We start from the raw sequence: 57693 nt of genomic DNA on the forward strand, positions 1-57693 counted from the left end.
CCAACTAATGCCCCACCTCCCCCTCGTAACTCATCCATTACTTACTTATTTATTATTATTATTATTTTTTCTCTCTCTCCTTTTTCTCCCTCTGTCCCTCTCACTATACTCCTTGCCCATCCTCTGGGCTTCCCCCCTCTCCCTTTCTTTCTCCCTAGGCCTCCCATCCAATGATCCTCTCCCTTTTCCAGTCTGGTATCCCCTTTGCCAATCACCTGTCCAGCTCTTGGCTCCATCCCCCCCCCTCCTGTCTTCTCCTATCATTTTGGATCTCCCCCTCTCCCTCCCACTTTCAAATCTCTTACTCACTCTTCCTTCAGTTAGTCCTGACGAAGGGTCTCGACCCAAAACGTCGACTGTACCTCTTCCTAGAGATGCTGCCTGGCCTGCTGCGTTCATCAGCAACTTTTTGTGTGTGTTGCCTGTTACAGTCAGTGTGTGTGTGTGAGACTAAACCTGTTTCAGACAGTGTGCATGTGAGAGACTGAACCCGTTACAGCCAGTGTGTGTGTGCGACTGAACCCGTGACAGTCAGTGTGTGTGTGTGTGTGTGTGTGTGTGTGTGTGAGAGAGACTGAACCTGTTACAGTTACTGTGTGTGAGACTGAACCCGTGACAGTCAGTGTGTGTGAGAGACTGAACCCGTGACAGTCAGTGTGTGTGAGACTGAACCCGTGACAGTCAGTGTGTGTGTGTGTGTGTGTGAGAGAGACTGAACCTGTTACAGTTACTGTGTGTGAGACTGAACCTGTGACAGTCAATTTGTGTGTGAGAGAATGAACTCGTTACAGTCAGTGCCTGTAAGAGACTGAACCCGTTACAGTCAGTGTGTGTGTGTGTGTGAGACTAAACCTGTTACAGACAGTGTGCCTGTGACAGACTGAATGCGTGACAGTCAATTTGTGCGTGAGACTGAACCCGTTACAGTCAGTGTGTGTGTGAGATTGAACTCGTTACAGTCAGTGTGTGTGTGAGATTGAACTCGTTACAGTCAGTGTGTGTGTGTGTGAGAGAGAGACTGAACCTGTGACAGTCAATTTGTGTGTGAGACTGAACGCGTGACAGTCAGTGTGTGTGAGACTGAACCCGTTACAGACAGTGTGCATGTGAGAGACTGAACCCATTACAGCCAGTGTGTATGTGTGTGTGTGTGTGTGTGTGTGTGTGTGTGTGTGAGAGAGAGAGAGAGAGAGAGAGAGAGCCGGAACATGATACAGTCAGTGTGTGTGAGACTGAACCCGTGACAGTCAGTGTGTGTGTGTTTGTGTGTGTGTGTGTGTGAGAGAGAGAGAGAGAGCCGGAACATGATACAGTCAGTGTGTGTGTGTGAGAGATTGAACCTGTTACAGACAGTGTGTGTGGAATTGTGAACCATTAGGTGCTGCTGTCTGAGCAACTGTACTCCAGTGATGTTCAGTGAGATTGGAACTATGAGGGTCATAATGCTTGTGATTCTTCTCAACTGACAGGCAGGTTATTTGGATCTGTGCCCCTGTTACATTCTGTGAGGGTCAGTTTGAGGGATAATCCCCCCAACTGTAATTTTTATTGTCTAGCAAACTTGTACTAGAGACCATTGTATCAATGTCAACCATACCGGTGACCATAGTACCAGTGCCAATTGTACGGTACCATCGTACCAGCATTAATTGTACCATGGCAATCATACCAGTGACCATCGTACCAGTGTCAATCATACCATGTCAATCGTACCGGTGATCATCGTACCAATGACAGTCATACTGTAGGGTAATGTAATTGGCAGAATCATATGTAATTCACAACCACCGACATTGAGTTGGGGTTCACTTTGAAGCTGGTCTGACATGGTGATTATGTTAAAGGTGTTTTTACTGTTTTGTGTTCAGGTTTTGGAGTTCAATGAAATGTGTTACGGTTTTTCTCAAACATAAAACACCTCAGTTCACGTTACTTGTGAAAACCTGCATCGGATATTGTGATTCACCAGGGCGATTCCCAGATTATTGAACATGTCAGTCAGTGCAGTCGCTTTGAAACTGCCAGAGTTTTGGGAGTGAGATGCCATTGCCTGGTCTGTACAAGCTGCAGCACAATCCATGCTGTGAGAAATCTCTGCTGACAATAACAATTTTTTAATGTGTGGTGTTGCTCAGTAACTCCGCGGCGGTGAGTCTACTGGGACACCCGCCTGAACGTGATAAATACCGATCGCTGAAAACTCACCGTTTACAGACTTTGGGACTATCGGAGTCTCAGAGCACCGAACAGTTACTCTGCTTGCTAGCCCTTGGTGATGCTGAGCCATCAGAGCTAATGGTCCACTTGCTGTCTCTCCTGGGAAATCACCATCCGTATTTAATTTTTAAAGAGCTGTTCATGCAGCAACTGCCTGATCCAGTTCACTAATGCACCGGTGAAGGACCATAGGAGGCTTGCCAAAGTGGCTGATAGTCCGCACTCAGCCAGGCACTGGTGCATCACTTCTCCACCTTGGGTCAGCAAGGCCCCAACATAAGCACAAGAAATAGATTAGTCATAGTCATACCACCAGCTCCTTAGTCTTTTTCACATTACTAACTACGGCCGGCCTGTGTTTCGCCATATTCGCTTTGGTACAAACACCAGGAAGTGCCAATCACCTTGCAGCTTCAACACTACCAGCGCATTGGGACATCAGAGGTCTGTGAATACCATGGGTTCCAGCTGCCAGGGTTGCCTGCTGTTCATTACGGACACCCTTCACACCTATTCCTACCTCCCACCACGGCGGACAGCACTCCCGCATTCCTGTTGACCTACTTTCCACCTCGTTTGTTTTCATCCTCCAACATCCCCTTAGGCCCTCTTTCGATGGCCTGTTCCGTGCTTTGGAACGGGGGGAAAAGTCGTATATCATAGATAAGGGGGGGTAGATCTGAATGTGCTTCAGTAGATCGCCTTAAACTGGCCCACCAAGATTTGGAGGATCCACAACCATGCCCCTGGCGTCACGATGTGACCACGGTCGTGTGAAGGCACCTGCCGACGAGCCAGAGGCCTCTGCTGTTCCAGCACCCGTGGAAGACAGGAACCGAGCCGAGCTCTGGGTGCGCTCCAACTCTCGGCTTCAGTGAATCAGGGGAGTGGGGGCGCGGCGCGATGTAGGGTGATGTAATTGGTAGAAGTGTACATAATACACAAACACCAACATTAAGTTGGGGTTCACTTTAAGAGGCTGGTCTGACATGATGAAATAATTACATTAAGGGTTTCTTAGTACACTTTGTGTTCAGGTTTCACAGTTCAATAAAATGTGTTACAGTTTTTCTTAAACATAAAATGCCTCGCTTCATTTTACTTGCGAAAACCTACAATACCATTGACCATTGTACCAGTGTCAGACAAATCTGTGACAGTCATACCAGTGTCAGTCAAACCCATGACAGTCATACCACTGTCAGACAAATCTGTGACAGTCATACCACTGTCAGACAAATCTGTGACAGTTGTACCACTGTCAGTCAAACCCGTGACTATTGTACCAGTGTCAGTCAAACTTGTGACCATCATAACAATGTCAGACAAACCCGTGACAGTCGTACCAGTGTTAGTCAAACCCATGACCATTGTACCAGAGTCAGTCAAACCTGTAATCATCGTACCACTGTCAGTCAAACCCATGTCAGTCGTACCAGTGTCAGACAAACACGTGACAGTCGTACCAGTGTCAGTCAAATCTGAGATCATCGTACCAGTGTCAGTCAGATTCAAGACCATCATACCAGTGTCAGTGAAACCCGTGACCATCGTCCTGGTGTCAGTCAAACCCGTGATCATTGTATCAATGTCAGTCAAACCAGTGACCATCGTACCCATGGCAGTCAAACCCATGACAGTCGTACCAGTGACATTCAAAACCGTGACTGCCGTACCAGTGTCATTCAAACACATAATATTCGTTTCAGTGTCAGTCAAACCCGAGACAGTCGTACCTGTGTCAGTCAAACCCGTGATCATTGTATCAATGTCTGTCAAACCCGTGACCATCATACCCATGGCAGTCAAACCCATGACGTTCAAAACCGTGACTGTTGTACCAGTGTCAGTCAAACACATAATAGTCATTCCAGTGTCAGTCAAACCGTGACAGTCATACCAGTGTCAGTGTCAATCATATGTCATTGGTGTCTGACTTCAAACAAGAATCACCGCTTTAAAACACACACAAAAGGGAGGGAGGACAAACAGTAGATAGTAAAGATAGGAATAAATCCAAGAATCGACCAGAAGGTCACTCAAATAAACAGAAAACCTCAAACAGGGATTGTTTTGGAACAGAGCGATAGAGAACTAAGATAAAGGTAAAAAGGGCAGAAAGGTAGGAGAGTAAACTGCGAGTGAGCTGGAGGAAGAGTATGTAAGAACTACAATGGTCATGGAGAAAGGGAAAAGTCTAGTGAGGGCTTTCTGCCGCACTGGACAGGCTGTCTGGCCCATGATTCAAAGGATTCAAGTGTTCAAGGCATATTTATTATCAAAGTATGTATCCAGTGTACAATTCTAAGATTTATCTTCCCCAGACAGCTGTGAAAGAAAGAAGAATCATGGAACTCATTCAAAGAAAAAGAACATCTACCCTCCCCCCAATGCAAGAGAAAACAAATCGCACAAACAGCAACGAAGAACAAAAAAATGAGTGAAAACACAGGATATAAAACACAAAATCAGACGGCATTGGACAGGCCATTTTGCACGTGGTGTGGATGTAGGCAGGGTGGACAGAGTGAGTATCGACAGAACGGACATTGACAGAGTGGACACTGATGGAGTGGACGGAGTGAGTAAACAAATATTTAGTTTTCATATACAGAGACACACCAAACCTCAGAAACATACAGGACCAAGGCCTGTATGAAGCAGGGAGGAACTGAAATCTGTTTTAGAAAAATTACTGAATCTGAAATTTTAGCAATCGCTAGGACCTGTTGATCTACCTCAAAGTTCAAAGTTCAAAATAAATTTATAATTGAAGTACATACAGTATATGTCACCATATACTACCCTGAGATTCAATTTTTTAGCGAGCATATGGGAGGGGACTCGGGAAAACTCAGAGAGCTTTGAAGAAAGTAGCTGCAGATGTTCTGGTTACCATCTTCCAAACTCCCATAGATCCTGGAATGGCTTTTGTGGACTGCAAGGGAAGGTATAGAACCGTGTGATTTACAGAAGGAGAGAGAGATTTGTTGCCTCATGTTGATAGTTGAGAAGGTGCTGGAAGGGAGTGAAAATAATAAGGAACTGACAGATTTATGAAGAGGAACTCATGTTTGACTGAGCTATCAGGGTCGTGTCAGGATGTATCCAGTAGTGGGAGAGACGGAAGCAGTGATGCGGTGTATTTGGATTTTCAGAAGGCTTTTGATGCTGAACAAGATTAAAGCACATGGCACTGGAGATAAGACACTCGTGTGAATGGAGAGCTCATTGACAGATAGATGACAAAGAGTAGCAACCATAAGACCATAAAACATAGGAGCAAAAGTCAGCCATTCAGTCCATGGAGCCTGCTCTGCCATTCCATCATACTGATTGCATCATACTGACCTCTGCTCTGCCATTCCATCATACTGATTCCATCATACTGACCTCTGCTCTGCCATTCCATCATAGTGATTGCATCATACTGACCTCTGCTCTGCCATTCCATCATACTGACCTCTGCTCTGCCATTCCATCATACTGATTCCATCATACTGACCTCTGCTCTGCCATTCCATCATAGTGATTGCATCATACTGACCTCTGCTCTGCCATTCCATCATACTGATTCCATCATACTGACCTCTGCTCTGCCATTCCATCATACTGACCTCTGCTCTGCCATTCCATCATACTGATCTCTGCTCTGCCATTCCATCATACTGATTTACCATCCCTCCCACTCCCATTCTTTTGCTTTCTCCCTGAAACCTTTCATGTCCTGACTAATCAAGAGCCTATCAACCTCCACTTTAAGTATCCTCAATGACTTGGCCTCCACAGCCACCTGTGGCAATGAATTCCACAGATTCACCTCTCTGTAGCTAAAGAAATTCCTCCTCATCCCTGTTCTGAAGTGACGTCTCTCTATTCTGAGGCTGTGCCCTATGGGGAACTCAATCAGCATTTGGCTGCAGGAAGCTGAACACATCATTTCTACATTTGCTGATGACACAAAAATGAAGTGGGAATGAGAGGGGGTGATAAGAGGATGTAGACTGACACAGAAATGTGTGGTTAACCACTTCCGTGGAAATGACTGAAATTCTAAGTATTTCTGTGATGATGTCAGACCAGGAATCAAGACGAAGACTTCATAACCCTCGCCATTTTCCTTGGGCCCCTGCATGCTACTATTTATGCATATTTTATTCCATCTCTGCACCTCTGACTTTATGTTACGTAATTATTTAGAGATAGTCTGGAACAGGCACTGCCAGCCCACTGAGCTGCACTGCCCAACAACTCACTGATTTAACACTAGCCTAAAAACCACGAGACAATTTACAGTGACGAATTCGCCTACCTGCTGGTACGCCTTTGGACTGTGGGAAGAAACTGGAGCACCCGGAGGAAACCCACGCGCTTCACAGGAAGGAAGTACGAACTTCCTGGAAGAGGGCGCCAGAATTGAACTCTGAACTCTGACGCCATGCTAACCAGTGCGTTACCGTGGTGCAATTCTGTATAATTGTCGAATGGTGTGTGTTTTTGTTCTATGACCAACACACCGCAGCAAATTCCTAAGATGGGTAACTGCATTCGGCGAATAGAGCTGATCCTTCGTCCTTGTCTCCTGGTTATCCTGACCGGCTGCACCACAACCTGGTGTGGAAACACCAGTGCCCAGGCTGGGAGAAGCCCACAAACAGCGGCGGTACTCCCCTCTCCCCACCACTGAGCACACCTACAAGCAGAACCGCCACAAGAAAGCAGAATCCATCATCGAGGAGCCCCACAGCCCTCCATCATCCAGACCATAGAACACAGAGCATAGAAATCTACAGCACATTACAGGCCCTTCGGCCCACAATGTTGTGCCAACCATGTAACCTACTCTAGAAACTGCCTAGAATTTCCCTATCGCATAGCCCTCTATTTTTCTAAGCTCATGTACCTATTTAAGAGGCTCTTAAAAAGCCCTATTGTATTCACTTCCACCATTGCCGCCGGCAGTGCATTCCACACACCCACCACTCCCTGTGTGAAAAACTTACCCCTGACATCTCCTCAGTACCCATTTCCAGGCACCTTAAAACTTTGTCAGTCATTTCAGCCCTGGGAAAAAGCCTCTGACTATCCCCACGATCAATGCCTCTCATCATCTTATACACCTCTATCAGGTCACCTCTCATCCTCCGTCGCTCCAAGGAAAAAAGACCAAGTTCACTCAACCTATTTTCATAAGACATGCTCCCTAATCCAGGCAACATCCTTGTAAATCTCCTCTGCACCTTTTCTATAGTTTCCACATCCTTCCTGCAGTGAGGCGTCCGGAACTGAACACAGTACTCCAAGTGGGGTCTGACCAAGGTCTTATATATCTGTAACATTACCTCTCGGCTCTTGAACTCAATCCCACAGCTGATAAAGGCCAACACACCATACATCTTCTTAACAACACTGTCAACCTGCACAGCAGCTTTGAGTGTCCTATCAGCATGTACCCCAAGATCTCTCTGATCCTCCACAATGCCAAGAGTCTGACCATTAATATTATATTCTGTCTTTAAATTTGACCATCAAAATGAACACCTCACACTTGAGTAACACACATCAAAGTTGCTGGTGAACGCAGCAGGCCAGGCAGCATCTCTAGGAAGAGGTGCAGTCGACGTTTCAGGCCGAGACCCTTCGTCAGGACTAACTGAAGGAAGAGTGAGTAAGGGATTTGAAAGTTGGAGGGGGAGGGGGAGATCCAAAATGATAGGAGAAGACAGGAGGGGGAGGGGTGGAGCCAAGAGCTGGACAGGTGATTGGCAAAAGGGATAAGAGAGGATCATGGGACAGGAGGTCCGGGAAGAAAGACAAGGGGGGGGACCCCAGAGGATGGCCAAGGGGTATATTCAGAGGGACAGAGGGAGAAAAAGGAGAGTGAGAGAAAGAATGTGTGTATAAAAATAAGTAACAGATGGGGTACGAGGGGGAAGTGGGGCATTAGCGGAAGTTGGAGAAGTCGATGTTCATGCCATCAGGTTGGAGGCTACCCAGACGGAAAATAAGGTGTTGTTCCTCCAACCTGAGTGTGGCTTCATCTTTACAGTAGAGGAGGCTGTGGATAGACATGTCAGAATGGGAATGGGATGTGGAATTAAAATGTGTGGCCACTGGGAGATCCTGCTTTCTCTGGCGGACAGAGCGTAGGTGTTCAGCAAAGCGGTCTCCCAGTCTGCGTCGGGTCTCGCCAATATATAAAAGGCCACATTGGGAGCACCGGACGCAGTATATCACCCCAGCCGACTCACAGGTGAAGTGTCGCCTCACCTGGAAGGACTGTTTGGGGCCCTGAATGGTGGTAAGGGAGGAAGTGTAAGGGCATGTGTAGCACTTGTTCCGCTTACACGGATAAGTGCCAGGAGGGAGATCAGTGGGGAGGGATGGGGAGGACGAATGGACAAGGGAGTTGCGTAGGGAGCGATCACTGCGGAATGCAGAGAAAGGGGGGGAGGGAAAGATGTGCTTAGTGGTGGGATCCCATTGGAGGTGGCGGAAGTTACGGAGAATAATATGTTGGACCCGGAGGCTAGTGGGGTGGTAGGTGAGGACCAGGGGAACCCTATTCCTCGTGGGGTGGTGGGAGGATGGAGTGAGAGCAGATGTACGTGAAATGGGGGAGATGTGTTTAAGAGCAGAGTTGATAGTGGAGGAAGGGAAGCCCCTTTCTTTAAAAAGGGAAGACATCTCCCTAGTCCTAGAATAAAAAGCCTCATCCTGAGAGCAGATGCGGCGGAGACGGAGGAATTGCGAGAAGGGGATGGCGTTTACACTTCACACTTGTGTGGGTTGAAGTCCATCTGCCACTTCCCAGCTCAGTTCTGCATCCTATCGATGTCCCGCTGTAACCTCTGACAACCCTCCAGACTGTCCACAACACCCCCAACCTTTGTGTCATCAGCAATCTTACTAACCCATCCCTCCACTTCTTCATCCAGGTCATTTATAAAAATCACAAAGAGGAGGGGTCCCAGAACAGATCCCTGAGGCACACCACTGGTCAATATCCTCCATGCTGAATAGAAACCATCTACAACCACCCTTTGCCTTCTGTGGGCAAGTCAATTCTGGATCCACAAAGCAAGGTCTCCTTGAATCCCATGCCTCCTTACTTCCTGAAGGAGCCTTGCATGGGGAACCTTATCAAATGCCTTACTGAAATCCATATACACTACATCCAGTGCTCTACCTTCATCAATGTGTTTTGTTACATCCTCAAAGAATTCAATCAGCTCGTAAGGCATGACCTGCTCTTGACAAAGCCATGCTGACTATCTCTATGTCTCTCCAAATGTTCATAAATCCTGCCTCTCAGGATCTTCTCCACTCACTGGTCTATAATTTCCTGGGTTATCTGTACCCACTTTCTTGAACAAGGGAACAACATTTGCAACCCCCCAATCCTCCAGTACTTCTCCCATCCCTATTGATGACTTAAAGATCATCGCCAGAGGCTCAACAATCTCCTCCCCTCACTTCCACATTAGCCTTCACTTCAGTTTTGCCTTAAGTTAATCTACAATTATTTCAACTTATGTGTTATTTATGAGAATTTTTGCAATTTAAAAAGAGTTTGAAATATTTTGAGTGTTTTGAATGGCTCCAGAAACCAGGCAGTGACCTTGTCCGGGCATAATGCAGAGGCCTTATAAGGCATTGCTCAGACCACGGTTGAATACTGTGAACAATGTTGGGCCCCTTATCTAGGAAAGAATGTGCTGTCATAATGTAATGATGCAGCTCTATAAAACTCTGGTTAGGCCACACTTGGAGTATTGTGTCCAGTTCTGGTCGCCTCACTATAGGAAGGATGTGGAAGCATTGGAAAGGGTACAGAGGAGATTTACCAGGATGCTGCCTGGTTTAGAAAGTATGCATTATGATCAGAGATTAAGGGAGCTAGGGCTTTACTCTTTGGAGAGAAGGAGGATGAGAGGAGACATGATAGGGGTATACAAGATAATAAGAGGAATAGATAGAGTGGATAGCCAGCGCCTCTTCCCCAGGGCACCACTGCTCAGTACAAGAGGACATGGCTTTAAGATAAGGGGTGAGAAGTTCAAGGGGGATATTAGAGGAAGGTTTTTTACTCAGAGAGTGGTTGGTGCGTGGAATGCACTGCCTGAGTCAGTGGTGGAGGCAGATACACTAGTGAAATTTAAGAGACTACCAGACAGGTATATGGAGAAATTTAAGGTGAGGGGTTATATAGGAGGCAGGGTTTGAGGGACAGTACCACATTGTGGGCTGAAGAGCCTGTAATGTGCTGTACTATTCTATGTTCTATGTCATCGCAGAGGGTCCTGAGGAGGTTGACAAGAATGATCCCAGGAGTGAAAGGGTTAATGTAGGAGGAGTGTTTGATGGTCTGGGCCTGTACCCGCTGGAGCATAGAATGAGAGGGGAACTCATTGAAACCTATCGAATATTGAAAGGCCGGGACAGAGCGGACATGAAGAGGATGTTCCCTATAGTGGGGTGGGGGTGGGGTGGGAGGGGACTCTCGGACCAGGGGGCATAGCTTTAGAATAGAAGGACGTCCATTTAGCATAGAGATGAGGAGCAATTTCCTTAGCCAAAGGGTGATGAATGTGCGGAATTCATTGCCACAGATGGTCATGGAGGCCAAGTCATTGAGTATATTTAAAGTGGAAGTTGACAGGCTTTTGATTAGTAAGAGTGTCAAACAAAGTAAATCAACTCTGATTGAATGGCAGAGCAGATGGGCTGAATGGCCTCATTCTGCTCCTATGGTCTTATGGGCGGTGCTGCTGTTTCAGAAGCATTTACCCCCTGTGGCTGGCCCTGCCCCACAGAGAAACACAGCAGATAAGAACAGCCGCAGGGTGTGAATGTGAATGCAAGTGTGAGTATACTATGAGTGTGTGTAAGTGTGAGAGACTATGTGTGTGTGAGAGTGAGTGTGTGTGTCTGAGTATGAGTGTGTGTAGATGTGAGAGTATGTGTGTATGTGAGTGTGAGTATGAATGTGCGTGTGTGTGAGAGAGAGAGACATTGTGGGTGTATGAGTGTTTGAAAGTGCGAGAGAGATTGTGTGTGAGTGTGAGTGTGTGAGATTGTAAGTGTATGAGTGTGTGAGAGATTGTGAGTGTATGAGCATGTGTGTGTGTGTGTGTGTTAGAGGGAGTGAGTATGAGAGAGAGATTGTTAGTGTGTGTGTGTGTGTGTTAGAGGCAGTGAGTGTGTGAGAGAGATTGTGAGTGTGTGTGTGTATGAGTGAGTGTGTGAGAGAGATTGTGAGTGTGAGTGTGTGTGTATGAGTGTGTGTGTGAGAGATTGTGAGTGTGTGTGTGTGTGTGAGAGAGATTGTGAGTGTGTGTGTGTATGAGTGAGTGTGTGAGAGAGATTGTGAGTGTGAGTGTGTGTGTATGAGTGTGTGTGTGAGAGAGAGATTGTGAGTGTGTGTGTGTGTGTGAGAGAGAGATTGTGAGTGTGAGTGTGTGAGAGAGGTTGTGAGTGTGTGTGTGTGTGTGTGTGTGTGTGTGTTGGGGTGTGGGATCACCACAGCTGACCACGGAGAGAAACAACCCAGCCAGTTCACGCTGGCCGACCAGCCTGCGGTACCAAGCAGAGGTCCCCTCACTCTCACCACATGAGCAGGGCAAGGTGCGGCCGGATTGTGATGTCTTGTGCCCTCTCCTGGCGATGCCTGGTACTGCAGGGCTTGCTGGGCTCTCGGCCACAGTTTCCTCATTGACAACACTCTGGATTAACAACTGGATTTAAAAACCTAAACCCCAGACATGCAGACTTTTTTAACCTACTCTAAGATCACTCTAACCGCTCCCACCCACAAGGTGCCACTGCAACGCACAATGCTATCTGCTTCACCTCGGGGAATTCCAGACCGGTGTTTAATCCCAGCGTCATCTGTAAGGAGTTTCTGTACGTCCTCCCTGTGGAATGCGTAGCTTTTCCTCGGGTGCTCCAGTTCCCTTCCACAGTCCAAAGATGTACTGTGTAGGTTAATTAGTCATTACAAACTGTCCCGTGATTAGGTTAGGGTTAATCGGGTTTGTTGGTAGTCACTGGAGTGATATGACCTGAAAGGGTTGAAGGGCTCACTCTGCTCTGTATCGCTAAATAAATAAAAATGTACTTGGGTCACCCAGGACGTGCCCTCTTCTCATTGCTACCATCAGGGAGGAGGTACAGAAGCCGGAAACACACACGCTCAACCTTTCAGGAACAGCTTCTTCCCCTCCACCATCAGATTTCTGAATGGACAATGAACTCATCGACACTACCTTGCTATCTGCTCTCTTTTCTGCACCACTTATTTAATTTATTTTTTAGATATATTTCTGTTGCATTTGTTACTGAGGGAGAGTGCAGAGCACACCAGTAAGGCATCATGCAGGCTATTGGAAACTGTGAACTCCTCCCATGGGGGGGTGGCTACCTGAGTGACACTATTAACTACCACAACATCTCCCCTCCTTGAAAAAAACAGGTATGCATTGAAACTTGAGTCACTGAAATTGAATGAGTCGGTTCACTTTACCCAGAGCACGTAACTTGTGCTGCTTACATAAACATAAAAAGAATTGCCAACATTACTTTTTCTTTGTTTCTAACGGTCTCCCTCTTTCTTTTCCTCCTTCTTTCTCCACCAATTCCTTTATTCAAAGAGCAGACTCATTTTGTGAAATCTTTTAAAAAATCTAATGGAGGTCAGGGTGGACTGCCTGAGCACTTGGGCAAAGTGAGAGGATTATTCTGCCTCTTTAGTCACTTGCCCTAAGCTATTAGGCTATGGAGTATATGTCTGTGGTGGGACAGGTAAATGAGCATATCAGGTGTAGGTTTCTGGACATGTTGGAGTGGATGGGGAACCTGGAACAGGTGTGTCCACCTCAGGTACGTGGTGCTGGTCACTCTAGTTCTTCCTTTACCTTTCGTGGACTTTGAAGGCACACAAGCGCACGCGTGTTCCACCTGATTTCACCTTGTGATGTTCTGACACAAACGATCATGCTGCTGGACTGTTGTTCCTTTGATGGATTGGTCTGAAACCCAGACAGCTTCGCCACTCCCGAGCGGCAACAAAGACTTTGCTCAGTGTCTGAGATCGTGCATGCCCTTTGTTTTCTCATGCTGTGTCTCAGATTTTCCCACTTTGTCTAAGTCTGGTGAGTGAGGTTGGGGAAGGGGAGGAAGAAAGGGCAGGCTTGTGCTCAGTCTCCAGCCCGCCACCAGCTCTGATGGACTGTAACATTTCACAAGAGGTGCAGAGCATTGAGCTGGCAGTGTTTTGTAGGAGTCTTCTGCCTTCAGTAGGAGACTTCTAACAGTCTGCACTCTTCTTTCTGCTTCTCCACCTGCCTGAGGGTACTGTGGACTGCTTGTCTGGAGTTTGAACTCATCGTCCTTAGCACAGGCTTCGAATTTTGAGCAGCTGAACAGTGGACCGTTGTCTGACACAAGTGTCTCTGGTATTCCATGGTGAACAAATACGGCTTTCAGGTGCTGTATAACTCCTGCTAACATTGTAGAGGACAGCTTGGACACATCAACATTCCATGAATTGTAATCCACAGTGAGAAGATATTTGTCTGTTCCTGCAATTTTCCATGAAAGTCTGTGAATTCTGTGGGAATTCAGCATGAATTTTGTGCAGTTTTCTGCATGCTTCACATTGTTTTACACAATCTCCCAGCTGTGAGCTCAGACCAGCCACCACATGGATTGTCTTGCTCTTAGACAACATTTTTCAATGCCTTGATATCCTTGGTGGATTTGACTGATGACGTTAGCTGTGCATAGAGGCAGGAATGACGAGTCTGGAGCCCTTTAGCAGCAAACCATCAAGTATGGTGAGTGTGTCTCTTTTGAGCCAGTAAGGTCTGATTCACGGGCTCCTTTTGGAACAGCTGGCCATCCATTCTCTCAGTATTTCATGACCTTGCTGCAGATTTGGTCCTTTTTCAGTTCAGCATGAGTTTCATCCAGTTTACTCTGTGATGCAGAAAAGCTTTCATGTATCTGAGCTAAATAGATGTTGGTGTCTTCCACTTCCGTCCACTGACTTTTCCATGGCATCCTCGACAGTGTCTGGTGTTGGGAAAGATTTGCCAGGGACATGTCCAATGTCATAACAGAATTGCATAAACCTCATTCTGAATCTTTGCAGATGTGGAGGTAAGTCATCCAAGTATTTTGAGCAGAGGAGGCTGACAAGTAGTTTGTGGTCTGTTTCAAATGGGAAATTATCGCCTATCAAGTAGCAGCTGAAGTTCTCACAAGCCCCCAGCGTCTCCTTCTCGATTTGGATGTAACACTGTTCAGTAGGACTCAGTGGTCTTGATTCATATGCTACTGGTTTCCATACACCACTGTAGTCTTGCATGAGCACTCCCAAACTCCTGCCAATTTGTCAGCTGAGACCTTGGTTGCTTACTTCAGATCAAAGAACGCCTTCAAATAACTTCTGTGTCTCAGATCTAAGAGAAGGTAACGTAGTGGCTTTGTTTTCTCTGCCAAATCTGGAATGAACTTTGCCAGCTGGTTTACTCTGTCAAGGAAACTGGGATCTCTGATACATTCATAGCTTGTTCCATGTTTCAAACTCCTGCCAGTTTGTCTGAATCTGGTTGTACTCCCTCTGAGGACGGTTTGTGACCTGAGAACTTCACCTCCAGCTTTGCAAATTCACATTTCTTTTTGTTCAGGGAGATTCCAGCTTGTTTCCGTTTCTCCAAGGCAGCTTCCGCTCTTTCGTCATGTTCTTCACTTGAGCCTCCGAAGATGAGTATATCATCCATGCGGCAGACCATTCCCTCCAAAATTTGATCATCCTCACCTGAAAGAGTTCAGGGGCTGATGAGGTGCCAAAAGGGAGTCTCTTGAAGGCTTAATGTCCATATGGTGTGATGAAGGTTGTGAGCTTCTGTGACTCTGGAACTAAACAGATCTGCCAGAACCCTAAGTTTGCATCTAATTTGGAGAAGAACTTTGCTCCACCCAGCATACCCAGTGTGTGCTTATCAGAGGGCAGAATAAACTTCTCCCATCTCACTGCTTTATTCAGTTTTGTTACCTCAGTACAAATTCTCACTGTGTCATCTGGTTTGGAAACAGAAACAATGCCCAGACATCAGTCTGTAGGTCCATTCACTCTAGTTATAATGTCAAGCACTTCCACTCTCTCAAGTTCAGCTTTGACTTTGTTCATCAATGGGAATGGTATATGCCTCGCTGTGGTCAGAGAGTAGGGCGTCAATCCTGGCCTCAGTTGGATAAGGTACTCTTCTTTCAGTACCCCCAGGCCTGTGAGAAACTCTGGGTATTTCTGCTGATGAACATTGTTTAGCAAATCCAACCTTGCAATGAGGTTCAGCTTCTCAGTGGCATGTCATCCCAGTAGTGGTGAAAAGAGATTTTGAACAACATGGACATCATCTTTTAACTGTTTCTCATTTTTACGGATGGAAGTAGTAAACTTTCCTTTCACTCTGAGCTTGTGTTTCCCTGAGCCCGTGAGTACCTTCTTTCTTGGGTTTAACCTGTTTCCTTTGTCAGTTTTGTGAACAGACATTCGGGGATGACTGTGACATCTATCCCAGTGTCCATTTTGAACATCACCGCCTTATTTTGCAACTGAACCCTAGTACACCTGCCTTGTCTATTTAATCGAGAGCCCCAAGGAAAGCTCTCTCTCCATCTGAATCATGATCTTCTTTGACCTCCTGAAGAACTGTTTTGGAGTGACTCTGGTTTTTATAATGGCCAATTCTATTGCACTGGCGGCATTTCACTTCTTTTGCTGAACAGAACTCTTTGACATGGAATGGAGACTTGCTGAATCTCCTGCAGTTGGATATCTTACCTGCTCTTTGTTTCACTTGTCTGTTTTGTTTGAGCTGAGCTCTACTGTCACCTCTTTCTGCAGTCTTTCTGATTGCACCTTGCTTGTACCCTTCCTTTTGTACAGCCTCTAGCTTTAACTGCTCATATGTCACAGATCACTTTCCTGTGGAATAGTCTTTGAATTTGTCCTGCTCTCTTGTACTCCTTTTTCTGAGCATCTGCCAGTCCTAATCTACCCGTGATGTCATCTGCTTTGTCACCTATGCAGTATATCAGTGTGCTTACTTCTGAAGCCTGAGTGAGATTGCCTAAATCTCCCAAAACCCCTTCGTTTAGAGAAATCAAATGTCTTGGGGGGAGGGCCTTTATTAGGTAAGTAGATGAAGGGAGTGCAGATATTTGCACCATTTTCTTGTTTGTTTGTTCATTATTTTATTTATTTGGACTACAAAAGTCTTCTTTCTCTCCATGAGAGTTTGACTGACTCCTCTGACTTCTCTGCTGTGTCTGTGTACTCCCCGAGGCCAGTGGCCCACAGATTATTACAATGTATCCACTCTTGGATGTAGCTGAAAGGTGTTGCCTAGCAACTCTGGCGAGGTCTCAGCTCAGCCTCGGTGCGTACAGTTAGCATCGAGCATAGACAGTCCAGGCCGACAAGTTCCTGGACACCTCCCACAGATATATGCGAACAAGAACAGAGGCTGCAAACTCAGTCTTGTTGAGAGTCTCCTTCAGTCTGTAGCACCGATTCATCAACAATCAACCAGTTCTGACACCATGTTGTGTTTGATATTGAAGGAGAGTGCAGAGGACACAGCAGTGCATCAGCAAGCAAGCAGGCTATTCAACTGCACTTTATTGACAACACTGAATGTACAATATGTGAACGCCTCCCATGTGGGCATGTCTGACAGAGTGACATAGGAATAACCCATTTACAACCACAGTCCTCTTCCTTCTCCCTCTCCCTCACCTCATCCTCATCCCCATGCCTTCTCCCTCTCCTTCACCACATCCTCACACCCTCTCCCTCACCCTCATCCCCCCTCCCTCACCTCATCCTCATCCCCACACCTTCTCCCTCTCCCTCACCCTCATCTGCTCTCCCTCCCTCACCTCATCCTCATGCCCTCGTCCTCTCCCTTACATCCCTCCCTCTCCTTCACCCTCACACCCTCTCCCTCACCCTCATCCTCACACCCCCTCCCTCCCTCACCTCATCCTCACCTCCTTTCCCTCTCCCTCACCTCATCCTCACATCCTCTCCCTCCCTCACCTCATCCTCACCCCCTTTCCCTCTCCCTCATCCTCTCCCTCCATCACCTCTTCTTCAAGTCCTCCCCCTCCCTCACCCTCATCCTCACGCCCTCATCCTCTCCCTCACATCCTCATGCCCTATCCCTTCCTCAGCTCATCATCATACCCTCTCCCTCTCCTCATCCTCACCTCCAAGCCTCATCCTCACATCTTCTCCCTCACCCTCACACTCTCACGCTTCTCTCACTCACATCCTCATGCCCCCTCCCTCTCCCTCATTCTCATTTCCACACCTCCTCACCCTCATCTTCACCCCTCACTCACCCCATACTCACTGCACCATCACAAACTCGAGCCCTTCACCCTGTTACCCTCAGTCACCCAACCTCATCCCTTCCCTCATCCTCTCTCCCTCAGCCTCTCAACCTCACACTCTTTCTTTTACCCTCACTCCCCACTCCTCCATGTCAGTGTCACACACACCCTAATTCTCCCCCTCATCTTGTCACCCACTCTCCCCTCCCTCTCCCTCACCTCTCCCCTCACTCTCCGTCATCCCTCTCTATTCCCTCACCCTCACTTCTCCCTCCGTCTCCCACTCTCCCCTCCCTCTCTGCCACCCAGTCACTGAGGCCTCTGCAAACTGGTCATGGCTGCTTGAGGACAGGGCCGGCCTGGGGCCTGGGCCTGGGCCTGGGCCTGGGCCTAGGGCCTGGGCCTGGGCCTGGCTAGGTGGCCTGGACCACTCGGCGCCTCTCACTGGACACACAGCAGGGCGGGCAGAGCAGCAACATCAAGTAGAGGAGCAGGCAGAGCCAACACGAACAGCTCTTCACCCAGAACGTGGACCAGCTGCCGTGGGCAAACACCGTTTCCAGGGTGGCCGACTCGTAACTGCACCGAGGGAGAAAGTGTTAGTAGTGAGACTGGGACAGGCCCACTGTAGAAGAGCCCAGATACCCTTGGGGAGGCTTGACGAATCCCACCCACCAGAGCTCCCTGACGTTCGGTGAAGACTGGGACAACAACTGCTCTCCCACCAGCCTGTCCCACTGGTGTGCATCGTCCTCAGCTCAGGGCGGCCTTTTGGCCCATCCCTCCATGCTGGTCATGTTCCACCCCCTCACTGATGACCCAGCTGCCATCTTTTCCCAGTCTCTTGCTGACGGGCACCAGGGGTAAGGGTCGTTGAACTTTGGCCGCTGGCTATGACTTTAGCTGTTTCTCCCCCGCACAGACCTGTCTGATCCCGGGGACCCTATCAGAGCAGCAACTCTTTCTCCCAAGCCATGCATCCTCAGCCTCAAAACCAGAGGGGTAACACCCACCCTGGTTCAGTGGTCAAACGGGAGACTGTTCTCCGACCCCCTTGGGGGTTCGACACAGCTTCGCAGTGGGACGGCTCGAGGTTATGTCAGCACAGAGTGTGTCCTCTGCGTCAGGTGTCTCACACTCACACACACACACACACACACACTCACAGACAGACACACTCACACTCACACACTCACACTCACACTCACACTCACACACACACATAGACAGACACACTCACACTGACACTCACAGACAGACACACTCACACTCTCACACTCACAGACAGACACACTCACACTCACACACACACATAGACACACTCACACTCACACACTCACACTCACACTCAGACAGACACACTCACACTCACACACACTCACACTCACAGACACACTCACACTCACACATACACTCACTCACACTCACACACAGACAGACACACTCACACACTCACACTCACAGACAGACACACTCACACTCACACTCACACTCACAGACAGACACACTCACACTCACACTCTCACACACTCACACTCACTCACACACACACTCACACTCACACACACACACTCACTCACACTCTCACACACACACAGATACACGGACAAACACACATACACAGATACATGTACACACACACAGATACATGTACACACAGACAGATACACACACACACAGATACATGTACACACACAGGTACACAGACAGACACACACACAGATACATGTACACACAGACAGATACACACACACACAGATACATGTACACACACACAGGTACACAGACAGACACATACACAGATACACACACACACACAGATACACAGACAGACACACACACAGATACATGTACACACACAGATACACACACACACAGATACATGTACACACACACAGGTACACAGACAGACACACACACAGATACATGTACACACACACAGGTACACAGACAGACAGACACACAGATACACACACACACACACTTCTTCTTCGGTTGTCCATCAAAATCGGATGACGACGTCCATTCCTTTAACAGTGAGATCTTTGATGACGATACAGTCCTATCCTGGACCCACAAACTCTATTGCAGGTGGGACATGTATATGTGGTCGTGGTGGCAACCATGGCTGCATTTCTCCTGGCTCTTTTCTGTCTTCTGGTTGTTCTTTCCATCTCCAGAATGCGAACCCCGTCCCTACACAGCTGTCACCAAGTGGTACGGTCAGCAGCAACCTCCTCCAGATCCTCGGGTCTGATCTTGCACTTCCTTCAAGTATTTTTCATCTGATCCTTATAGCGCTTCTTCAGCCTTCCAGCTGAGCGTCGACTATGATGTAGCTGGCCACTTAACACTCTGCGGGGTAGCCGACATGGGGGCATCCTTATCCCGTGCCCCAGCTACTGTAGCCGATGCTGGGTGATCATGGCCTCAATATTCCTGCGGTTGGTCTTTACAGGTATTTCAGTGTGAAGCACCCGCTCACACCAGGTAATTCCCAGGATGCACTGGAGGCAGCTTATGTGGAAGGGCTCCAAGGATTTGATGTGACGGCTGTAGGTTATCCAAGCTTCACAGCTCTGAAGGAGGGTGGTGACACAGACCGCTTGGTATACGGCGGCCTTTGTGGAGGGACGAAGGCTCCTGTTCTGAAAGACTCTACGCCGAAGTCTCCCAAAGGTAGCTGATGCCTGTTTAATGCGACCCTGGATGTCATTGTCCATGTCGTTGTCAATGCCGCTATCCTCGGAGAGAATGCTCCCTAGATATTTGAAAGATGGCACTACTGACAGCTTTTTATCACCAACAGTGAAGGCAGGTAGAGTGGGTGAGACACTGGTACTCCATTGGAAAACCACTTCTGTCTTGGTGGTATTGACAGTCAGCCCCACATCCTGCTGTACACCCTCACTGCCACAGCAAGGACAGTCTGAAGATCCTCCGGAGTATGGGCCACAAGAGCATGGCCGTCTGCATACTGCAGCTCCAGGACCCGCTCTCTATGGAGTTTGGTTGTTGCATGGAGCCTCCCGATGTCAGAGGTTGCCATCTAATCTGACGTCCACTGCCACACTGCTGCTGTCTTCAGTCTCATTGTGGGGAAGCTTGGTAACACAAGAGGAAGATGTTAAAGAGCACTGGCGCTGGCACACACCCCTGCCTCACCCCTGTGCGTGCAAGGAAGGGCTTGGACTCTTGTCCTCCTATGGTCACCCGAGCAGTCATCCCATCGTGGAACTGGCAGAGGATGTTAACAAGTTTATTGGGACAGCCAAACCTGAAGATGACATCCCATAAGAGCTCTCTTTGCACAGTGTCAAATGCTTTGGAGACGTCGACAAAGGCCATAAGCAGGTCCTGATGTTGCTCCTGGCACTTTTCCAGAAGCTGCCGGGCTGTGAAGATCATGTCGATCGCGCTCCTGTTCTTCCTAAATCCACTCTGCGATTCAGGCTGCATTGACTCGGTGATGTTGCTGATGAGTCTCTGAAGCATCACCTTAGCCAGGACCTTTCCAGTAACAGAAAGGAGTGATATGCCCCTGCTATTGCCGCAGATGGCCTTGTCACCCTTGTTCTTATAAATGACAACAATGTTTGCGTTTCTCCATTGCTGTGGGATGTCCTCATCAGTCCAGGCCTTGGTGATGTACTGGTAGAGGGTGCGCATTCACATGTACCCTCCGTTCTTCTGTAACTCAGCAGGGATATTGTCAGTGCCAGGCGACTTGTTCTTAAGGGAATGGACGGACAGACAGACAAACGCACACACACACGCACACACACTCACACACTCACACACACACAGACACACACACACACACACTCACACACACACACGCACACACACACGCACACACACTCACACACTCACACACACACACACACTCACACACACAGACACACACACACACACACACACACACACTGGCACACACACACACAGATACACACTCATACACACACACACACAGACACACACACACACACACACACACACAGACACACACACACACACAGACACACAGACATACACACACACTCGCATACACAATTTCGGTGCTGGGAACATGGTGACACTTGCTGGCTGCCCTCAGTGCATCCTCAGACTGTTGGTCATGGACACATCTCACTGCATGTTTTGATGTACATGTGACAAATAAAACTCATCTTTAAACCTGTGTTTAAAACTCAGCTTTGAGTTTGAGACGCGACTTACTTGAACCAGTTGGTGAGGGTCATCATGACGTAGAGGGAGGCCAGGAAGAAGACGAAGTGGAAGGAGGAGTAGCTGTAGGTGACGTGCTCACGTTCATTGTGGATCACTGCCTGCCCTCCTCTGTTCTCCACCTCGAGGCTGGGCTCTGCTCCCTCAGCGTGGCGGCAGACAGAGGCAACACATACATTCATTCCCAACACTTCACTCTCCCGCACATCAAGAAACCTCTACGCTCTGCGTCGGGTGGCGTGACAGTGAGCAGCTAGCACAATGCTTTACTGCACCGGCAATCGCGGAATCAATTCCTGCCGCAGTCTGTAACGGGTTTTATATTCTCCCCGTGACGTGTGGGTTTCCGCCGGGGGATCTGGTTTCCTATTATGTCCCAGGGAGAATCAGTACATCAGGGACTGTACCTCTGGGGAGAGTCAGTACATCAGGGACTGTACCTCTGGGGAGAATCAGTACATCAGGGACTGTACCTCTGGGGAGAGTCAGTACATCAGGGACTGTACCTCTGGGGAGAGTCAGTACATCAGGGACAGTACCCCGGGGGAGAGTCAGTACATCAGGGACTGTACCTCTGGGGAGAGTCAGTACATCAGGGACAGTACCCCGGGGGAGAGTCAGTACATCAGGGACTGTACCTCTGGGGAGAGTCAGTACATCAGGGACAGTACCCCGGGGGAGAGTCAGTACATCAGGGACTGTACCTCTGGGGAGAGTCAGTACATCAGGGACAGTACCCCGGGGGAGAGTCAGTACATCAGGGACTGTACCTCTGGGGAGAGTCAGTACATCAGGGACAGTACCCCGGGGGAGAGTCAGTACATCAGGGACTGTACCCCTGGGGAGAGTCAGTACATCAGGGACTGTACCCCGGGGGGAGAGTCGGTACATCAGAGACTGTACCCTGGGGAGAGTCGGTACATCGGGGACTGTACCCCAGGGAGAGTCGGTACATCAGGGACTGTACCCTGGGGAGAGTCAGTACATCGGGGACTGTACCCCGGGGAGAGTCAGTACATCAGGGTCTGTACCCTGGGGAGAGTCAGTATATCAGGGACTGTACGCTGGGAAGAGTCAGTACGTTGGGGACTGTACCCCAGGGGGAGGCAGTAACTTTGAGCAGAGTTTTCGCAAAATGGATTCACTCACCCTCTTCATCGAGGCAGCAGAAAGAACAGGAAGCTCTCTGGAATGGGGAAGAGAGTCACAGTGAGAGGGGTGGGGTATTGTGGTGGACTTCATCAGGAGTGTATACACTGGGACTAAAGATGATAAGAATTCAGAGCAGAATTATGCCATTCAGCCCATCGAGTCTGCTCCACCATTCCATCATGGCCGACTTATTATCCCGCTCAACCCCAATCTCCTGCCGTCTCTCCTTAACTTTTGATCCCCTGACTAATCAAGAATCTATCAACTTCTGCTTTTAATATACCCAATGACTTGCCCTCGCAGACGTCTCGCACAAACCAGAACAGCAGCAGGGAGCGGGATGTTGGGGACAAATAGAATGAAAATTTCAATGATTTTAAGAAATGTCCTGCATGATTAATTTTGAATGTGGTAGCGGTGAGTGGGAACAATGGATCTGAAAGCAGAGCAGCTGAATGGTGATCAGCTGTGGCCACATGGGACAGGGCAAAGGGGCCACATTCTTCTGTGTGAATGTGGAAGGAGAATGCAATCTGTGCGGCTCTGAGGGTGTAGGCAAGAGGGCTGGTGGTGTGGAGGGGTGTCTGCGGAGGTGGAATGGACTCTGAACTTCAATGTACTTCTGATTTGTTTTAATTGTGTTATTTCTTGTAAAAACTGTGTATAATTGATGTTTCAACTTTGCATTTCTGTGAATGCTGCTAATATGATACTAGACACCTGCAGTTACGTACTCCAAGGAAAGGAAAAGGTCCCGGGGAGGTTCATGAGAACGATCCCAGAATGAAAGGGTTAAAATACGAGGGGCATTTGATGGCTCTGGGCCTGTACTCAGAATGAAGCTGGATCTCTTTGAAACCTGTTGAATATTGAAAATCCTATATATTAAAAGTGGTTCCTTAAGGACGTTAGTCAGGAGGTGGGATGGTGGGAAAAGTGGGGATAAGCTCCCACTACCTATTAAACGCTCCCAATGACGTGTGTCTCAAATAGCTTCTGACAACTAAGCCCAGCTCCTGGCCTTCATATGTGGTTTAGCTACTAAACCTGGTGGAACGGTTTCTACTGACTGGAGCGGGTTACTGGAGCTGTAAAACCAGGCGCTCCATCAGTTGAGGTTGGCAGCTCATCTCGGAGAAGGAAAACTCTGATCTCGAACTTCCGCTGCCTTGTGGCTGTACCCACCCATGGGGAAAGCTTCGGGAGCAAACCCTGTGGAAAATTCAGAAGCTGGAGTCCTTAAAGCAACCTTACATTGAGTTCAACACCGACTGGCAACTCCTGCAAGGCCTCTGGTGCCTCTGCCAATACTTTAAGTTCTTCAGCTGTGTGGAGAGGGGGAGCAACAACTTGCTCTCCATATCGTCCTGCTGTGGCTTGCCTATCAACGTGGACGGCTGGGTCGCGACACCGACCAACGGAGGCCCCTCATTAGATAGAGTGAATGTCAAAACCATGCTTCCTTTAGTGAGGAGTCTCGGACCAGGGGGCAAAGCCTTATAATAGAAGAGCATCCCGTTAGAACAGGGATAAGGAGGAATTTCTGTGAGCAGGTGGTGAACCGATGGAATTCATTGCCACAGGTGGCAGAGCCCAGGTCATTGAGTTTATTTAAAATGGAGGGGTGTGACTTCCTGTCAAGATGGTGCCAGCAAACAGTGATCTCTAGGGCTACAACTTTCAGATAGCTAATCTCTTCAATTATTTCACCTTCTCTACATCTTCTGCTTGTTCTTTTTGTGTTTCAGAAACTGTAGGAGCCTGTGACATGCAGTTTGGAACCCAGTCAAATGATCTTACACCCTGCTGTCTGCGGAGAGGACTGTGAGCACTAGCTGCCTTTTGGACGAGACCAGCGACAGGGCCTGGCATTCTGATCGACCCCATTTCAAAGTGTCCAGAAAGACTGAAGCTCAGAGGTGAATGCAGAGGAGGCCAGCTGGAGGCCACGGGGCTGACCGGTTGGTAGCTGGGTTGGCGGTCATTCTTCACAGATGGACTGAGTTTGTCCTCAAAGCTGACAAAAGGATGTTTTCAGAAGTTTATATTCAGTTTTCAGTGTTTTCTTTCTTGTTGCCGATTGGCGAGTGGACGATGTGTTACTTTATATGTGAGACAGGGGTTGAGGACTTGGGGGTTTGAAAGTTTGTTTTATATTCTAGCTGCCGTTTTGGATGGGCAATCTGTTACTTTTGTACGAGGGAGGGGGTGGGGGGTTTGTGAGTTTTGTTTCTTTTTTGTGTGAGGGGTGAGTCGGTTAGAGTTTCTTTTCTTTCAATAACTTCCGTAGTTTTTCTATATTTCATGGCTATTTGGAGAAGACAAATACCGGCGTTGGACTGTACATGCACTAATGACAATAAAATTAACCTTTGATAGGTTCTTGATTAGTCAGGGTGTCAAAGGTTACGGACAGAAGGCAGGAGAATGGACTTGAAAAGGATAATAAATCAGCCATGATGGAATGGCGGAGCAGACTCGATGGGCCAAATGGCCTACTTCTGTTCCCATGTTTTACGGTCCATATTCCGTTGTACCTTTACATACATGTACTTATGCATATGACAATAAACTCGACTTTGATAATGGATATCTTTTTCGATACCTCACTGGGTAAACACCAACCTCCTCACTCTCAGCCCCCGTTCCCCCATTCCCTCTTACGCAAGTGGTTCTGCCCCCAGGGGTGTAGATGATTTCCCTCCTCTGGTCCTGCCCTTTTCACTGGCATTGATGTCGGAGTCATGGAGAACTGCACAGGGGAAGCTCCAAACAGGTTCAAAGGTCTGTGCTGGCCTTTCTGCCCATCTACACTAATCTCCTTTCTCACATTAGATCCAAATCTTCTCTGCTTTGCTTGGTTAGGGAAATGTCTCTGAAACATAGTGATTGTCTCTGATTCCACCTCCTCAGGCAGCACATTCCAGATATCAACCATTCTCTCTGTAAAACAGCCTCTCCAATTCCCTTTAAAACTCTTACCTCAAACCAAGACCCCCTTGTTTCTAATACCCTTCCCATCAGAAAAGATCCTTTCTATCTATCCTACCTCTGCCTTTTGAAATATTTTATATTTTTATTCAGCCCCCCCTCAGTCCAAGGAAACAAGTCTAGTCAATCTGAACAATAAAATGGCCTCTTGACCTTGAATGCGGTGGCACAGTACTCTGTTCCTTGGTCTTATGCCCTAAAGTTCTCTCAAACCAGGCAGCATCCTGAGAATCTTCTCTGCAATCTCTCTAATCCTCCTCCAGTCTGGCTTCCCAAAGAACATGATCTCAAACTTGTTGGAATTAAATATCAAGGCAAATGGACTTGCTGTGTTATCGAGAGACATTTCACCCCTCATCCAAGAAGCTTCTTCAGTTCTGACCCATGGTGGGTAGTTTCTCGGCGCTTAAACTCTGTGAGTTGTTTAAAGGTTTCGCAATCACACGAGGGTCGTTAAGAGTCGTAGAGATGAGGAGAGGGTCATTAGTCTTACTTTGCATGAATGGAGGTGAGAACTGTTGTGGAGACACTGGGGTAGAAAAGATGGGGCTGCTTTGTAAGTAGCTGATAGGTAGTGATGTACCCCACCCCTCTGTTCAGGGATGGGGTTTCCAGTTTGACAAAGATGCCTTCTTTAACCCCTCTTTCAAACCACCTGTTCTCCCTGTCCAAAATGTGCACATCATTATCAAAGGAGTGTCCCTCATCCTTTAGGTGTAGATATACAGCAGAGTCTTAACCTGAGGTGTTAACCCTTCTATATTGGGCTGTCCGTTTGCGAAGTGGTTGTTTTGTCTCGCAGGTATACAGATCTGTGCTGTTTTCATTGCATTGGATAGCTTATTGCTCTGTTGCCTGGGTGTAGGATCCTTGCGGTGGACGAGTTTCTGTTTGAGTGTGTTTGTAGTTTTTGGGATTTGGTGCTTGTTGAAAATCCTTACGAGTTTCTCTGAAACTCCAGCTGTATACGGGATGACTATGTTTTTTCATCTGCTTTGCTCCTTACGGCTGTCTGTTGGGCTGATGTCCCTGCTGGTGTTTGTCGCTGTCTTGGTGAAGGCCCAGTCAGGGTAGCCACAAACTTTCAAGGCTTCTCTCAAACACATGATTTAGCTGTATGTTGGCGGGCACATTCTCAGCACAGCGATGTGGTGTTCTGATAACCCCCAGTGTGTGTTCTAATGCATGATGAGAGTCAAACCATAGATACTGATCTGTGTGGGTTGCTTTCCTGTAAACTTCAATATCAAGATGTCTATTTTCTTTGATGTACAGTCAAAAAAGGCCAGTCTATTGAGGGGGTGGGGTATGACATCAGCTACTTACAATTCAGTCCTAACATCTCTACCTCGGCATCTCCGTAACAGCTCACACCTCCTTTCATGCAAAGATAAGACCGATGACCCTCATTATCTCTACAGCTCTTAACGACCCTCGTGAGATTGCTATACCTATAAACAACTCAGAGTTTCTAAACCAGAAGAGTACCCACTATGGGTCAGGATGGAAGAAGCCTTTGGGATGAGGGGTGAAACGTCTTCCAGACAACACAAGTCCAGTTGCCTTGATTTACTACTGCTTGATATACAATGACCTGGATGAAAGAGGACCTTCATAGGCAATGTGTTGGAATGAAGTTTTCTGCCCATGAACACCCCTCCCTATCTCCCAATTGATCCATATCCCACTGTAGCCTGCGATAATCTTCTTCACTATCCACACCAATGGAAGTGGGAGGTCAGGGCAAGGTGCCAGAGGGAGTGAGGATAACACCAGAGGGAGGAGCACCAACCTTGAACTCGTATCTGTAAACCCGCAGCATCCAGGAGGGGCCAAAGACCTTGGCCAGGTAGGAAGCTTCGTTACTGGGGAGAGGGAGAGAGTAGACAGAGTGAGCGAGCACAGCTCGGGCAGCCAGTGGGCTCTCCCAATCACAACCGCCCTGTCCTGTCAGAGGCCAGCATTCCAGCAATCACCCACCTCTCAATCTCCCTCCCACCGTGTGCGACTCCACCCCTGGCCCTGTCGCGTGACCCACTGCCCTGTGACCACAGCCGGACCACGGCGGGCTGTGACCGAGGACATAGACTGATCATTACCCCTCAGGACTGAGAACAAAAATCCTACACTCAGTGTCCACGTTACTAGCTGCACCCGCTCATTAATGCAAGTATCTAATCAGCCAATCATCTGGCAGCAACTCAATGCATAAAAGCACGCAGACATGGTCAAGAGGTTCAGTTATTCAGACCAAGCGTTAGAACGGGGAGGAAGTGTGATCTAAGTGACTTTGACCGTGGAATGATTGTTGGTGCCAGACAGGGTGGTTTATCTCAGAAACTGCTGATCTCCTGAGATTTTCACACACAACAGTCTTGAGAGTTTACAGAGAGTGGTGTGAAACAGAAAACAAAACATCCAGTGACTGGCAGTTCTGTGGGTGAAAATGCCTTGTTAATGAGAGGGGTCAGAGGAGAATGGACAGACTGGTTCAAGCTGACAGGAAGGTGACAGTAACTCAAATCACCAAGCATTACAACAGTGGTGTGCAGAAGAGCGTCTCTGAACACACAACACGTCGAACCGTGAAGTGGATGGGCTGCAGTAGCAGAAAACCACACCAGGTTCCACTCCTGTACCTAATAAAGTGGCTGCTGAGTGCAGAACAGTACTGCATAATACAGGCCTTTCCACTCACAATGTTGTGCCGACATCTTAACCCGGTCCAAGGTCAATCTAACCCTGCCCTCCCACATAGCCTCCATTTCTCTATCGTCCACGTGCCTATCCAAGAGATTCCTAAATGTTCCTAATGTGCCTGCCTCTACCACCACCCATGACAGTGCGTCCCACACCCCCACCACTCTCTGTGTGACCTCTGACCACTGACTCTCCTCTGACCACCTTAAAATTATACCCTCTCGTATCAGCCATTTCCTCTCTGGCTGTCCACTCTGTCAAATGCCGCTTATCATCTTGTATACCGCTATCAAGTCACTTTCTATCCTCCTTCGCTCCAGAGAGGAAAGCCTCAGCTCGCTCAACCTCTCCTCATAAGAAATATTCTCCAGTCCAGGCAGCATCCTGGTAAATCCCCTCTGCGCCCTCTCTAAAGCTTCCACGTGCTTCCCATAACCAGCAAGCAGTCTTACCAGGCAAACAGCACACAGCAGTACATGACTGCAGCTCCAGCGACGGTGATCAGCTTGCCCTCCGCCTGTTCCCCGTCCTGGCCAACAACTGGGACGCAGATGGTGATATTCTGTCCCTGGTATTCCACTAAGAGAATGAGAGAAACATCACACACTCCCCACTCCCCTCTCAGCTAGCCTGTTCCGACACAGAACCACGGTTGTAGAAGGTTGAAGCCTATCAAATGTTGAAAGGCCAAGATAGAGTGGACTTAGAGAGGATATTTACCATAAAGGGGAAATCTACAGCCTCAGATTAGAGTAGAACAGAGATGAGGAAGAATTTCTTCAGCCAGAGGGCGGTGGATCAGGTCATTGGATATGTTTAAAGCGGAGGTTGATAGATTCTTGATTAGTCAGGACATCAAAGGTTACAGGGAGAAGGTGGGAGAATGGGGTTGGGGTTGAGAGGGATAATAAATCAGCCATGATGGAATGGCAGAGCAGACTTGACAGATTGAATGCTCTAATTGTGCCTTAAGGTTTTATGGCCAGAATTTCAGCAGAGGGTTTATTTCAGATTTCCAGGGAGTCACTCAGCAAGGAGACAGGTCCCTTGACCCTCGTCTCTGCTGACCATCAAATGTACCCCCCACACACATCCTCTCACACACCCTCCCCTCAGATTCTACCTCACCCACACACTGGGAACTCTGCCAGGGACAATCCCAAGCCCCGCTGCGAAACCAGGAGGGCTGGGCATGGGCTGGCGACCCCGTACCATAAAAAACCCAGAGCTACAGAAGCTCCAGAGACCTCATCCCTGGGACAGGAAGGATCTTCACCCAGGAGACACAGGAAGCCGTGTGGTGAAAGCGGGGTTGATCCACCCCCTGTTGGCCCAGGACAGAGGAATCCGGCGAGCTGCGGTCGGTGGCCTCTGTCCAGGTAGGGGATGGCACACAGGGGGAGATTTACACCAACCCGCAGGTGGGTGGAATGAGGAGGGGACCGCATCCCCAGGGGGGAGCCCGTGCAGTCACAGGGAGTACAGAGGCCTGAAGACACACATTCAATGTTTCAGCAACAGCTTTTTCTCCTCCGCCATCAGATTTCTGAACAGTCCGCGAACCCATGCTTTCAGAAATCTAAGCAACACACACAAAATGCTGGTGAACACAGCAGGCCAGGCAGCATCTCTAGGAAGAGGTACAGGTCGACATTTCGGGCCGAGACCCTTCGTCAGGACTAACTGAGAGAAGAGATAGTAAGAGATTTGAAAGTGGGAGGGGGAGGGGGAGATCCGAAATGATAGGAGAAGACAGGAGGGGGAGGGATGGAGCCCAGAGCTGGACAGGTGATAGGCAAAAGGGATATGAGAGGATCATGGGACACGAGGTCCGGGGAGAAAGAAAGGGGGAGGGGAGCCCAGAGGAAGATGGAGAGCAGGCAAGGAATTATAGTGAGAGGGACAGAGACAGAAAAAAAAGGGGGAAATAAAAAATAAATAACAGGTGGGGTACGAGGGGGAGGAGGGGCATTAACGGAAGTTAGAGAAGTCAATGTTCATGCCATCAGGTTGGAGGCTACCCAGACGGAATATAAGGTGTTGTTCCTCCAACCTGAGTGTGGCTTCATCTTGACAGTAGAGGAGGCCGTGGATAGACATGTCAGAATGGGAATGGGATGTGGAATTAAAATGTGTGGCCACTGGGAGATCCTGCTTTCTCTGGCAGACAGAGCGTAGATGTTCAGCGAAACGATCTCCCAGTCTGCGTCGGGTCTTGCCAATGTATAGAAGGCCACATCGGGAGCACCGGACGCAGTATATCACCCCAGCCGACTCACAGATGAAGTGATGCCTCACCTGGAAGGACTGTTTGGGGCCCTGAGTGGTGGTAAGGGAGGAAGTGTAAGGGCATGTGTAGCACTTGTTCCGCTTACAAGGATAAGTGCCAGGAGGGAGATCAGTGGGGAGGGATGGGGGGGGGGGGATGAATGGACAAGGGAGTTGCGTAGGGAGCGATCCCTGCGGAAAGCAGAGAGAGCGGGGGAGGGAAAGATGTGCTTAGTGGTGGGATCCCGTTGGAGGTGGCGGAAGTTACGGAGAATAATATGTTGGACCCGAGGCTTGTGGGGTGGTAGGTGAGGACCAGGGGAACCCTATTCCTAGTGGGGTGGCGGGAGGATGGGGTGAGAGCAGATGTGCGTGAAATGGGGGAGATGCGTTTGAGAGCAGAGTTCATGGCGGAAGAAGGGAAGCCCCTTTCTTTAAAAAAGGAGGACATCGGGCCGGCTGGTGGCACAATGACATCAGCACCGGACCCGGGAGCGGAGATCCCCAGGTTCGAAATCAGTAGGGTCCGCTCCCGAGTACGCTTTCCATCCGTGCCGGGTTGAGTGTCGAGATCACAACTCAACCTCGTAAAATAAAGGGAAAAATACTGCAAAATGTCTGTGTGGGGAGTGGCACCACACAGTCTCTCCCTCTCGCTCTGCGCCTTGTAAAGGCATGAAAAAGACATCATCACGGATGCACGCACGTACACACACGCAGACACACACGCACAGACTCGTACACACGCAGGCATACGGCAAAAAAAAGGAAGGCATCTCCTTCGTCCTGGAATGAAAAGCCTCATCCTGAGAGCAGATGGGCGGAGACGGAGGAATTGCGAGAAGGGGATGGCGTTTTTGCAAGAGACAGGGTGAGAAGAGGAATAGTCCAGATAGCTGTGAGAGTCAGTAGGCTTATAGTAGACATCAGTAGATAAGCTGTCTCCAGAGATAGAGATAGAAAGGTCTAGAAAGGGGAGGGAGGTGTCAGAAATGGACCAGGTAAATCTCACTACCTTGCTGTGTTTTCGCACTATTTATTTATTTTACACATTCTTGTTGTAATTTACAGTAATTTTTATGTATTGCGTTGTACTGCCACCATAAAACGACAAATTTCACGGAATATATCGGTGATAATAAACCTGCTTCTGATTCGGATTCCAAACATATAACGGCAGAGGTGGGGATCGAACCTGGGCAGCTGGTGTCGTGAGGCAGAGGCTCTGAAATCCCCTCCCTCCCCTCGCCCCGGGCACCCCCAGGTGTCTATCACCTGTCAGAGCCAGTCACACTTGCATGTGGTGAGAGGCAGGCCTTTGGGAGAAGGAGGAGGGGAGCAGGGAAACTCAGCAGAGTGAGGGCAGATCTCTGGGATTCAGGAATGGGGGTTGAAACCTTCATTAACCCCGCACACACCAAGGTGGGACTTTGCGTTTGTGAGCCTTGGTCAACAGTGGAGGCAGCAACCTCTATCGCAGGCCTCCCCCCCCCCCCACACCCTCCCAAAGTGGCCGGTGGAATCAGTGACACCCCCCACTACCCCGCTGCGTATCCCAAGAGCCCCAGGACGCTGGGGTTAATCTTGCCCCATGGTGTTGGGCTCCCGCTGTGCACTGACCTGTCTCAGGAGGCCGGCTGGAGAGGGCGGAGAAGGTCAAGTACATGACATAGCAGCTGATGATGGAGGCCTGGAGTAGGCCGGTGTGGGGCTGCTCTGAAACCAGAAACAAGAGGCCAGTTGAGCATGGAGCAGGCAGCTGGGCCCAGGCCGACACCGACCCAGGCACAGACACAAAGTTCTGCTGTCAGATTTTGTAACTTCAAACATTAAACTAACTCAAAGGAAGACTCGGGAGTCTGAAATGTGAGCCTAACTTTGTGTTTACTCTAAGTGAGGCTCACACATATCATGTGGTAGTATGATGATGTGTGTAATTAACATATTTATACAAATAACCAGTAATGAATTACTGAAACAAACAAGAATGCTTCATCAAAAAATGTATGTACAGGTTTTCTCAAACATTACTGAAATATTAAATACAAAACACTCCTCCCCACTTAGCTATCAACTCAAATTCAATACAGAGTGCATCTGAACTATATACACAGTAGACTATATGATACAGACATCGACAGCATAGTCAGTTTTAAATTGTCCCATTCAGTCTTTTGGGACAACGTGACTCCTGACTTGGGGGGGGGGGGTCACTCTGCTTGGCAGGTGAGACTGGTGGCTGTGAAACGATCCCAATTTTTGCAGGAATTTTCATTCTTTCAGTAGAATGTACAATCTTTCCATCTCCAAATTTGAATGCTTTGTAACTGGGTGTATTTGTGTTCACTTCTTTCTGGTTTAGTTCACTTTTTAGCTTTCAGGCCATTTTTCTCCACACTGTGCATATGCATGCTGTATCAACAGTAGATCCTAGAGATTCCATCATCAAAATCTCTGCATTAGTAAGTGATTCCTTTGCAATGTTGTACGGCACTCTTCTACATCTTCAGATTTGTTACTTTCTTCAGTTACCTTAACTTGTTTGGTTCTGTGTGGATGGTTATTTGTCCAGTGGTTGGTACTTTGACAAACAGAACATTTCGATCTCCTGCCATACTTGTTTAGTGGATTTGTGCCAGGTAATAGTGCCCTCTTCTGGTCACTCTGGGAACTACGTTTGCTACTCTCTCATTTCTGTTCAGTAAAGTCTGCCATTTCCCGACTCAAGCTAATTCCAACTGTTGTCTTGGCGACATTTTCTCCAAAAATCCTCTTCAGTGCCAATTTCATAGATGCAACTCTAAGTTCTGTACATGAAGTTAACGGTAGCTGATTGCCCTTTACGTCTAGACACGCAGTATCCAACAATTTGAAAGCTAATACGGTGGCAGGAAGTTCCATTTTGTAATTACGCATGTGACTACTTTTGTTCAAAATCAATAATATAATCAACCATATTTGTAGAACTGTTTCTAGAAATTTTGTCCAAGTCCGAATATGCCTCATTTTTCGGACCCTTTTCTTCCTTCAGAAAATACTGAGTCAAGTGTATTTATTAGAGTATTCATAGAAACATAGAAACATAGAAACATAGAAAATAGGTGCAGGAGTAGGCCATTCGGCCCTTCGAGCCTGCACCGCCATTTATTATGATCATGGCTGATCATCCAACTCAGAACCCAGCCTTCCCTCCATACCCCCTGACCCCTGTAGCCACAAGGGCCATATCTAACTTCCTTTTAAACATAGCTAATGAACTGGCCTCAACAGTTTGCTGTGGCAGAGAATTCCACAGATTCACCACTCTCTGTGTGAAGAAGTTTTTCCTAACCTCGGTCCTAAAAGGCTTCCCCTCTATCCTCAAACTGTGACCCCTCGTTCTAGACCTCCCCAACATCGGGAACAATCTTCCCGCATCTAGCCTGTCCAATCCCTTTAGGATCTTATACGTTTCAATCAGATCCCCCCTCAATCTTCTAAATTCCAACGAGTACAAGCCCAGTTCATCCAGTCTTTCTTCATATGAAAGACCTGCCATCCCAGGAATCAATCTGGTGAACCTTCTTTGTACTCCCTCTATGGCAAAGATGTCTTTCCTCAGATTAGGGGACCAAAACTGCACACAATACTCCAGGTGTGGTCTCACCAAGGCCTTGTACAACTGCAGTAGTACCTCCCTGCTCCTGTACTCGAATCCTCTCGCTATAAATGCCAGCATACCGTTCGCCTTTTTCACCGCCTGCTGTACCTGCATGCCCACTTTCAATGACTGGTGTATAATGACACCCAGGTCTCGTTGCACCTCCCCTTTTCCTAATCGGCCACCATTCAGATAATAATCTGTTTTCCTATTTTTGCCACCAAAGTGGATAACTTCACATTTATCCACATTAAATTGCATCTGCCATGAGTTTGCCCACTCACCCAACCTATCCAAGTCACCCTGCATCCTCTTAGCATCCTCCTCACTGCTAACACTGCCACCCAGCTTCGTGTCATCCGCAAATTTGGAGATGCTGCATTTAATTCCCTCATCCAAGTCATTAATATATATTGTAAACAACTGGGGTCCCAGCACTGAGCCTTGCGGTACCCCACTAGTCACCGCCTGCCATTCTGAAAAGGTCCCGTTTATTCCCACTCTTTGCACCGTCATCTTTGTTCAAATCTTTCACCGAGATTCCTGACCTGGTCTCTTGCTCTTCCTGGAAGTGACAGTACAATGGCAAGGGCCTGCTTCTTCTTCTTGAGCTCAGTGACACAAGTCCATGTTACAATTTCATTTTTCCAGCTTACTCTCTTTGAATGCTGGCAGGGTCCTAGAATTGGAAACCATCCTCTGCTACCACTGATGACGTTCAAACAACAAGGACAAGTTTGTTTTTGTTTTAAAATTTTTACTTTCTCTGTTCATGTTTAGTGCACTAGGCTGCCATTTTCTTAGCCAACGTTTCCTCCCCCCCAACCACCCTCATGTCATGCCCGTAACAGGGAAAGTGAACATCCCAACTAGCCCAAATGAACAGAACTCAATATAAACCAGTGAACGAGACTTGCAGTATGTTACGCTACCAATATCCAACAGGACCTTGCAGTCACAAGACAGTCACTTGTTGGACTACCTCTGCCGCCTTCTTCCTTGGGTGGTTGAAGCAGCTGCAACAAAGTCCAGCTCGCTGGCATTTATAGCGAGAGGATTCGAGTACAGGAGCAGGGAGGTACTACTGCAGTTGTACAAGGCCTTGGTGAGACCACACCTGGAGTATTGTGTGCAGTTTTGGTCCCCTAATCTGAGGAAAGACATCCTTGCCATAGAGGGAGTACAAAGAAGGTTCACCAGATTGATTCCTGGGATGGCAGGACTTTCATATGAAGAAAGACTGGATGAACTGGGCTTGTACTCGTTGGAATTTAGAAGATTGAGGGGGGATCTGATTGAAACGTATAAAATCCTAAAAGGATTGGACAGGCTAGATGCAGGAAGATTGTTCCCGATGTTGGGGAAGTCCAGAACGAGGGGTCACAGTTTGAGGATAAAGGGGAAGCCTTTTAGGACCGAGATTAGGAAAAACTTCTTCACACAGAGAGTGGTGAATCTGTGGAATTCTCTGCCACAGGAAACAGTTGAGGCCAGTTCATTGGCTATGTTTAAGAGGGAGTTAGATATGGCCCTTGTGGCTACAGGGGTCAGGGGGTATGGAGGGAAGGCTGGGGTGGGGTTCTGAGTTGGATGATCAGCCATGATCATAATAAATGGCGGTGCAGGCTCGAAGGGCCGAATGGCCTACTCCTGCACCTATTTTTTATGCTTCTATGTTTCTATGTTTCACTGCTATCAAGCAACTGTCTCGTGTGGTGGGCCTGCAGTAGTTAATGTCTTTAGCAACCAGCAGTGTTTTGTGATCGTAAAAGAGATGTGAAGGATGGACAATTACACCTTTGGTTGGATACGGAGAGACAACTCCATCTGAGTGCAAATGGGAAACCCTGGTAACGTAACTTCCTTTAATATTCTATCCTCTGCACTGGCCCTGCGTCCTCCTTCCTCAGCCACTCTATTCTGTCAAGATACTCCTCAAACACAGCTGCCACCCACACCAACCCACTTGTCCTCACTCCCTGAAGCTTTAGGTCTTCATGTTCAAGAACTGCAGAGGCTGCCATTGACTCTTTCTGAGGATTTGCTCCAGGGAGGAGCTTTGGGACCATGTTCCCGATGCCTCTGAAATGCAGGAGGATGGGGTACATACCAGTACCCCGCATGCACAACCCTCCCCACCATCGCTACTGCCGCATTTACAAGAAGGTTATGTATATCGTCAATGATTTATTTTATCTTTTTCTTGCAGCTTAATTTTCCTCTGCTTGCTTGAGATTTTTAAAAATATAATCAGCTACAAACATGTCATTGTTCAGTGAATTTTCCAGTAATTGTAGTAGAGCTGCTTCTGTATTTTTCTGGAAGTTTCTTCAAGTTTCTGCAGCAGGCGTCTTGAATCTGGCTATTTTATGGGTTAATTGTCCAGTCCTCACTGGAAGGTTATGTCTTCAGTCAGAGCTGCAGTAGATTTTATATGACACAGCCGGTTTCAGTAACGCTTAATAAAACAACCATAAGCAACAAGTCTTACCCCTTATTCTTGACCTCCAAACTGGGGACCACAAAACCACCAGAATCCAACGACCCCACTGTTCGGGCCATGGCATCCTCTCACAGCTACCACCGGGCAGGAGATACAGAAGCCTGAAGTCCCACACCACCAGGTTCAGGAACAGTTACTTCCCCTCAACCAGCCTGGTCTGGAACCAGCTGGCATGACCCTAATCACTACAGCTCAGCAACGCAAAAATGGGTTTTTTTTGCTGTAATTTTGTTCCATCTTGCAAAAACTGTGTGCAGTTGATGTTTACTTTTGTCAATTAATTTAATGATGCCGTGCTCCAGCTAGTCATTGTGGGCGCGCTGGGCAGATGCCACAATGCACGGCCAAGGACACATTTTACTGGGCCTGATAAATGAGTGAATGTAGTGCCGTTGCAAGTCAGAGTTTCACTGCAGCTGTGTCACACATGTACCTGCGTGTGTGAATAAACCGGTCTGTGAAAGTGAACGAGACTCACTATGCTGTGTGTAGGAGGTATGAAAGTGAATGAGACTGCCTTGCTGTATGTAGGAGGTGAACGAGACTTACTGTGCTGTATGTAGGAGGTGAACGAGACTTACTGTGCTGTATGTAGGAGGTGCTGGAGACTTACTGTACTGTATGTAGGAGGTGAACGAGACTTACTGTGCTGTATGTAGGAGGTGAACGAGACTTACTGTGCTGTATGTAGGAGGTGCTGGAGACTTACTGTGCTGTATGTAGGAGGTGCTGGAGAGGATGGACACCACGATGCAGAGGCTGACGTTCAGGATCAGCAGTGCCTTGTTGAGCTCACAGCCGGCTGGGTGGGTGTAAAACTTGTACATCAGGGAGAAGGCGCTCACTGCCATGACGTAGAAGAGCAGGGTGACAACAAACACAGCGAGACTCCACACCTTCCGGTCTGCCGCTCCCGTCATCCTGTGGGCAAAGCACACACCGAGTGGCTGCAACGGTCCCCCAACACACAACTAACCCAACCCCAGACAGCCTCCTCCTCTCATCAGCCCGGGACCTGAGGTGTTGGGGGGAGTGGTAAAGAGCTGGGAATAGATGGGGTAAACCTCCCTCCACACTGTCCCATTACACAGGAAGGGATTGAATAAAACTCCCTCTACACTGTCCCGTTACACAGGAAGGGATTGAATAAACATCCCTCTACACTGTCCCGTTACACAGGAAAGGATTGAATAAACCTCCCTCTACACTGTCCTGTTACACAGGCTGGGATTGAATAAAATCAGGATGTCAGGCAGCACCTATGGACGGGAACAGTCGTTCTGGGCCGAGACCCTTCATCGGGACTGAAAAGGAAGGGAGAAGAAGGCCCACTCACCTTCCCCCTCACTAGTCTCAACTATCACACTCCAGCTCCCTCCCATACCTTCTTATTCTGCCGTCTTCCCCCTTCTTTTCCAGTCCTGATGACGGGTCTCGGCCCAAACGCCAACTGTTTATTCTGCCTGACCTGCTGAGTTCCCCCGTCATTTTGTGCGTGTGTTACTCAAGACTGAGCTCTTGGCCCGTGGGGAGGTCAACAGCGAATCTGTTGGCGCAGGAGTCTCACCAGTTCTTGTTCCAGAAATGCGCAAAGACGGTGATGAGGGAGAGTTGTACAAGGATGAAGAGGAGAGCTCCGGCCACGCCAACATATCGCCACACTGCACGCATAGGAACAGTTCCACAGGGTAACACCGTCACACGGCAGCAGTCCGAGGAATAACACCATCACATGGTACAATATACCAGGTGCAAGGGCGGGAGGGGTAAGGAAAGAAAATTGGAAAGTTATAATGTGTAAAATATGATGTGATCCCTTATGTTTAAGCACTGGGGGGGAGCACTGAGGGAGGTCTCCCTCCTGGCACATCCTCGCAAGCAGAACAAATGTTACACCTGCTCCTACACCTCCTCCCTCACTACCATTCAGGGCATCCAACAGTCCTTCCAGGTGAGGTGACACTTCACCTGTGAGTCTGTTGAGGTCAGTAACTGTATCCGGTGCTCCCGGTGTGGCCTCTTGTACATTGGTGAGACCCGACGTAGATTGCTAGACGGCTTTGCCGAGCATCTGTGCTCCGTCCGCCAGAGAATGCAAGATCTCCCAGTGGCCACGCATTCCGAGATGTCAATCCATGGCCTCTGTTGTCAAAATGAAGCCACACTCAGGTTGGAGGAACAACACCTTATAGTCCTTCTGTGTAGCCTCCAACCTGACGGCATGAACATCGATTTCTCGACCTTCTGGTAATGGTTCCCCCACCCTCTTCTTCACCACTTCCCATCCCCTTTTCCCTCTCTCACCTTATCTCCGTGCCTGCCTATCACCTCCCTCTGGTGCTTCACCACCATTTCTTTCTTTCATGGCCTTCTGTCCTTTCCTCTCAGATTCCCCCTTCTCCATCCCTGGATCTCTTTCACCGATCAACTTCCCAGCTCTTTACTTTATCCCTCCCCCTCCATCACCTTTTAAATCTGCTCCTCATCATTTTTTTTCTCTCCAGTCCTGCCGAAGGGTCTCGGCTCGAAACATTGACTCTACTCTTCCATAGGTGCTGCCTGGCCTGGTGAGTTCTTCCAGCGATCTCTCTTGGGGCGCTAGATGGAGTAGGTGGCATTTTGGCTTTGCTCTGTTCATTTTTCAATCTTTTTACCACCCTTTTACTATCTATATCAAAGTGTTATAACACTTTTATATGCTTGAATTTTGATTTTTAATTGATGGAAATGACTACCAGAGGAAAAAATGCATTAGCTGAAGGCAAGGAAGCCGGTAATGGAAATGGAAAGAAAGAAGGTGTTTTTGAACAGCCTAAACAGTCTCAACTTACTTTGGAGGCTATCTCAAAGCTCCTGGATGATAAATTTGATAAAAGATTTGCTACTTTGGAAGTATTGTTAAAGGAGATCGAAGGTAGATTGGCAGTACTTAAGCAGGAGAGTGAAAAACAACAACAACAAACTTCTGAACTGGTTGAAGCTGGGAGACAGAGGGATCGCAGGCTGGATCTATTGGAAAAGAAATTAACTTTGACCACTCAAACACTGGAACAGTATGAAGTCAAGACTATTGACTTGGAGAGTCATAGTTGGAGACAGAATTTGCTAATAATAGGACTCAGTGAAGACGTTGAGAACGGTGACCTTACTAAATTTTTTTCTCAATTTTTAATGGAGGTGTTCGGTTCTGATGTTGTTTTCTTCTCCCCCTATACTCAATCGTGCCCACCGGTCTTTAAGAGTTAAACCCCCTAAGGAGTTGAAACCCCGACTTGTGATACTCTGATTTCATTATGTGCATTCTAAGGAGCATTTGATTCGAATTGCACATCAGAAAGGGGTTATTGTGCATGGAGATCTCAAGTTTTGTCTGGTTGAAGACTACAGTCCTGAGGTAATGCAAGAAAGATCGCTTTTAAAACCGGTGATGTCCGAGTTATATCAAAGAAATTTCCAACCAGCTGTGCTATTTCCAGCTCACCTAAGGGTTGTTCTGCCTGATAAATCACATAAATGGTTTAAATCCGTGGACGAAGCATATCAATTTGTTGAGGATCAAAGTCTGAGCTCAGATGTCTAATAAATTTGCTGTTTCTTCATGTTTGTATTCATTTGACTTATAAGCTAGTAATGTCCAAGCCCTATTAAAGAAAGTTCCAACCAGTTCTGCTATTTCCAGCTCGCCTAAGGGTAATTCTCTCTGATAAGTCATGTAAATGGTTTAAATTTGTGGACAAAACTCATCAATTCCTTGAGGATCAACATTCGATCTCAGCTGTCTAATAAATTTACTGTTTTTTCATGTCTGTATCCATTTGTTTATAAGTTAATAACCAGTTCATAGATTTAGACTTTTAAAGTTTGAAGAATTTTGCCCTTGGTTTGATAATGCTCATACTTTGTTTTGGAGTATGGATATTTATCATGCTTTTATGTTAAAGTTCCTTTTTCTTTCTCTCCCTTTAATATTTTATTCTATTATTTTCCATTGTTTGTTTTTGAAAATAATTAAGAATATGATTTGGTGATTGATTTTTTTTCTTGAAATATTGTTTCACTTTCCAAGACCTTGCCTTTCAAAATGTTTTGCAATTGGCTATTTTTTTTTAACATTTGTTGGTGTGTTTTTATGGCATTCTCTTCTCAATGTTTTGACTGCGGGTGGGGTTATGAATTCCTTTGTCATTGGAGACTTGCCTTCAAGAGAAATGGGGGTAGGTGTCTAGATAGTTTTATGGCTGTCTATTGGCCAGTTTTCGGACTTTTTTGGGTAGGAAGGTGGGGCTATTTTTAGTTTGATTTTTTCCATCTGGGCTGATTGGAAACTACAAATATGTCTGAATTGTCGTAACTTCCGGTTCCTCTTTAAACCTTTTTCCCTCTTCCTGATTCATGAGTTTCCTATGCAGTAAGGTTAACCCTTACACACCATATGGTTTATTCAAATACAATGGATAGTATTATTAACTTTGTTTCATGGAATACGAATGGTTTGAATCATCCGATTAAATGGAAGAAGATTTTTAAAGTTTTTCATAGATTGAATGCTCAGATTATCTTTGCCCAGGAGATTCATGTAAGGAAGGAGGATAATCAGCATTCTTTTAGGTTTTGGAAAGATACACAATTTCACTCTAATTCACAGGATAAGGTGAAAGGATTCTCTATTTTTATAGATTCCTTGATTTCATTTGTTCACTATGAAACAACTTCAGACCCAGATAGTAGATTTCTGTTAATTACTGGTTTACTTAATAACCAAAAAGTTGTTATGGTTAATATCTATGCACCAAATACCGATTATCCTGAATTCTTTAAGCATTTATTTGCATCTCTTCCTAATTTAAATGAATATACAGGTTTCCCCCGCCATCTGAAGTTAGAGCGTTCCTATGAAACGGTTCGCAAGCCGAAATGTCGTAAAGCGAAGAAGCAATTACCATTTATTTATATGGGAAAAATTTGTGAGTGCTTGCAGACCCAAAAATAACCTACCAAATCATGCCAAATAACACATAAAACCTAAAATAACAGTAACATATAGTAAAAGCAGGAATGATATGATAAATACACAGCCTATATAAAGTAGAATTACTTTTCCACAATCATTGTCGGCACAGATCTCCGTAGCGAAAATCTCACGCAAGCGCCGTCGACAAAAAATCTCACGCAAGCGCTGTTGGCAAAAACACGCCGCAAGAGCTCTCCAGTAACCTTTAAGCTATGAATATGCCAAATCATACCAAGTAACATGTAAAAATACACAGCCTATATAAAGTAGAAATAATGTATGTACAGTGTAGTATCACTTACCGGAATTGGTTCAGCGCCGAGCACACTGATGATGGTGTGTTAGACTGAGTCGTCGCAGGTTGGATGGTGCAGTGGCCCCCACCCTCCAGGCCGCCGACCGATACATCGCTGCGAAGCATGCAGGGGTGCAGCAGTAGCCGGGAGGCACCCAGCACATCTTTAAGAAAAAAGCCGAAATAAACATGCTATTTAATTAGGTGACGACCGGCACATAATTGTCGGCCCAGATCAGTGCCGATTTCCGATTGTATCGACTCTGATCTGGGCTGACATTTATGTGTCGGGCAGCATTTAATTAATTAGCTTGTTTATTTCAACTTTTTTCTTAAAGATGTGCTGGGTGCCTCCCGGCTACCGCTGCATTCTCCATGAATCGTGGGGTGGTGGGACACTGGGGTGTCATCTCGTCGCCTGTTTCCATTAGAGCAGGCAGCTCATCTTCTCCTATGACTGCCCACCTCGATGTCGAAGGTCGAGGTTCATCGTCTGCCGTGGCTGATGCGGAAGGCTTGCTTGACTGCTGAGCCTCGCGCATTTTTCTATCATACAGTTCTTTGTAAGGACTCAAACCACCCTGCAAATATCCCCTAAACCTAAGTACCCTTTCAAAATTAAAGTCGTACTTTATCACTGCAGTGAAAATCTCACGCAGTTGTTTCATGTTCAGTTCCTGGACGACTTTACTTTCGGTCTGCTCGCTACTGCATTCAGTTTCAATTGTTATCCTTTCCTCTTCCAATTGCATCAGCTCTTCATCTATCAGTTCTTGGTCATGGGATGCCAAAACCTCTTCAACATCATGTTCGTCAGCTTCCACAAGCCAAACTCACTTAGTCCTTACTTCGTTCACCACGATGGAAACGCTTAATCATGTCTAGTTTTACGCTAAGTGTAACACCCTTACGAGCTCTTTTAGGCTTTTCCGATACCTTAGAACTCATCTTGCAAACGGCTGCTCACAGGCATGTGTTTAAGCAATGCTGGCGAGAATGCCGTTCCGAATCCGGGGGAGAGTGGCTGCTCGGGGCGCGCACTGCCTTTTATCGCGCACTGATTTTCCCCGCACGCTGCTTTTTTTCGTAACAGTGAAAACACCTTCTGAAAGCGAAAACAGGGTACTAATGTAGGTCTTTCGTAACAGTGAGGTTTCGTAAAGCGAACGTTCAAAAAGCGGGGGACACCTGTACATGGTGATAAATCGGGTAAATTACTGACCAACCAATTGAAAGCTGCTTCGGCTAAATGTCAGATTATTAGAGTTCATAAATGGGATGGTACTTTGACAGTTGATCATGATGAAATTAATAAATCTTTTCGAGAATTCTATACCTCTTTATACCAATCAGAATTTCCTGATAATTCTACCATAATGCATGAATTTTTAAGAAAGTTGAGTTTTCTGAAATTACCATTTAATGAATGTTTAACATTCGATGCACCCATTATGGAAAAAGAAATAAAGAAAGCAATTTCTTTGATGAATTCTGGTAAAGCACCCGGCCTGGATGGGTGTACAGTAGAATTTTAAAAATCTTTTTCAAGTCTACTTTCTCCTTGGTTATATAGAATTTTTAAGGATGCCTTATTTGTAGGTAAATTGCCACAATCTTTTTATGAAGCATCTATTTCTTTAATTCCTAAAAAAGATAAAGACCCCACTGAATGTGTATCATACAGACCTATATCCTTGTTAAATGTGGATTCCAAAATTCTTTCCAAAATATTAGCAATTAGATTGGAAAATGTATTGCCACAGATTGTTTCTGATGACCAGACAGGATTTATTAAAAATTGTTATCGTATTTTAAAGTTAGGGGGCTGATGAACATTATATATACTTCATCTAAAACTCCAAAATGTGTTATTTCACTTGACACCAGGAAGGTGTTTGATAGAGTTGAATGGGAATATTTATTTAACATCCTTGAGAAATTTAATTTTAGCCCAAAATTCATATCTTGGATTAAATTGGTATGTCATATACCCTTGGCTTCTGTACTTACTAATAATCAGAGATCCCCCTTTTTTAGCCTTTTTCGAGGTACCAGACAGGGCTGTCCTTTCAGTCCTTTACTACTTGATATTGCCCTGGAGCCCTTGGCAATCGCTCTTTGTGATTCACCTAATATATTTGGCATTATTCGTGGGAATGACACGCATAAGGTATCATTATATGCAGATGACCTGTTACTATATATCTGTAATCCAGAGAAATCTATCCCTGCAGTAATATTATTACTTGCTCAGTTTAGTAGTTTTTCTGGTTATAAATTGATTCTTAATAAGAGTGTGCTTTTCCCATTAAGTATGCAATTTCCAATCTATAGACAATCACCATTTAGACTGGTTACTGATTATTTTACTTATTTGGGTGTTAAAATTACTAAGAAGCAAAAGGATCTATTTAAAGTTAACTTTTTACCCTCAATTGATCATGTTAAACAACTGCTTACTAAATGGTCCCCATTGTCTCTAGCATTGATTGGTTGAATCAGTGCTATTAAGATGATTATTTTACCTAAATTTCTCTATCTGTTTCAGGCTTCATCTTCATCTCTAAATCTTTTTTTGATATTATTGATTCTAAAATTTCTTTATATATATATATGGCAGAATGAAAATCCTAGATTAAGTAAGAAATACTTACAGAAATCAAAAAAGGATGGTGGTTTGGCATTGCCAAACTTTAGATTCTATTATTGGGCAATTAATATTCGATACCTAACATTCTGGACACAAGATTTGGATGAAATTCAATGTCCACGATGGGTAAACCCTGAGTGCAAGTCTGTACAAGGGTTCTCATTGGCTTCTATTTTAGGGGCTTCACTTCCCTTTGCACTTACTAAACTGAATAAACAAATAATTAATCCAATAATTAAACGTACAATGCGAATATAGTTTCAATTCCGTAAATTTTTTGGATCGAATAAATTTATCCTATCAAGTTCTATTATATCCAACTTTTTCTTCCAACCATCCAGAACTGATCAAGCTTTTCTTTTATGGAAAAGGAAGGGAATAATATGTTTTCGTGATTTCATTCGTAAGGCCAGTGATGTTGTGGGGATGGAACTGGACTCTCTGACGGTGGTGTCTGAAAAGAAGATGCTGTCCAAGTTGCATGCCATCTTGGACAATGTCTCCCATCCACTACATAATGTACTGGGTGGGCACAGGAGTATATTCAGCCAGAGACTCATTCCACCGAGATGCAACACAGAGCGTCATAGGAAGTCATTCCTGCCTGTGGCCATCAAACTTTACAACTCCTCCCTTGGAGGGTCAGACACCCTGAGCAAATAGGCTGGTCCTGGACTTATTTCCTGGCATAATTTACATATTACTATTTAACTATTTATGGTTCTATTACTAGTTATTATTTATGGAACAACTGTAACGAAAACCAATTTCCCCCGGGATTAATAAAGTATGACTATGACTATGACTATGACTATGTATTCATGGATAATTGTCTCATGTCCTTTGAACAGTTGTCTAATAAACATAATTTGCCTAGATCACATTTTTTTCAGATATCCACAGATTAGAAACTTTTTGAAGGTTATTATACCTACTTTTGCATTATCACATCAAACTGAAATTACAGAAAAATTTTTAGGTTTAAACCCCTATCAGAAGAGTTTGATAGCAATTGTTTATGATTTAATCACGAAAATACGATTAGGTATGTCTGATCAAATTAAGAATGAATGGGAAAGAAAACTTCAGGTATCTTTACCCACAGAGAAATGGGAGAAAATTCTCCAACTAGGTAACACTTCTTCAATGTGTGCTAGACACGCTTTGATACAACTTAAGGTGGTTCATAGGCCCCATATGTCTAAGGATAAGTTAGCTCTTTTTTATGGTCATATAAATCCTGTCAGTGACAGGTGTAATTCTGAGTGAGCTTCCTTGACGCATATGTTCTGGTCTTGCCCTCTTTTGGAAAAATATTGGAAAGACATTTTTGATATTATTTCAGTAGCTTTACGTATTGATTTACAACTTCGTCTTATTACCGCAATTTTTGGATTGCCAATGATAGACTTTATTCATTTATCCCCTTCAGCTTGTCGTTTGATTGCATTTGTTACATTAATAGCCAGAAGATCCATTTTATTTAAATGGAAAGATTCTAATCCCCCTACTACATTTCAATGGTTTTCCCAAACTATAACATGTTTAAATTTGGAAAAAATTAGGAGTGGTACCACTGATCCTTCGGTTAAATTTGAAGGAACTTGGAAGCCATTTATTCAACATTTTCATATGATGTAAGTTGACCTTTTCTGAATCCTTTTTAATAACTTTTTGATTGTGTATAGAGGAGCGGAGTTAATGACAAATAATGATTTCAACTGGTGAAATATGGCAGCCCAGTTTTGTTTTGTTTTGTTCTGTGTTTTTTTTAGTGTAGGGGGTAAAACTTTAAAAAAAAATCTTTTTCATGTTCAGTTATTAAAAGATTGGGAGGTTTAAATTAAATATGTTACTCGGAGTCTGTGTCTGTATACGTTAACTTTTATTAATGTAATCCCCATCTCTTTGTATCATTATCATTGTTATGTTTATCAATTTGAAACTCAATAAAAAAGATTGAAAAAGAGAGAGTTCTTCCAGCATTTTGTGTGTGTTGCTTGTCATCATTTATGTTATATTGAGACTCAGAGTAGAAAAGAATTTTCCAGCCCTTCAAGCCACACAGCCCACCTATTTAACCCTAGCCTAATCACGGGACAATTCACCTACCGACCAAGACATGCTTTTGAATTATGGGAGGAAACCCTTGAACACACGGGAAGAACAGGCAAACTTTTTTTTACAGAGGATGCCGGATTCGAACTCACAACTCTGATGCCCCCAGCTGTAATTGCACCGCACTAACCGCTACACAATCATGGCACCCGACTGTTGTCTGTGGAATCCTGCTGTGAGAGAAGGTTGTCGCATGCATTACTGCAGAAGCCCCACTGCTGCTCTGGTGCAGTCTTCGTTCTGTAAACAGGGGCTGGGTGTAGGAGAGCTGCCCGCTGGCCTCCAGCTCAGCAGCTCAGCGTCCTGCCGGTCAGGGTGACCCACCCACCCTCCGACAGAGAGGCTGGTCAGGGCTGTGGGACCTGGGACCCTCCCTCCAACAGAGAGGCTGGTCAGGGTGACCCACCCTCCCTCCAACAGAGAGGCTGGTCAGGGCTGTGGGACCCGGGACCCTCCCTCCAACAGAGAGGCTGGTCAGGGCTGTGGGACCTGGGACCCTCCCTCCGACAGACAGGCTGGTCAGGGCTGTGGGACCCGGGACCCTCCCTCCGACAGAGAGACTGGTCAGGGCTGTGGGACCTGGGACCCTCCCTCCGACAGAGAGACTGGTCAGGGCTGTGGGATGGGACCCTCCCTCCAACAGAGAGACTGGTCAGGGCTGTAGGACCTGGGACCCTCCCTCCAACAGACAGGCTGGTCAGGGCTGTGGGACCCGGGACCCTCCCTCCAACAGACAGGCTGGTCAGGGCTGTGGGACCCGGGACCCTCCCTCCAACAGAGAGGCTGGTCAGGGCTGTGGGACCCGGGACCCGCCCTCCAACAGAGAGGCTGGTCAGGGCTGTGGGACCTGGGACCCTCCCTCCAACAGACAGGCTGGTCAGGGCTGTGGGACCCGGGACCCTCCCTCCGACAGAGAGACTGATCAGGGCTGTGGGACCTGGGACCCTCCCTCCGACAGAGAGACTGGTCAGGGCTGTGGGATGGGACCCTCCCTCCAACAGAGAGACTGGCTTTGGCAGAGGAGGAGGAGGAAAAGGCCTCAGTCTCACCCACCGTGGAGAAATGACTCGTCCGGAATGAAAAAGGCAGCAGTAGAAATGCCGACAAGAATCAGGAACTTCAGAAACCAGAACCTGCAGTTGGGGGGAGCGGGAGGGAGAGCGGGGGAGGGGGAGTGGAGGGAGGGGGAGGGGAGAAGGAGGGTGGGGGAGGGGGAGAGGGAGAGTGGGTGAGGGGAGAGGGAGAGGGAGAGGGAGAGGGGGAAGAGGAGAATGGGGGAGTGAGAGAGGGAGAGGGGGAGTGGGGGGAGGGGAAGAGGAAAGTGGGGGGGAGAGTGGGGGAGGGGAGAGGAGAGTAGGGGACGGGAAGGTGGGGGAGAGGGAGGGAGAGGAGAGAGTGGGGAAGGGAGAGTGGGAGAGGGGGAGGGGAGAGGAGTAGGGGTAGTGGTAGGGTGGGGGAGGGCAGAGTGGGGGAGGGGGAGGAGAGAGTGGGGGAGGGGAGGGGAGGGTGGGGAGAGAAGAGTGGGGGGAGGGGAGGGGAGAGTGGGAGAGGGAGAGTGGGGAGGGGAGAGTGGGTGGAGGGGGAGAGGGAAAGGGAGAGAAAGAGGGAGAGAGGTGAGGGAGAGGAGAGGTGGGACAAGGGAGGGAGAGAGATGTGGGGAAGGGAGAGGGGTATGGGGAGGGGGAAGGAGAGGGAGAGAGGTATCGGGGAGAGAGGTATGGGGAGAAGGAGTGAGAGGGGTGTGGGGGAAAGGGTGGGGGAGAGGGAGGGAGAGGGGTGTGGGGGAGGGGAGGGTGGGTGAAAGTGGTGTGGGGGAAGGGTGGGAGAGGGGTGGGGGGAGGGGGAGGAGAGGGGTTTGGGGGTGGGGAGGAGTGTGGGGGGAGAGGGGTGTGGGGGCGGGGAGGGGTGTGAGGGGGGGGAGAGGGGTGGGGGAGGGGGAGGGTTGTGGAGGAGGGGGAGGGTGGGGGAGAGGGGTGTGGGGGTGGGAGAGGTGTGTGGGAGAGGGAGAGAAATAGTGAACACAAACATTGAAATCACCAGGATAAGGAGGTACAGATGCCAGGATGAGGGGGTACAGGTGCTGAGCTGAGGGGTACAGGCACTGGGGTGAGGTGGTACAGGCACCGGGATGAAGGGATACAGGCGCTGGGGTGAAGGGGTACAGGCGCTAGGATGAAGGTGTATAGGTGCCGGGATGAAGGGGTACAGGCGCTGGGGTGAAGGGGTACAGGCACCAGGATGCAGGGGTACAGGCGCCGGGATGAAGGGGTACAGGCACCAGGATGCAGGGGTACAGGTGCTGGGAAACACTGAGACAGAGAAACACGTAGAACCGTTACCCATTGTGAATGAGAGCCCGGAAATCGCGACTGGATTTTACATTGACCAGGGTGACGCAGAGTAGCAGGTAGAAGCACGCTGTCCCGAAGCACACCCTGTAGACTGCCGAGTATCCGAGCAGCTGGTTACAGTCTGAGCCGGGCTGCAGGTGATCACAGAGAACTCTGAAGAAAGGCACCTAGGCCAGAGGGAGAAATCACAGTCTGCAGGCGTTGGACACAGGCAAGTCTGTCCCCCACCATATCCTCAGCCCCTGTCTGCAGCCCCACCCTGCCTCTGCCACTGCTCCTGAACCTGCTGATATTAATCAACAGGGTTTTGGCAGCCAAGAATGAGACATAAATCCTCACTCATTTATTTATTTACTTGTTTAATTTTTTAGAGATACAGTGTGGAATCGGCCACCCCAGCCCTTCGAGCCACGCCGCCCAGAAACCCTTGGTTTAACCCGAGCCTGATCACAGGGCAGTTTACAACGACCAGTGAACCCACGAACCAGTACGTCTTTGGACTGTGGGAGGAACCCAGAACCCCCAGAGGAAACCCACCATGCACATTTCTAACAGAACGGGTTTACAGGGTGGGGAGGCCTTTTGGGGCAGAGAGTATTACAGAGGAAGGGAGGGCTATAGGGGTAGACGGGATTTACAGAAACGGGGAGGGGTGTATAGCCAGGGGTGTTTATGAGATGAGGAAGGGTGTAGGTGCTAGGTGAGGTTACAGAGATGGGGAGAGGGTGGAGGGGGTTACAGAGATGGGGAGAGGGTGGAGGGGGTTACAGAGATGGGCAGGGTGGAGGGGGTTACAGAGATGGGGAGGAGTGGAGGGTTTGGAGGGGGTTACAGAGATGGGGAGGGGTGGAGGGGTGGAGGGGTTACAGAGATGGGGAGGGGTGGAGGAGTTGGAGCGGGTTACAGAGATGGGGAGGGGTGGAGGGGGTTACAGTGATGGGGAGGAGTGGAGGGGTTGGAGGGGTTACAGAGATGGGGAGGAGTGGAGGGGTTGGAGGGGTTTACAGAGATGTGGAGGGGCTGGAGGGGGTTACAGAGATGGAGAGGGGTGGAGGGGGTGGAGGGGGTTACAGAGATGTGGAGGGGCTGGAGGGGGTTACAGAGATGGAGAGGGGTGGAGGGGGTTACAGAGATGGGGAGGGGTGGAGGGGGTGGAGGGGGTTACAGAGATGGGGAGGGGTGGAGGGGGTTACAGAGATGGGGAGGGGTGGAGGGGTGGAGGGGGTTACAGAGATGGGGAGGGTTGGAGGAGGTTACAGAGATGGGGAGGGGTGGCGGGGGTTACAGAGATGGGGGGGTGGAGGGGTGGAGGGGATTACAGAGATGTGGAAGGGTGGAGGGACTGGAGGGGGTTAGAGAGATGGAGAGGGGTGGAGGGGCTGGAGGGGGTTACAGAGATGGGGAGGGATGGAGGGGGTTACAGAGATGGGGAGGGGTGGAGGGGGATACAGGAATGAGGAGGGGTGGAGGAGGTGGAGGGGGTTACAGGGATGGGGAGGGTTGGAGGGGGTTACAGAGATGGGGAGAGTTTGAGGGGGTTACAGAGATGGGGAGAGGTGGAGGGGGTTACAGAGATGGGGAGGGGTGAAGGGATCGGAGAGGGTTAAAGAGATGGGGAGATGGGGAAGGGTGGAGGGGGTTACATGAATAGGGAGGGGTGGAAGGACTGGAGGGGGTTACAGACATGGGGAGGGTTGGAGGGGGTTAAAGAGATGGGGAGGGGTGGAGGGGGTTACAGAGATGGGGAGGGGTGGAATGGTGGAGGGGGTTACAGATATGGGGAGGGGTGGAGGGGGTTACAGAGATGGGGAGGGGTTGGAGGGGGTTACAGAGTTGGGGAGGGTTGGAGGGGGTTACAGAGACGGGGAGGGTTGGAGGGGGTTACAGAGATGGGGAGGGTTGGAGGCGGTTACAGAGATGGGAAGAGGTGGAGGGTGTTACAGAGATGGAGAGGGGTGGAGGGGTGGAGAGGGTTACAGAGATGGAGTGGGGTGGAGGGGTGGGGTGGAGGGGTGGAGGGGGTTACAAGGATAGGGAGGGGTGGATGGACTGGAGGGGGTTACTGAGATGGGGAGGGGTGGAAGGTGTTACAGAGATGGGAAGGGGTGGAGGGGCTGGAGGGGGTTACAGAGATGGGGAGGGTGGAGGGGGTTACAGAGATGTGGAGAGGTGGAGGGGGTTACAGAGATGGGGAGGGTGGAGGGGGTTACAGAGATGTGGAGAGGTGGAGGGGGTTACAGAGATGGGGAGGGGTGGAGGGGTCGGAGGGGGTTACAGAGATGGGGAGGGGTTGGAGGGGGTTACAGAGATGGTGAGGGGTGGAGGGGGTTACAGAGATGGAGAGGGGTGGAGGGTGTTACAGAGATGGGAAGGGGTGGAGGGGCTGGAGAGGGTTACTGAGATGGGGAGCGGTGGAGGGGGTTACAGGGATGGGGGTGGAGGGTGTTACAGATATGGGGAGGCGTGGAGGGTTGGAGGGGGGTACAGAGATGGGGGTGGAAGGACTGGAGGCTGTTACAGAGATGGGGAGGGGTGGAGGGGGTTTCAGAGATGGGGAGTGGTGGAGGGGTTGGAGGGGGTTACAGAGATGGGCAGGACTGCAGGGGTTGGAGGGGGTTACAGAGATGGGCAGGAGTGCAGGGGTTGGAGGGGGTTACAGAGATGGGGAGGGGTTGGAGGGGGTTACAGAGATGGGGAGGGGTGGAGGGTGTTACAGATATGGGGAGGCGTGGAGGGTTGGAGGGGGGTACAGAGATGGGGGTGGAAGGACTGGAGGCTGTTACAGAGATGGGGAGGGGTGGAGGGGTTTCAGAGATGGGGCGGTGTGGAGGGGTGGAGGGGGTTACAGAGATGGGGAGGGGTGGAGGGGTGGAGCGGTTACAGAGATGGGGAGGGGTGGAGGGTGTTACAGAGATGGAGAGGGGTGGAGGGTGGAGGGGTTTACAGAGATGGGGAGGGGCTGGAGGGGGTTACAGAGATGTGGAGGGGCTGGAGGGGGTTACAGAGATGGGGAGGGGTGGAGGGGGTTACAGAGATGGAGAGGGGTGGAGGGGGTGGAGGGGGTTACAGAGATGGGGAGGGGTGGAGGGGGTTACAGAGATGGGTAGGGGTGGAGGGGTGGAGGGGGTTACAGAGATGGGGAGGGTTGGAGGAGGTTACAGAGATGGGGAGGGGTGGCGAGGGTTACAGAGATGGGGGGGTGGAGGGGTGGAGGGGATTACAGAGATGTGGAAGGGTGGAGGGACTGGAGGGGGTTAGAGAGATGGAGAGGGGTGGAGGGGCTGGAGGGGGTTACAGAGATGGGGAGGGATGGAGGGGGTTACAGAGATGGGGAGGGGTGGAGGGGGATACAGGAATGAGGAGGGGTGGAGGGGTGGAGGAGGTGGAGGGGGTTACAGGGATGGGGAGGGTTGGAGGGGGTTACAGAGATGGGGAGAGTTTGAGGGGGTTACAGAGATGGGGAGGGGTGGAGGGGGTTACAGAGATGGGGAGGGGTGAAGGGATCGGAGAGGGTTAAAGAGATGGGGAGATGGGGAAGGGTGGAGGGGGTTACATAAATAGGGAGGGGTGGAAGGACTGGAGGGGGTTACAGAGATGGGGAGGGTTGGAGGGGGTTAAAGAGATGGGGAGGGGTGGAATGGTGGAGGGGGTTACAGATATGGGGAGGGGTGGAGGGGGTTACAGAGATGGGGAGGGTGGAGGGGGTTACAGAGATGTGGAGAGGTGGAGGGGGTTACAGAGATGGGGAGGGGTTGGAGGGGGTTACAGAGATGGTGAGGGGTGGAGGGGGTTACAGAGATGGAGAGGGGTGGAGGGTGTTACAGAGATGGGAAGGGGTGGAGGGGCTGGAGAGGGTTACTGAGATGGGGAGCGGTGGAGGAGGTTACAGGGATGGGGGGTGGAGGGTGTTACAGATATGGGGAGGTGTGGAGGGTTGGAGGGGGGTTACAGAGATGGGGGTGGAAGGACTGGAGGCTGTTACAGAGATGGGGAGGGGTGGAGGGGGTTTCAGAGATGGGGAGTGGTGGAGGGGTTGGAGGGGGTTACAGAGATGGGCAGGAGTGCAGGGGTTGGAGGGGGTTACAGAGATGGGGAGGGGTTGGAGGGGGTTACAGAGATGGGGAGGGTTGGAGGGCGTTACAGAGATGGGGAGGGGTGGAGGGGGTTTCAGAGATGGGGCGGTGTGGAGGGGTGGAGGGGGTTACAGAGATGGGGAGGGGTGGAGGGGTTTCAGAGATGGGGCGGTGTGGAGGGGTGGAGGGGGTTACAGAGATGGGGAGGGGTGGAGAGGTGGAGCGGTTACAGAGATGGGGAGGGGTGGAGGGTGTTACAGAGATGGAGAGGGGTGGAGGGTGGAGGGGTTTACAGAGATGGGGAGGGGCTGGTGGGGGTTACAGAGATGGGGAGGGGCTGGTGGGGGTTACAGAGATGGGGAGGGTGGAGGGGGTTACAGAGATGGGGAGAGGTGGAGGGGGTTACAGAGATGGGGAGGGGTGGAGGGGTTGGAGGGGGTTACTGAGATGGGGAGGGGCTGGTGGGGGTTACAGAGATGGGGAGGGGCTGGTGGGGGTTACAGAGATGGGGAGGGTGGAGGGGGTTACAGAGATGGGGAGAGGTGGAGGGGGTTATAGAGATGGGGAGGGGTGGAGGGGTTGGAGGGGGTTACTGAGATGGGGAGGGGTGGAGGGGGTTACAGGGATGGGGGGGTGGAGGGTGTTACAGATATGGGGAGGTGTGGAGGTTTGGAGGGGGTTACAGAGATGGGCAGGAATGGAGAGGTTGGAGGGGGTTACAGTGATGGGGAGGGGTTGGATGGGGTTACAGAGATGGTGAGGGTTGGAGGGCGTTACAGAAATGGGGAGGGGTGGAGGGGGTTACAGAGATGGGGTGGGGTGGAGGGGTGGAGGGGGTTACAGAGATGGGGAGGGGTGGAGGGGTGGAGTCGTTGGAGGGGGTTACAGAGATGGGGAGGGGTGTAGGGGGTGACAGAGATGGGGAGGTTTTGGAGGGGGTTACAGGGATGGGGAGGGGTTGGAAGGGGTTACAGAGATGGGGAGGGGTGGAGGGGGTTACAGAGATGGGGAGGGGTGGATGGGGTTACAGAGATGGGGAGGGGTGGAGGGGGTTACAGGGATGGGGAGGGGTTGGAAGGGGTTACAGAGATGGGGAGGGGTGGAGGGGGTTACAGAGATGGGGAGGGGTGGATGGGGTTACAGAGATGGGGAGGGGCTGGTGGTGGTTACAGAGATGGGTAGGGCTGGTTGGGGTTACAGAGATGGGGAGGGGTGGAGGGGATTACGGAGATGGGGAGGGTGGAGGGGGTTACAGAGATGGGGAGGGGTGGAGGGGATTACAGAAATGGGGAGAGTGGAGGGGGTTACAGAGATGCGGAGGGGTGGAGGGGGTAACAGAGATGGGGAGTAGTGGATGGGTGGAGGGGGTTACAGAGATTGGGAGTGGCTGGTGGGGGTTACAGAGATGGGGAGGGTGAAGGGGGTTACGGAGATGGGGAGGGGTGGATGGGGTTTCAGAAATGGGGAGGGGTGGACGGGGGTTACAGAGATGGGGAGGGGTGGACGGGGTTACTGGAATGGGGAGGTGTGGAGGGGGTTACAGAGATGGGGAGGGGTGGAGGGGTTAACAGAGATGGGGAGGAGTGTATGGGTGGTGGGGGTTACAGAGATGGGGAGGGGTGGACGGGGTTACTGGAATGGGGAGGTGTGGAGGGGGTTACAGAGATGGGGAGGGGTGGAGGGGTTAACAGAGATGGGGAGGAGTGTATGGGTGGTGGGGGTTACAGAGATGGGGAGGGGTGGACGGGGTTACTGGAATGGGGAGGTGTGGAGGGGGTTACAGAGATGGGGAGGGGTGGAGGGGTTAACAGAGATGGGGAGGAGTGTATGGGTGGTGGGGGTTACAGAGATGGGGAGGGGTGGAGGGGGTTACTGGAATGGGGAGGGGTGGGAATAGGAAGATGAATGGAGTGAAGCTGATTGGCTGGTTGGATTGTCAATCTGAGCACTCACTTTCTCACGCACAGATTCAGTTACGGTTCGGGACATGAGCAGGCAGCAGCCCGTGGAGCTGACGATGTGATAAAACGTGTACATCAGGCGTGTCCCAGACGACACCTTAATCCCAGGGAGGAACGGGCAGCAGAGTGAACAGGGGGCAGGGCCACAGCAGCAGCAGATCTGCAGGGGGAGCAGAACAGAAAGGGTTAACTGTACAAGTACCGACAGTTATCACAACCACCGCCTCCCACTGCCCCACACACATCTTTCCCGTCACTTTCACCTGGACTGTCACCAGGACAGCGACAGACACAGAGTGAATCTCCCTCCACGCCGTCCCATCACACACTCCTGGGTCAGACACAGGGTGATGCTTCCTCCACACCATCTCATCACACACTCCCAAGGGTCAGACACAGAGTGAAGTTCCCTCTTCACTGTCCCATCACACACTCCCTGGGTCATATACAGTGTGAAACTCCCTCCACACTGTCCCATCACACACTCCTGAGTCAGACACAGGGTGATGCTCCCTCCACACCATCCCATCACACACTCCCAAGGGTCAGACACAGGGTGAAGTTCCCTCTTCACTGTCCCATCACACACTCCCTGGGCCATATACAGTGTGAAACTCCCTCCACTCCATTCCAGCACACACTCCTGAGTCAGACACAGAGTAAAGCTCCCTCTACACTCCCCTATGACACACACTCCTGAGTCAGACCCAGAGTGAAGCTCCCTCCACACCGTCCCATCACACACTTCCAAGGGTCAGACACAGGGTGAAGTTCCCTCTACAATGTCCCATCACACACTCCTGGGATCAGACACAGAGTGAAACTCCCTCTACACTCCCCTTTGACACAATCCCTGAGTCATATACATTGTGAATCTCCCTCCACACTGTCCCATCACACATTCTCAGGGAAGAGACCATGAAACTCCCTTCACAGCGTCCCATCACACACTCCTGGGGTCAGATACACAGTGAAGCTCCCTCTGCACTGTCCCATCACACACTCCTGGTGAGGCCTCCCATGTCATCAGTCCTGGGGGGCAGGATAGCGTTAGGTGGCTATTTCAGTCACAAGCTTTGACTACCTGGAGGAGGACAGGGACTGAGTGAGTACAGTCTGTCTGTCTTCCTTTCTCTGTCTCTCGTGTTCTCTCCCTTTCTCTAATTTTCTCCCTCTCTTTCTCAATCTCTCTCTCACTTTCTCTCTTTTACTCTTTTTCTTCATTCATTTCTTTTTCTTTCTTCTTTCCTTTTTATTTTCTTAATTCAAGAAAGCAGTTACTTCACCCAAGCAGTAAGGCTGATCAGCACCTCCAAACACCACTAGTTTATAATTTTCTGTCATTCACCTTATGTACAGACACTCCTGTGCCTAGTGTCACTTTATGTACATACAGTCAATCTATTTATACAATGCCTATAAAAATTATTCAACCCCCCCCCGGAGGTTTTCATGTTTTATTGTTTTACAACATTGAATCACAGTGGATTTAATTTGGCTTTTTTTGACACTGATCAACAGAAAAAGACTCTTCCATGTCAAAGTGAAAATAGATCTCTACAAAGTGATCTAAGTTAATTACAAATATAAAACACAAAATAACTGTTTGCATAAGTATTCACTCCCCTTTAATATGACACGTCAAGTCATCACTGGTGCAGCCAATTGGTTTTCGAAGTCACATAGTTGGTTAAGTGGAGATCTCCTGTGTGCAGTTGAGGTGTTTCAATTGATTGTAGTAAAAATACACCTGTATATTGAAGGTCCAACTGGAGTGGGCTGGGGTGGTGGGCGGCTGGCTAGCTTGCTATCTGGCTATCTGGCTATTCTGTGGGAATATTGATCGATGGCCTGTATGGGTCTGGAACGATACTCGTACACGGTTCCTTGTAAACTCTGATAGGATGGTGGGGAGGGAGTCTGATGGTGACAGCAACAGCATGGAGTGTGGGTGGAGAGAGGGACTGAGAACAGGAAGGTGAAGGGTCAGAAGAGCAAGAAAGGAGGTGGGTCTAGTGTAGGTGGATCGGAAAGTGAGGGAAGAGAAGTTGAGGAGAAGGGCCCGAGGGCAAAATTGCTAACTGTAGTGGTAAGATTTGAGGGGGAAGGAGGAGTAAAGAAAATCAATTTG

The 57693-nt window shown here is 48.7% G+C and overlaps 1 protein-coding gene across 1 annotated transcript; it reads right to left on the bottom strand.

Annotated features, from left to right (window-relative positions):
* Window positions 1-18035: 18035 nt before the first annotated feature.
* On the bottom strand, window positions 18036-55638 carry serinc4 (serine incorporator 4). The gene is made up of 11 exons (XM_063071037.1): window positions 55567-55638; window positions 49517-49695; window positions 48231-48310; window positions 38671-38764; window positions 37813-38024; window positions 32581-32676; window positions 29145-29271; window positions 27785-27857; window positions 22999-23035; window positions 21841-21985; window positions 18036-18201 (listed from the first exon to the last, which is right to left on the bottom strand). Exons 1-11 carry the CDS (start codon window positions 55636-55638, stop codon window positions 18036-18038), a joined length of 1281 nt encoding a protein of 426 aa, XP_062927107.1.
* Window positions 55639-57693: the final 2055 nt, after the last annotated feature.

The sequence above is a fragment of the Mobula hypostoma genome, chromosome 18 (genome assembly GCF_963921235.1).
Source record: "Mobula hypostoma chromosome 18, sMobHyp1.1, whole genome shotgun sequence".
Taxonomy (NCBI): Eukaryota; Metazoa; Chordata; class Chondrichthyes; order Myliobatiformes; family Myliobatidae; genus Mobula; species Mobula hypostoma.

Excerpts from the sequence above, each read along its gene's own strand:
- serinc4 (XM_063071037.1), bottom strand. The coding sequence starts at position 55,638 with ATGTACACGTTTTATCACATCGTCAGCTCCACGGGCTGCTGCCTGCTC. Across the intron at positions 32,677-37,812 it reads CACCTCCTACATACAGCACA|AGCAGCCCCACACCGGCCTA; the intron begins GTAAGTCTCCAG and ends TTCTGGTTTCAG. Across the intron at positions 18,202-21,840 it reads ACCCTCACCAACTGGTTCAA|TTACGAGTCGGCCACCCTGG; the intron begins GTAAGTCGCGTC and ends CCCTCGGTGCAG.